Genomic DNA, 69,059 nt, shown 5'->3' with positions numbered 1-69,059 from the left:
TGGGGCCAAGCGAAGGCAAGGAGGACGGGATGGCAGCTGGGCCCAAGCCTAGGGGGCAGCAGAGGCTGGGAGGGGGATGGGGAGGGTGCGGATTGCTGTGCTGCTGAGTCTTGCTTACCCAGAGGTTAGTTGTTAGTAGCCCAGGAGCAAAGCTAGGGAATAGTGAGGAGGGACAAGGATGGTTTGCTGGAAGTGCTGATTCACTGGAAAAGTCAGTAAACAACCTCTTTCCTCCCCCTCCCCTCGACCCTGGAGCTCTTGGAGGGTTGGGGCCCACGTGCTCCCGTTTTCTTGGGATTCCAGTGGCCTTTCCCAAGAGTCCGGAGCAACAGTGGGCAGCCCCGCCCCACAGCTCTGCTACCCAGAACCTATTAGCTGTCCAGGGCACCTCAACACTTACAGCCACAATTAACATTAACCACCACTTATTAAACACCTAATATGACTATTCTAATACATCTTATTCTAAGTAATGCTTACAACAGCTTTATGATGAAGTGTTACTGCTTCCATATTTTAGAAAAAACTGAAGGGCAGATCATGTTTTCGTTCATCCAGCTAATGAGCCTAGCTCACACCAGACATGTTAGATACATGTTACATGTGTACACATAAATGTCATATAGCAGATGTTCAGTGTATAAGTAAAGCGGCTTCGCTGGGAATTAATCCTGAGTTCAGCCTGGAGTCAAAGCCTGTTTTCAGACTGATAACGCAGTGGCTCATTTCTGGGGCTTTTAATCACCAGTTACTGGTCACATCTCCATTATGTGCCAAGAAGTACTGGGGCCGAATAGGCTATGCAGGGCCTGTGTCCCAGCAAGCCCAGAGGTTTAATGGGTCTCAGGACTTTGGAATAGTACCTCACTGTCTGGGATCCACTGTAAAGCCCCTCTAGGTCACTAGAGCCAGGCCTGTCTTCCTATCTTCCTATTGAGGACCTAAGATTTTGACTGAGATTAGGGAAGGGTCTGGCCCCTGGGAGTCACTGGTAAATAGCATTGCAGGTAGCTACAGGCCCAGGAGCCAATCTGGGCTTGAGGCTATGGGCTTATGGGAAGAAACACTGCTCTCATTTTCCTTTGGCTTCTTCAGCATCTTGGGAGTGGGGGTGGGGGAGGAAGAAGGTGAGTTCATCCAGCAGCCAAGGGAGCTGCTGGTACCTCCTACCCCTCGAGGTCTCCCCAGACATGATAGAGCCCTGTCTAGGCTTGGCCACATGGGGGCAGGAGATTTGTGGGAGAGAAAGGGAGAGGATGGAAGAGGAAGGTCCATAATCCATCCCAGAGCCTTGGAGAAGTCTTGTGGTGGGGCCTGAGGAGGAACTTCCCAACTGGGAGAAAAGCATGTGGGATCTCCTGGGATGGAGATTTGGGAGAAGAATTCTTGCTCACTCCAGCCCTCTCCTGTTAGACAGCATTGGGGGACAAGGTGACCCCTGGGGAAACCTGCCTCCTGATGACAGTCTTGAGCAAAAATCCCACCTTAAAACACCTCTGTCACCCCCATTGCCATCCAACCCCAGAGACCTTCTCCCCACTGAAGCTGCTCGGATTCCATGGGACAGAAGTGGTAGGGCTATGGGTAGGCCCAGCTGGACCAAGGGTCCTTCTTTATTTTCAAAACTTACCCATCCTGTGAAAGAGAGGGTCCCTGGGAAATGTGGGGAGCAAAATGAGAATGCTGGTCTCAGATGCCCTGGCTCTTTTCCCAGTCCTAACCCTCCCCCATCACCATCAAATTTCCTGAAAATGTAAAATCTTTTCTCCTGCTTTTTTCCCTGAGATCCTCCTATAATCTCTTCATCACACAGCAAAGCATGCCACTCCCCTGCTTAACCCTTCCAATGGCTTTCTGTCATCTTGGAAAAAAATCCAACTGTTCCATATGTCTCAAATGCCCTTTTCTCAGCTCTTGGCATGGTGGGCATCTTCTCAGTCTGGATTCTGTACAGATGCCATTACATCTTCAAGGAGTCTTTCCCTGACCACCCAACTTCGACAATGGGAGAGACCCACCATCACAGTCATCCTCTATCTCACATTTTTTCACAGTACTTAACAGTATCTGAAATTATCATATTTACTTTCTTCCCTGTGTACTTGGGAGGCAGCAGTGAAATGCAGTACTTAAGGGCATGGGAAGTGGTTTGAGCTAACACTTCCTGGATGTGTAACCTTGGGGAAATTGGTTAACCTCTCTGAGCCTCGGTTCCTCATCTGTATGATGGGGACAGTAGTAATGCCTTATCACAGGGCTGTCATGGAGATCAGGACTATGATGCCTGGCACAACGTGGACACAGTAAATTCTAGCTGCTATTGTGGTAGTGGTGAAGATTTATAGTTTATGGCTACTAGCCCATGGCCTAAAACAGTGCTGAATTGAACCAGAAAGCAAACCTTCACCTAGTGTGTGGGAAGCACACTCCAACCAGCTGCCTTGCGGAGGGAACGCAGTTTAGGAAGTGACAAAGAATGCATGTCCAGTGAGTAGCAGGCAGGACACTTGACAGAGTCCTGGTCGCAGTATTACCACTACTTTACTGCGGCATCCCTGTCTGTCTCCCTGCTAAAGATGAGGAATGGCCTACTCTCTGTTTGCCTTTCCCTCAATGCCTCTGGGGTGAGTGGCTGCAGAGGGACAGATTTGGGAAGGCAGGTTCGGTCTTCTGTGAAGGCGCTGTGTGTGTACTGTCCAGTGAGATGTGGTGTTGGCTGGACTTGCCCAAGCTGGGGTAGATGAGGCTGTAAGAAGGCTGATCTCCAGGGCACAGGGGCTGTGTATATGACTCTTCCCTGGCTTCTTCTTTCCTCCTCTAAGTTTAAGACCCAGTTGTTTTTCCTTTATTGTTTGCTCTGATGATTTTTCTGCTGCATTGTGGGTGTTTTCTAGAGACCTGTAGAGTTTCAGAGCGTGCACTCTGGGCCCTGGCTGGTGTGTCTTAGTGGATTGAGTGCTGGTCAGTGAACCACAGGGTTGCTGGTTCTATTCCCAGTCAGGGCACATGCCTGGGTTGCAGGCCAGGTCTCCAGTGGGGGACGCACAAGAGGCAACCACACATCCATGTTTCTGTCCCTTTCTTTTTCTCTCCCTTCCCTTCTCTCTAAAAATAAATAAATAAAATTGATTTTTAAAAAATATTTTATTTATTTTTAGAGAGAAGGGAAGGGAGGAAGAAAGAGAGGGAGGAAAACATCAATGTTCAAGAGAAGCATCAATCAATTGCCTCTTGCACACCTGCAACCCAGGCATGTGCCCTGACCGGGAATCGAACCAGCAACCTTTTGGTTTTCCGGACAACACTTAACTCACTGAGCCACCCCAGTCAGGGTGGTATGTTCTCTTTAGTGAGATTCAGTTTATGTGCTTCGCCCATTTTCTAATTGGATTATTTATTTTTACTGTTTTTAATTTTTGAACTTTGAGTTTAAAAAATGTATTCTAGATACGTAAGTACTTTTTAGATATGTCATTTGCAAATACATTCGCACAGTCTGTAGCTGTCATTCATCTTCTCAGCAGGAAGGGCCTTTCTCAGAGTAAAAAAATTTTATTTTTGATGAGGCCCAGTTTATCAAATTTTCCTTTTGTGCTTTGTGTTTTGTGTGTTGTGTATTTGGGGTCAGGTCTAAGAACTCTTCCCTTAGCCTGAAGGTCCTGCAGATTCTCTCCTATGTTTTATGTGCTCTACAGTTCTACATGTAAGTCTGTCATCCATGTCGAGTTAATTTTTGTGTGAGGTTTAGGGCAAGGTTTATTTTTTGTTTGTTTATGGATGTCCAGTTGCTCCAGTAACATTTGTTGAAAAGACCATTCTTTCTTTATTGAATTCTTTTTGCACCTTTATTAAAACTCAGTTGGGTGTATCTGTGTGGGTCTGTGGGTCTAACCCTGGGCTCCCTGTCCTGTTCCACTAATCTGCGTGTGTCCTTCAGCAATACCACGCTGTCTGGATTACTGTTGTAATCTAACACTGGGTAGAGTTATTCCTCCCACTTTATTCTTCATTTCAAAAATCATCTTAACTCTTATTTTATGGTTTTTTCAAATATACAATATTATTATTGCCTATAGTTCATGCTGTACCTTCCATTCCAGGACTTATTTATCTTATAACTGGAAGTGTGTGCCTTTTGACCACCTTCGCCCATTTTGCCCACCCCTTACTCCTGCTTCTGGCAACCACCGATATGTTCTCTGTATCTTTTTAGTCCATGTGTAAGTGAGATCATACAGTATTTGTCTTTTTTTTTTTGCTATGCAAATATATTTTTGCATTTTTAAAATGGGATTAGAGAGATCTTTTTAGTGCAACTTGGAGCATGTCATCTCTTCTTTTAAGATCTTTTCGCGGTGTCCTGTAGCATTCAGGATGAAATCCAGACTTCTTACATCAGTTCCAAACTGTGGTCCCTGCCCCTCCCTGGCCTCATTGCTCTAGGTTTCACTTTTGGTTTCTGCCACTGTACTTGTCTAGTTTATTTCCTCTCTCCCCTGGGGGCCTCTGGGAGGTGGAGTCTCTCCTGCCTTCGACCAGGGTCTAATCTGACCTCATCCTTTGTCTGGTGGGTGCAGATGGGCAGAGGTCAGCAGGGTGGAATGTGCAGGGGGCAGGTAGAAACGTGGGAAGGCCCATCAGGGCAGCCTCTGAGCTAGGGGACCTGGATGACCTGTCATCTTGTGGCCCCAAGCTCCAAGTGGCACTGCAGTGCTCGGTGCCTGGTTGCCCTCTCTCTGCACCTCCCTGGGCCTGGATTGGGGGGGGCCCCAGCAGCCCTAGGGGGCGGCGGTGGAAGTATGTCCCCTAACAGGGAGGTGTCCCAGTGTGAGCTTGCCACTGCAGTCTGCCCCCTCCCTGAAGCCCCAAAGACATATTTGCTGATGGAGGAGCCCCAGCCTATTACCCCTAAACACTCAGGGCTGGCCAACAGTGGTGAAATGGGTCGTTGGTGACACTGGTTCCATGGGACAGTTGAATTTTAGTTAAAACACCTTCTCAACAAGCTAGTGAAACCGTGGTAGCTGGCCTCTCTCCCTCTTCCCTTCTCTCTGTATCAGCTACTCTTCTCCTTGCCCCGTCCACAGTCACTGGGGTACTCACTTCATAACCAGCGAGCTTTGCCTCCATCTCTCAATTTAGTCTGAAGCCCTGAGGCCCTAAGACCATCACCCCCATTTCCTAAGTCAGTAAATTGTGGCTTAGAAGGGTTCCCTAACTCCCCCAACCTACCGCAGTGAATGAGAGTGGACACAAGTCTGACAGGCCCAGAGCCCTTGTCACTGACCACTGCTTTTCCCACCCCCCAAAATTGGACCCAGCAGTCCTTCTTCCTTCTCTCCCAGAGCCCCCTCCTCCACTCCTCAGAGCCGTCCCTAACCATCATGCGGGTTGGGCACGGCGCGAGTCCTCCGTTGATGTAGATGTGTAGAGCCCCCCGAGGGGCAATATTCCATCAGGTGGCAGTAAAGGGCTTCGAGGAAGACGTACATTTTTCTAATTTGCACAGAGTAGCCCTTTGGGCTGTCTCACTGTCCTTTTAGCTCTATCCCCAAGTGTCCTCCTCCTCTCCCTGGCAGGTATGTCTGGCATCCTGATTGTCCAGGACCAGCAAGTTCTTCACAGAGCATGGCCCAAGGGATCTAATCTCTGGTGGAGTGATACTGCCTTGTGACACCTTGTGACACTGCTCCTCAGTGGGCCCTGTACTTATCAACAGGCACCTTCACGTGTGTGTGTGTGTGTGTGAAAGGTCACCTCATCCGCCAGACTGTAACTACCCCTTCCCCAGGTGAGAGTGCTTTGTGAGCAAGATGAGACTTGCCCACAGAATTCCTGGGGTGCACGGGCCAGGTGGACGAACCTTATGAGCCAGGCATAGTGGTCCTTCAAGCTGATACTACAGGGCTGAGGGGAGGCAGTCTCAGTGTTGTGGAACCACATTGGACACCCCGCAGATTTTGGAGATGGGGAGGTGGGATCTGGAGAGGATGGACCTTGTCTCAAGAGCACCAGGCTCATTACATGGATGGATTCAGCATCAAGTGGGGCAGAGATGAAGCTGGAAGTAGGGTGGTGGAGGCTGGCCTGGGGTCTGGAGAGGAGATGGAGAGGGAGGGCCAGTCTCCTGGAAGTGGAGGAGGGGAGGGACACTTAGGCTGCAATGGAGAAGGGGGAATACCCTCAGTCTGGCCTCAGGGTGGAAAGAGAAAGGAGAGGTTGATCCCATTGGAGAACCTGGTCTTGGCCCTATGTGCTGGCTTACCTGTGGGCGATGGCGGGACTCTCCTGGAATGCTGGGGCTCCCACAACTTCCCCCTTCCTTTATTTGAGCCTGTACCCTGTCTTACCTCAATTCCTCGCTCACTGGGTGACTCCCAAAGCACAGAACTTACTCCTGGCAGGGGAATCTGACCTGTCCTGCCCCTCCAGCTCTCCTGCACCCACTTTATGCTATACTTTTCTCTGCTGCCAAGGAGCAGATGATCTCCTGCATCTTTGACCCCAGACCTGCCACTCTTAATTACATCAGAAGACCTGCTGCTTCCTGCAATGCCTGTTGGGCGTGACAGTTGCGAGCATGCGGGCATGCTCTCTCTACCCACTCGTCCTGAGCTGTTACTGCCACTAGTTGGGAGTGAGGCTGGTGGAGGTTAGGTGAGGAGGACACTTTGGCTAATTGGGAGGGTTGCTGCTGGAGTGCTGAGAAGTGGGAGTCCTAGTCAGGAGGGAGGAAGGGGCTGATCACAGGAGGTGCCGAGGGGAGGGGACCAGCCCCTGGGTGGTGGCAAAAGACTTAAGTGTGTGTGTGTATGCTGTTAGGGGAGGGGATGTCTGGAACAGAAGCTGCTCAGAGATCTAATATAACTTCCCTGCTCCTCCTCCCCACTCCTTCCCCCCTTCTTTTACAGCTGAGGAGACTGAGGCCCAAAGAGAGAGATGGTGTTGCTGGGGAGAATCTTTCTGGCCCCAGGCCCAGTGCTATGTGGGATGTGAGTCCTTTGTCCTCCTCTTTGTTCCCTGGAAGCAGACTTGGGACCTGGACTACAGATGTGTTCTCTGTGAACCCAGACGTTTCTGTGGTCACAGCACTGGTAGAAAGACCTCTTTCTCCACCAAGTTCACTTCCTGCTGGGCTTCCAGACCCCACCTGCAGCCCCCTCTATTCCTCCACCCCAGAACCAACCTAGCCTGAACCCTTTGCTAGGGCCTTGTTGCCAGAGTAACAAGCCTTTCCCAGGCCTGGGATGCCAATGGGAAATACACTGGGTTGAATTACTGACACTAGTGGGAGAAGTAACTTGTAGGGACAGGCCTGGGCCCTGATTCCTAAGTTTCTGTCTTCTAAAACTCTGTGTCTGAGGCCTAGTAGTTGCCATGGCAACCCAGCACTTGCTGAACTTGACTGATGAATGGCTAGCTGTGTGGCCACCCCTTGGACCTTAAGATGTTGGAGGCCACTGGATGGGCATGGCTGGACATGAACCCTCCCGATCAACTTCTCTACACGGCGACCTCCTCCTAACCACTCCCCACCTTCCACTTTCCGGTGCTGACATGCTCTCCTTCCCTTCCCCCCATAGAGGGACTCTCAGCCAATTATTCCTCTAGAATCCTGACACCAGGCTTCCTTCCCTGGAACCTGCAACACTCCACCTGTCTCCCACCTCCCACTCTTCTTCCTCCTGCCGTCACCCATTTCCCTTGGCAGATCTCCAGAGCCTGGAGAAACCCTCTTAAGACTAGATGGTCCTTATGACCAAATCCTTCCTACCTCAGGGCCTCCAGTCCCAGCCCTCCAGGGATGGGGACATTGCCAAGGTGAAGCTGTGGGCAAGATCCTGGGGCACATGGTTGTCTAAGCCTGAGGTGCAACCCAGACCTTTCCTCAAGCTGTATTAGTTTTTTGGAGCTGCTGTGACAAATTGCCATCACCTTGGTGGTTTAGAACAATAGATATCCATTCTGTTACAGTTCTGGAGGGCAGAAGTCCAAACTCAGTTTCACTGATGCAAAAATCAAGGTGTTGGCAGAGCTGTGCTTTCCCCAGATGCTCTAGAGGAGAAACCATTCCTTGCTGTGTCCAGCCTCATGACTGCTGGCGCTCCTTGACTATGGCCGCATTACTCCAGTCTCTGCCTTTGTCACATCACCCCCGCTCCTGTATCAAGTCTCCTGCTGCCTCCCACTTATACAGACCTGATATCTTTGAGAGGCCATTATTCAGCCTACTATACCAGCCTTCCCGCAAATATACACACACTGGCGATAGTTTAGTCTAGGAGTTGAGCATCAGCCAGGAAAGGAGATGAGAAATGGGAGAGATCTTAGGACCAACACTAGTCCAGACTCTCAGGAGCCTCCAGGCAGGGGAGTGGGTATGGGGGGCAGGCAGGAAAGACCAGAAGGGATGACTGCATTTCTCCCCAAGTTGTGCATCCCAAATAATATTTGTGTAAAGATTTCCTTCCTGCCACCTGCCTGGCTCCCAGGTTAGGAAGTGCTAGGCACTGTGGGTAAGAGCCTGGGCAGTCAGACAGACCTGGGGGTTCACTGAAGCATCACCAATTACCAGCTGTGGTTCTCAAACTATGGGTCAGCATCATCTGCATCATCTGGAAGCTGATTAGAAATGCAATTTCTCAGGCAATACCTACTGAATCAGAGACTCTGAGGTGCAGCCCGGCATTCTGTGTTAAATAAGCCTTTCAGGAGAGCCTGACACGAGCTGGAGTTTCAGAACCACAGTTTTAGACCTCACTGAAAAAATACGCGGCCACTAAGACCTATAACAACACACTGTAACTGGTGGGATTTAACAAAGTTATGTATGTGAAGGACTGACTGCGGTGTTTGGGTCTTCAGAGCAGGTGCTCAGTAGGCACTTGTGGGATGAATGAAGGAATTCTAGAACAAGTAATGGGATAGAGTGGCATGGTTTTCATTCACTCAACAAACACCTACTGAGTTTTATGTCCTGCCTGTTTTTTTTTTTTTTTAATCCTTATCCAAGGGTATTTTTTTCATTGTTTTTAGAGAAAAAGGGAGAAGGAGAGAGAGAGAGAGAGAGAGAGAGAGAGAGAGAGAGAAGAATGAGAAAGAATGAGAGAGAGAATGCACAGCAAACCCACAATCTGGGTATGTGCCCTGACTGGGAATCAAACCTGCAACCCTTCAATCTATGGGAAGATGGTCCAAGCAACCGAGCCACATATGACAGGGCCTGCCTGAGGTGGTTTTAATGGTGATTCATCACAGTCCCTTACCTTGCCAGTTCCCAATTGAGGGGACAGGCAGATGGTCACAGTGCGGGGTGAGAAGGCCCCAGCTGAGGGATATTCATATGGGCCGAGGGAGCCCAAAGATGGAAGGAAGGAAATATTGTTGCTTTAGATGCTTTCACACATGCGTTATCTTTTAGATCTATGAAAACATTAGAGTGTGATCCTATTTCCTATACCTACTTGCTGTGTGACTTGTGCAAATCACTTGGCTTCTTTGTATGTAGATACAGTTCCTCATCTGTAAAATGGGACCAATGCTGTACAGGGTTTTGTTTGAAGCAGCTAGCACAAGGCCAAGCATATAGTAGGTCCTGAAAGTTGTTAAATCCTCCCCACAATTCTGTGACGTAGGAGTTAGCATTCACTTTTTTAAGTCTAGAAAGAGAGAAATATGTTAGAGCCCTAGGCCGAGGTTGGTTACTGCGATCTGGTTCAAATTGTGCACCACGCTGAGCTCCCTGGCAGCCAGGCCACGGATGAAGTGTGATGGTTAGCAGGAGACTCGCTTACTTACATAACAAAAGGAGACAGCTCAGCTCCTTGGGGGACCCTAAGCAGGGCTGCCCCTAGGCTGGCCTTCTCCACCTGCCCTCTTTTCACTCTTGCTTGCTCGTGGGTGAGGTGGTTGGGCTGCAGGAAGCAGAGTTGCTTTGGTGAAGGTGCACCTGAGGCACAAACCTGCTCAGATTTGAGGGGACGTAGGATCCATTCTCAAAAGAAGTGTCAAAGAATTTTTGGCCAACTTTAAAAAATGACCACATTCATCAAATCCCAAACTGTCAGAATCAGGGATAGTGTTTATAACCTGAAGAGTAGTTTTCTCTCATTCGACAAACATTTATTTTCTCTTTCTGGGGCAGACCTCATGCTGGGCTCTGGGGAACGTAGTTTCCCCTCCCCGGAGCAGAAATGGCAAAGGTGGTGTGGGGAGAGGAAGGGTGGAGCACCACACAGAGGCAGGTCCCCTGGGCTCTGGCCCTGGCTCTGTACCTATCAGCTGGTGACCCTGGGTCAGTTTTCTCATAAGTTTTAAAGTCCACTCTGCACTGAATGCCCAGGTTCTAGGACAGGGCTCAGCCTGTGTCCAGGCACCTCTTGGGGGCGGCCTGAGGAACATGAGGAGAATTTGGGTGGAGACACAAGCTGAGATAAAGGGGTTTGGAGGGCTGGCTCATGCCTTGGACAAGGGCGGGTGGGGGTCTGTAGAGGCTGGAGATCCCTGCCCTAGTAGTTTTGGGGGAGAAGAGTCCTGTTGCCCCACACAAACTTCCCAGAGTCTCAGCAGCAGTGGACACCAGCAGGCTCTGGGCCAAGTTCCCGTCTTCACCATCTCTTGCAGCCTCAGGACCAAGGCAGGACCTCAGAGCTTTGGTCCCTCCTCAGGTTTCTGCCCAGCTGCTCAAGATGGTTACTACTGTGACCCATAGCCCCAGCCTCTGGGGGTCCCTTAATAATGTCCCACCCCCAAATACCTTGTCTCTGCCACCACGACCCCTCCTCTCCTTCCCTTTCTCCCACCCTGTATTTTCCTGCTGGCTGTTGGCATTTGGTGGATGGTCCTGGGGTCACTGCAAAGAGCGGAGTCCAAGGCACTCAAATCCTTCTCTTCCACCAGCCACTCCCAAGCTGTGGAAAGACCTCACTGTCTAATTAGAGGTTTCCATGGAATCACCCTTCACCCCAGAGATCCCCCAATAGCAGGAGACCTTCCTGTGTGTCCACCCTCATAGAGTTACAGACTGCCTCCATGCCATTTTTTGAGATCTTCAGCATTGACTCCCTGCCAGGCAGAGATCTGTCCGGACCTAGATCCCAGCATAAGGTCAGCAGCTGGCCGCATGTCCCTCTGTGTAGTTAATTCCCCCCATCAATGGTCCAATTTTCCTGGCTTATGGCCATATCTTTGATGGCTGTAACCTCACCCACTCTGTTCATGGCCTCAATCCCCTTAAAGCTTCAGTGGTTTCGGACCAGCTTCTTCCCAGGGCATCTTTGGCCCTCAAAGATGAGGCCCAAACCAACTGTCATCAACCTTCTGTTCCCTGTGTTGACATCAAGAACATCCCCTTGTCAGCAAGCTCAGGACCTCAGTCCAATACTCCTCCCTTTGCCAAGCCTAGCTCCATTGAACTTTCAATACCCAACCCTGAAAATCTGTTTCTCTCTTTTCCTAGCTTCATCCAGTTTCCCCTTTTTTATTCTCTTCTCCGCCCAGACAGTGGCCAACTTCCAACCCTATTCCCTACTCTTAACTCTCCTTCATCCCAGAACCTGGCCTCATCCCATACCCCTGCAGACTCTCACTAAGACTCTCATCCCAGCCCTCCTGTAATCCTTTCCTTGGTGCCGAAGGGGCAGGGTCAGTGTACTGGCCTGCAGCAGACCTGTGTGCTCCTCTCTGAATCTCAATCTGTTCCTTCTGCATTGAGAAAAGGAGTGGTGGGCTCAGGCCCGAACTTCTGCTAGGGGGGTTACCTTAAGAACCCCTGAGATTATATAGGATGGGGGAAAGTACACTGTGTATGGCTGGAGGGTGGGTCAAAGCCATTGAAGGTGCAAGATCAGCCACTCCTATCCTCCAGGGACACAATGTGGAAGTGCCTCTGGGTTATGGAATTTGAGGCTAGGGTTCCTATAGAGCCTTTATAGCCATTAGCACAGTCAAGGCCTGGGGGGCAGTTTCAAGTTTCAGCTCCAACACTTCCAGTGTGACAAAGCTACCTCATCCTCCTTTAAAAAAAACAACCAGAAAATAAAAAGCTTTTATCATAGAAACATTCATATACACGAGGTGTGTCTGGAAAAGGTCCAACCATTGTTAATATAACCAGAAGGATTTGCATGATGTTGATGTAACCTGGCAGCCAAGGAGAGTGGACTGGATGCACATGTGTGAACAATCACTACTTCACTGTATTAGTCAGGGTGGGTGGTAGATGCCATTGAGTGAGCATGTGTACTGTGTGGCCATTGCATTCAAAATGACTGAGCGAGTACAGCAACAAAACTGCATCAAATTTTGTGTTAAGCTTGAACATTTCTCCTTGGAAACTATTTGGATGATTCAGAAATCTGCAGCTATGGGCAACAGGTGATTGGCAGCTTCATCATAACAATGTGCCCGCTCACACATCACTTCTCGTGCAGAGATTTTTGGCGAAACATCAAATCACCTAGGTGACTCAGCCCCCCATACAGCCCAGATTTGGTGCCCCGTGACATCTGGCTTTTTTCAAAACTAAAATCATCGCCCTGGCTGGTATAGCTCAGTGGACTGAGCATGGGATTCCGAACCAAAGGGTTGTGGTTCGATTCCCAGTCAGGGCACTTGCCTGCATTGTGGGCCAGGTCCCCAGTAGGGGGCAGGTGAGAGGCAACCACACATTGATGTTTCTCTTCCTCTCTTTCTCCTTCCCTTCTCCTCTCTCTAAAAATAAATAAATAAAATCTTTAAAAAGATCATCTTTGAAAGGCAATAGATTTAAGACCGTTGATTAGATTTAGGAAAATATGATGGGGCAGCTGACGGAGATTGGAAGAATTATGTGAGGTCCCAAGGTGACTACTTTGAAGGGGACGGAGACATCACTGTCTTATGTACAATGTTTCTAATATACAGTAATGTCTCTATTTTTCACAGTACATGGCTGGATACTTTCTGGATAGACCTCGTATATACGAAAATAAAGAAAATGTTATAATAAACCCCATGTACCTATTACCCAACTTCAATAATAATCCACATTTGGCTAATCTGGTTACCTCTATACACCCACACCCATACATTGCCCTTCTTCCCAACCTCAACATTAGTTTTAATTAAAATTTTTATTGAGATCATTGCAGAATTCACAGGGACTTATGAAAAATAATACAAAAAGATCTTAACACACTTTCCCCAGTTTTACCATATAGCAATGGTAATTGCTATAGACTGAACATTTGTGTCCTCTCAAAATTCATATGTTGAAACCTAATCCCCAGTGTGTTGGCATTTGGAGGTAGGGCCGCTTTGGAAAGTGATTAGGTGCATAGTGCCATTATAAAAGTGTCTCCCTATGGGGGAGGCAGGAAGGAAGAAATGCCTCTGCCTTCCTCAATGAAGAGAGAAAGAGAGAGAGAAAGTGGGGGGGGGCTCTCTTGTCTCCTTCTACCATGTGAGGACACAGTGAGAGTCCAGCTGTCTCTGAACCAGGAAGTAGGCTCTCCCCAGACACTGAATCTGCTGATGCCTTGATCTTGGATTTCCCAGTTTTGCGCTTATAAGATTTGTACAGTGTTATAACCTGTGTAGGGTCTTGTATCCATGGCAGTAAAGGAAGCAAACAGTTCCAACACCAAAAGATCGCTGGCGTTGCCTTTTTATGACTACACCTACATCCCTCCCGTCACCGCTTCCACTTAGTCCCTAATATTTGGCAACCACTAAGTTTGTCTTCCATTTCTAAACTTCTGTTCCTTCTAAAATGTTATATAAGTGAAACCACACAGCGTGTAATTTTGGGGGACTGGCTTTTTCCCCCTTCAGTATAATAACCTGGCAATTCATCCACGTTGTTGTGTGTGTCAACAGTTGTTCCTTTTGATTGCTAAGTAGTATTCTATCATGTAGAAGTACCGTACTGTAACTCTACCTGCTGAAGGACATTTGAGCTATTTCCAGTTTCTGGCTATTATGCATAAAGTTGCTGTGAACATTTGTGTATAGGTTTTGAAATGCCTATATGGAATTAGCTACCACAATCTGGGAGCCAGGAGTGTTTATTGAGTCCATCATCATTTCTAAGGGCTTTTCAGTGGACGGAATTAGAATATGCATTTTTTAAAGAATCCTCATCCGAGGATATGTTTACTGATTTTTAGAGACAGAAGAAGAGAGAGAGAGAGAGAGAGAGAGACATCTATGTGAGAAACATCAATTGGTTGCCTTCTGTATGCATCCTGACCTAGGATTGAACCTGCAACCTTGGTATGTGCCCTGATCGGGAATCGAACCTGCAACCTTTTGGTGTATGGAATGACCCTCCAACCGCACCATCCGGCCAGGGTAGATATGCTTTTTAATTTAAGCCATGAGTTCATACAGATACTTCCTAATTAAATCAAGACTACAAGGAATTTGTATAAATCAGATTTTAGATCTGCATCTTTTTTCCTGTTCTAATACAAATCGACATAATTATTTTCCCCCAATTTTTTATTGTGGCAAAATATGCATGACATAAAATTTATCATGTTAACCATGTTTAAGTCTACGTTTGTTATTAAATATATTCATAATGTTGTATAACTATCACCACCATTCATCACCATAACTCTTTTCATCTTGTAAAACTGAAACTCTGTATCAGAGATTTTCAACCGGTGTGCCACAAGAATTTTTAAAACACGTAGTACCTGACTATTTAGTCAGGGGACCTGACCTCTTTTCCTTTAGACTGTCAAATAAAACGGCAACAGCCAACCTAATGGTAGCTGTCCAGAGTGAATAAATCAAAATTATGCCTATTTTTGTCAGATCAGCAAAAAATGTATAGTTTGGTGTGCTGCAGAATTTTAGGAATTAGTTTAAGTTTGTCACGAGGTGAAAAAGGTAGAAAATCGCTGCTTTACACCCATTAACTTCCCATTTCTCCCTCCTCCTCCCCGGCACCAATTCTATTATCTGCCTTTATGATTTTAACTACTTTAAATACCTTATATTAATGGAATCATACAGTGTTTGTCTTTTTTGACATTCAGTAGTTTCTATACTATACTAGTTTCTATACTAGTTTCAGGTGTACAGCATAGTGATCAGACAACTATATAATTTATGAAGTAATGTCAACATAATTGTGTTTTAGCCTACACTACACATTTCACCTATTCCTGACAATATGACTACTGAATACAATTTAAGATTTTATGGCAATTTTTTAAATGGCAGTTGATTTTGTCCTTAGGGTATATCTTTGGATGTAGTTAAATCAGTGTGTTTTCAAGTCATTCGGAAGAGGTGGCCCTTCTCTGCATTTCGGCCACCAACTAGACACACATTTAGTTTCATGTTTCCTTTTACTTTCAATCTTTAGGGTCTGATTTAAAAAAATTAATTTTTATCACACAATCATGCCAAACATAGGTTTCCGCAGTCAAATGAACAAAACAAAGTATATTCAAAGTCTTGCCTCTTTTCCCTTCATTCTATTCTCTCCTTTCCAAGTTAAGTAACCATTGAAATTTTTAAATGTTATATACTTCCATTAAAAAAAAAGTTTTTATTTACATTTGTAGCTCCCCACTCCCTTTTACAAATGAAGGAATGAGCTTACTTTCTTACTACTCACTTCAGCGGGTAAGCCTCAAGCGTTCACCACTGAGATCCTCGAAAACTTCTTTTGTAAAACGAGGGCAACGCTCTCCATTCTATCTGATCTTCCACAGCATTTCTCGGGAAGATAAAGGATGTGAAAACTCTCAAACTAAAAAGTGGTATACAAACATGCCTGCTGAATTATTAACTCATTTTTGGTAGATCCTCGGAGTCCTGAACCCAAGAACAGAGGTTCTTAGAATTGAGAGGACCTGCACAAGGAACATAGGGAATGAGCAGACCTTCTGGTTTGGAGTCTAGGGGTTGGATAAACCCACGAAGCCCTTCTTTTTAAAAAACTGTTTGCAACATACAAATATTTTTATAAAGACGAATAGTTTAGGAGACCCACGAAAAGGAAAAAGTCAAAAAGCCTCATGGCTGAGTGAGGCAGTTAACGCTCAGGTAACCACAGGGCAGGAGGCTGGGGTCCGCGAGCCCAGCACGCAAACTGGGAGGCACTGTTCCGAGCTCGGAGGTGACAGAAAACCTGGAGATGCTGTGAAGTCACAGAGTAGGGAGGTCCAATACAGGGAAGCTGGGCAGTTAAGTTAAAGCTGTCCTGTTTGGCATCCCAACAGGGAGGGCTGACACATTCGGGACTCCAGCAGAAGCCAGGTGAAGATTTCGATGGGCAAGGACACCATGTCGCAGATTTCGCAAGGAGAAATGGTGCTGATGAGGATCCGTAGAGCTTCCACAGGTTTCAGCCCTAAAATCCCGGCCTAGGGGTGGAGCGGAGGTTGCAGGGTGGGGCGGAGGTTGCAGGAAGAAGCTCGCTAGACAGGGGGAGGAGCAACGGAAGTGGCGTTTAGGAGTGTCACTTGCGTAGGGACTAACGGTTTCCGGTAGCGGTGTCTGGGAGGAGCCGGGAAAAGGGGGTGTGAGCACCTGGCCTGTGACCCTTGGCCCCTAGCAACCCGTTGCCCCTGCAGCTTGTCCAAGATGCTGGGCTGCGGAGAGTCAGAGATAGAGTCAGAGATAAAATTGGTGAAAGGGGAAGAGGCTGTGGCGGCCCCGGGACCACCTCCAGAACCCCGCGCCCCGGACCCCGGAGCCCCAGTGCCCGAGCCTGGCCTGGACCTGAGCCTGAGCCCGCGGTCCGAGAGCCCCGAGCGGCAGAACTGCAGCCCGAGGCGGGAAAAGTGGGGGGCAAACCAGCGGGGCGGGGCCCGCAAGGGGCGGCAGGTGAGCTGGCGTAAGGCCTGGCCGGCAGCCCGCCTACAACCCTGCACCCATTTCTTCACCAGCTTCCTCTCTGCTACCAGGTCCGCTTCCGCCTGGCGCCGCCCTCCCCGACCCGGTCCGAGCCGCTGCCGGTCACCGCAGCACCGAGCGAGAAGCCCGCAGCATTGCAGGACCTGGGTGCTCCAGCGCAGCACAGCAGCCTGGCTTTGAGCCTCGAGCTGCAGGCTGCGCGGGCCGCAGCCACGGGCCAGTTCGATGCTGCAAAGGCCGTGGAGGAACAGCTGAGGAAGTCGTTCCAGACCCGCTGTGTCGTGGAGGAGAGCGTAGCCGAGGGTGAGGGGGGGCAGATGGCCGGCCAGGTGCGGGAGTAGGGGTGAGAGGCGCGGCTCACCCTCCCTCCCCCTGCGGTCTCAGGGCTGAACGTGCCGCGCTCCAAGCGGCTTTTCCGGGACCTGGTGAGCCTGCAGGTGCCGGAGGAACAGGTTCTGAATGCTGCGCTGAGAGAGAGGTTGGCGGTCTTGCCAATCCATGCTCGAGCCCCGCCCCCAAAGGTGAGGGATTTGGACTGGAATCCCCTTCGGTGTTCCCTGCCCTCTTTTGCCGCGGGTTCTCCTCTCTCCAAGTGTAACCTTGCTTTGGACTCCAATTCCAACAGGAGCCACCTGGGCCAGGACCAGACATGACTATGCTGTGTGACCCAGAAACATTATTTTATGAATCTCCACACCTGACCCTGGACAGTCTGCCCTCTCTGCGACTTCAACTCCGGCCGCGCCCTTCAGAGGATACCTTTCTCATGCATCAGACGCTGAGGCGATGGGAAGTGTAGACCTGGAGGTTCACAGAATTGCTGTAGTTAATAAGTATCAGAATAAAGTGGTTTTGCTAATAAATGGGACTTTTCTTGGCGGCTTACAGTGGGGTCAAACCACAGGTTGGAAGCTGCCTGAAGTTTTTTGGGCTCCCCCTTTTTTTTGAGGAACTAGGTAATGACAAGTATAAAACACTGGTCAAAACCGGGGTTTTAAATACCCTTCCCCTATCTTCCTGACTAGTCACACCTACCACCTTTGTTTTTGGTTAACACTCCACTTGTTTCTTTGCACTACTTGTTTCTGATCACTTTAACAGGTGGGTCTTAGCCCACCTGATCTGGAGAACCTGCAAGGTAGCTACGGGCACCTAGTTATCTAAATTATCCCCTTTTACCTTCAAAAGCCTTGCCCATCTTTACACCTGACCAAAGAGTACTCATTATTTGTAGAATGTCCAAAGCTCCAGGGACACTTGACAAGCTGAAGAACTACATGTTAAGTTAAACTGCTTATTAGACTGGCTCCACAGCACCCAAACAGGAGGGTGCGTGTCGGTAGGTCCTATAGCAGGGAGGTGGTCTGATCCAAAGTGCCTTTTTCCAGCTTCACTGTTAACTTCCAAAGTTAGCCTTCTGCCAAAACTTCCACAAAAAAAATTTTCAATGGGCTTTCATTTCAGAGGTGTGGGGGAAAACTTCAATTTTCACATTAAAATTTGCATTATACCCCTTTTTCCTGACTAGGGTTCTATACAGTTATGTGTAGATCTGGCAATCCATTATCTTCCCAACCAATGAAAAAACCCTGAAACTATAGTTTGGGCAGAGAGGAGGCACAGGTGGTACTGGCAGGCACCACCCCTTCCCAGCAGCTAAAAATGCTAGACATAGGTGTGGGGCAACTGCCCTAAACAAGTTTATTGTGCTGTTCTTACATTCGAAACCCAACCCCCTCTCCCAATGGGGGACAGCAGAGGGATATTCACAGTACCTGCGTGCCTCCCCACCAAGCTTCCCCCTCTTAGGCCTCACTCAGTCCATCTATCCATAGTCCACTGAAACGTAGCTAGGGACAAGGGCTGAGGAGAGTGAGAATCTCCCCTCGGAAGAACAGGAGGAAGAGGCTAGGGAACTTGGTAACTCCCACCTCCTGTGCCCTAGGAGAACAGAGGTCAGCAAAACAGTCCATGCCATCCAGCCCAGTGGGCTGGAGGAGAGGAAGATGGTAACCCCAGCACAGCTGGGCTTGCTGCTTAGGTACCAGAAGTATAGGGAGGAGGCTGGGGAACAACATAGGATAAGTTTTCTGTGCAGATCCAAGAAAGGAAACTTTTTGGAGCCAGAAAGGAAAGACTGGGATACTTTCTCCCAGGTCCTTAGGAGCAGCAGGCAGTTTCTTGACACACTCTCTTCAGGGTGCCGCTCAGTGGCTGGGGGAACGGGCCTTGTGGAACAGGTACACAGGACGCTGGAAGCCTGAGAGAAGAGTATGCAATCAGGGGGGTTTGGCAGGACTTCATGACTCCACAGGGTCTGTACCCTCCCCGCCCAGAGCAGGACCAGTCTTCCTTCCTCCCCGAACAAAATAAGCCAGCTTTACCTTTGCAGGTGTTGTGGGGTGTGGCTACAAGCTCATAGCTGGAGAAGCCCACCTCTGGGGATGTCAGGTAGGAATTGAACTGCTCTGGCTTCAACTGGATTCGATAGTAGTTCTTGTAGGTTGTTTCCTAGGGAGAAGAGCAGGGGACCATTTCAGCTTGCTGCCTTCTCCCTTGATGGAGAATGATGCTTTGCACCTTGTTCAGAAAATCCTCTTTGTGATTCCTTGAGGACTTTCTTGCCTTAACTAAAGGAAGGATACCCCCAATTTCCACTGAAACTCCAACTCACTGTGAGAGTCTTTCTCTTGCCGTAGGATGACCAAGGTTGGGGTTCCAGGACCAGGATACCCCCAGGGCGTAGGTGCCGGTAGATCCGGCGAAACATGCGCTTCAGCCCCTCATCTCCCCAGTTCAGATGCACCCACTTGGTGAGGCTGAGGCAAAGCACCACATCATATTCGGGTTTTTGGGCCTCCACCAGCTCATCTCGATCCAGCACATAGTTACCCTGAGGGCAAGAATTGGGGATCAAGGTCAACAGACACATTAAAAGCACCACTGCCACCCACACAATTCATATTATAGCCTCACTTTCACCTTCGGCCACAATCATCTGTGATACCCTCAGTCTCATTTTCTTGTATGATATTGGTAAACCAAACAAAAGGAGCCTGGGTAGTTTAAAACTGAGCAAAGTATCCATGAGATCTCCAAAGTTGGGGGTGAAACTGCAGAGAAAGAATGCTGGAGTTCCTCCAAGACCCTGTTCATTAAGCTGAGCGACTCAATGTTATACAAAGGGACCTAACTGCTGGTTCCTTCTCACTAGTTAGGGCTGGCAAGGTTTCAGCCTTGTTCTTTCTTCCTGAGAAGTGAAGAGCTCATCCCTTAGAAAACCTTTTCCAGATAAGCTCATTACCATCCTCTGGAAAGTCCGTTTTTCCATTACTACTGCAGATGATCAAAATGGAATGTTCTATGAGGAGCTATGTGGGCAGCGGTTAGACTGAAGACATGTTACCCTCCCCTCCCGCAGAGGACTCTGACTCTTCTCCATTCCAATCTAGGGTCAATGTGGAGATGATCCAAGGCCAATCAACTTAGGTTCCTGACCAATGACACTCTTCAACCAACTCTGTATCTAATGCAAAGTCCCTATCAAAGGACAGAAACTGTAAACATTAGCCTCGACCCTACTTCTACCCCTACCCCAAGACATTCCATGCCTGATATTAATCCCTCACAAACCTTCAGTTGGTTGGAGGGCAAGTTTCCATCTGGACCAAATCCTCTACAGACCATCCGCAGTAGCCCCCAAGGAACGACAGACTGGTCTGGATTACAGTCCAGGCAGGGAGCAGGGCAAAAGGAGTCAGATCCCATTTTGGGGACAGCAGTCATGTGAAAGGAGCCCTGGTAGAGTCCCCACCTTTCCACATTATAGGAGGAAAGAGACACCCAGTGGAATTAGTTGCAGACCCAGACCCTTCTCTTGAGGCTCTGGCTCTCTGAGTGAGGACTGCATGCACAGAAGCCCCTCGGGCTCATAATGTTCTCCTGCCTCATTCTCTTTTAATCTCATCCTCATACCTGGCCCCTATCCCAAGACCCTCTTACCGTGACGAAGACAACATTGTTGGGGAAGACTGATGTGTCTGCTCCATCCAAGGGCACTTGGGGTGCAGCAATGGGACCCCGGCTGGCCGTCAGTGAGGCTGGGAAGCAGCTCCTCTTTCGGATGGCTGTGGTCCCTTCCTCACTCTCTGGCCCTGGGTCCCCCTCAGAAGTCTGGGGTGGCAGACGCAGCTCCTCGGACAAGTAGTGTCGGATATTTTGGCGGGCCGAGTGGATGAGCCGGGGGTCAATATCCAGGCCTACCATGCGGGATGGGCCCCACTTACAGGCAATGCTCAGGGTCAGATGGCCCACATTGCACCCCAGATCCAGGACGTCCCGATCCCGAAACCACTCTGGCTTCAACACCCGAAGGCGACCATCCTCACAGGAAGGATTCCGGTACCCATAGTACTTGGTATAATTTCCATATTGGAACTTGCGCTGTTGCTTTTTGAAACCTGCTGCAGGTAGTTGGTGGAGATGGTGGCGACCTCCCCCACTCCCTCGGCCCTTTTCCTTGGGACCCTGGCCTCCACCCCTAGCCCCTGCCTCTGACTTGCTGGAAGTCCTGCGACGTTTTCGATGTCGTGAGGAGGAAGACGGGAGTACAGAGGTAACTGAGGCAGCTGGAGGAGCTGAATGGGAGCCTGAGGAACCCTGTAGGGCAGATGGAAGGGGAGACACGACCTCATCCCTGCAGTTGATGGCTGTGTTGAGTTCATAGGGCTGGGGGGCATCCCGGTTCTGGCCCCTATGCCGCTGCTGCTGTGTGGTCCCCTCCCCATGGAGTGAGGGAGTGAGGGGGGCTGTGGGCAGCACAGAGTGGCTATCATTCCCTCCAGTTGCCTGCTGCTGCTGGTGGTGCTGTCCCCGGTGTCTATGCCGCTTCCGACCAGTCTTGAGCGGTGAAGCAAGCACTACTTGGGCCTCATCAGTGCAAGTATTGAGACTGAGCGGGTCAGTAATATCTTTGGGGATAAGAATCTCCACTGGATCTCGTCCCTTGGCCGGAAGTGGGGATGACTTAGGGGTCTCTGCATTGAGTGCGCGGCTCACTTCCTCATCCAGAAGACTATTCAGGTTCAGTGGATCAAAGATATTGCCCCCCAGGAGGAAGTTGGAGGGTAATACAGAGTCACAGTCCGAATTAACCCGCCTGCGCCTCTTGAAGGCCGGATGTTTGAAGCCTCCACCACCTCCCCCTACATTGCAGCTATTTCTCCTCTTGCCCCCACCTCCCCCAGGGGGCCGGTGGGGCTGATAGCCATTACGGGGTCGAGGCGGGGCAGGGGGGCCCAGTTCTGTTCCACCACCTCCCCGTCGCTCCTCCCCCACGTCCGGGGGAGCGGCCCGCCCGTGGAGATCCGACAAACGGGCCTCCCCCTGCGCCTGGGGGCTGCCCCCTCGTTGCTGCTGCGACTGGCCACCCCGAGGAGTGGATGTAGCCCCAGGGCTCTCCTTGCAGGACCCAGAAGCCGGGACCCCAGCTGAGTGTGCGCGCGGGCCCGGCCCGCGCTGCGACCCGCCGCGGAGCTCCCCGGAGGCGGCCTCTCGGTGCAGTTGCACTGAGGGGCTGCCCCCTCCGCCTGACTCCTCTTTTAGCGGCGGCGGCGGGGCAGGGACCAGAAACAGCTCCTTCTCCGCCGCCATCTCTATCATTTCCTCCCCTTACTCTGACCTAGTCGAGGGCTACGAGGGGGAACCAGGGAGCTTAGTCCCCCTCCTTAGACCCCGCTCCCTTCCCCCCCCTTCCCGAGTGCGCGCGCAGCTCTGCTCTCCTCGCCTAGTCTCGCGCCCAAGCGCCGCCCCCGAAGCGCGCCCCACTCGCCCGCGAGACCAAAACAAGATGCCCGCGACACCCGAAGAACTCGAGGAAGCAAACGCGCGTGCGCCGACCCTTTTCTCCTTTACCACTACCGCTTTGCCGCGAGCGCGCAGTACTGGAGCGCGTTCCTCCCGTCCCAGAAATACGCATGCGCAGTCTGCCACCACCCTGGTCGCGCGCGCATCCGAGTACAAACCAACTTAACGGCTCCGGGAGTTTAAATATAGCCCCCCTCAATCCTCCCCAAAAGCCCACAACCCCAAACTGACACCCGACTTCCCTTCGCAGCTATGTTCGTGCCTACTGAAATCCTTTGTCTCTGCCGCGCGAACCCACCCACCGTAGGCGGGGGACGGGGAGCTGGTGTGAAAAGGTCTCCTTGACACCCGACCCTTGTTCCTGAGGAATGAGTCTCAGCGGTCTCCGCCCGGCTCTAAACCCAACAACCTCTCTACCCCGCCTCCTTCCTCCCCCTAGTGGGAAGCGCCTGCGCACACCCTTTTGGGCTTGCGCGGGTAGGAGCAGCACGTGCTGGAGATGACGCCCCCGCCCTCCCGTCCTAGGGGCGGGGACTGTTACGTCGCTTCCCAGGTTTGGTACACGTAACTTGCGTCAGCACGACTCCGAGGGGCCTGGCTAAGGAACAAGGTGGTCCTCATGAATTATTCATTATCTGGTCGTTCCCCTTAGCCCACCTACTTAGGTTTTCGTAGGGGCGAAGTGGTGGACATTAAAAGTAGAGTAAAGGCAAGGACGTTGTGTACTGACCGTCTTCCAACGAACTATTCTAGTAACATACGATAGGTCATTATAACTCACCCCCCCCCGAAAATATTCTCTACTGAACTGGAAAAACAAAACATCAGCACCAAAACAGCCAATGTGGTTCAACCTCCTCTTCCTCAGACATGGCCGAGTTGTTCTCTCCAGCCTTTTCCAAAGCGCAATCACCTGGGGGCACCACGCCCTTACCTCTGCCTCCACACCCAAAGCCTCCACACCAACGCCTCAGCCCACCACCCAGCGCCTGCGCTCGAGCCCCTAGCCCGCGGACTGCGACCCTACAACCATCACCATCCCGCACGCAGGCCTTCCCGAGGCCTTCCCAAGTGCACGCTGCGGCTTTGCGCCGCCTTATAGAAAAAAAAAAAAGTGTGGTTAGGGAAGAGGGTTAGGCCTGCTTGGGCCGCTGCCTTGGCCAAAGCGAAGCTATTCGACGTTCTTTCTACTGGGTGCTAGGTGGCCCCTTCTCCCCGCGAACGGTGCTTGGGGTGCGGGTCCTGTGGCTTAGAGGGCAGTAGAGGCGAGAATGGCGTTATGGAGAGTCTCAAACAAAATACTAAAATAAAAGCGCGAAGGAGACTAAAAGGAAGAACAGGAATGAAGGAACGAAAAGAGGGAAAACACAGTTTGGGACAGAAAAAGTTAGAGAACGATATGGTTCACTAACGAACAGGCGCTGCTACCGCCGCCTAAAAAAAAAAAGAGCGAGCCCAGTCAGGATTATGGGATTTGTAGTCTTACAGGGCATTCGATTGGAGGATGGCGGCAATCCTTCAGCTGCGCAAGCGCAAACGCATCTTCCAGCTGCGCATGTGCCTCATCACAGAGTTCGCCGCTGGAGGGAACTGTGGAGCCTCTGTGTGGCCTCGTGCCTTTTCTTGGTGGCGGGAAAAGTCGGTCGAGGTTGGAGGGGCTTGCAGAATTGCTTCAGTAGCTCTTGCTGGTCCTCGCCTTTAGGTGCTTCTCGCTCCAGAAGGTAGCTAGCTCTTTTTCGGTTTCAGATGACAGTGTTATGCGCGGCCATTCCCGGAACCTTTCCTCTGAGAAATTTTCCCCTCAGGGCGACAATCAACTCTTACTCCTGCCTCTTAGAACCTCTAAGCTCAGGTTCATCCCCAACCAACAAGCAAAGGAACCCCATACATTCAAACTGGTGGGCAACGACGGGCTGAGCCAGAATGAGGATCCTGGTGCGTCAGCGGGAGGGACAGCGGAGGGGAAATCCTGTCACGGTGGGGTTCTCGATGGGGAAGAGGTGCTAGAAGGACACTTTTACTCTTTGAGGAACGTCAAGGACTTTTGACTCTGTAATATCTTCGGTCTTAATTGTCCTTAAGAGATATTTGGGGAGGGAAGATCGAGGAAAAATGGCGATCGCCAAAAATTCTTCTCTCAAGTTTTAAAGGTGGAATTAAGTCCTTTTACTGTTCCAAACCTTGGAACCCTGTGGGGGAAGATGGCGCGAGGTGTGGAAATTGATGGAGATGTGCTCCTTTAAGCGAAAACAACACAAAAAGGCTAGTGGAAGGTCGTAATGGGCCCACGTGGAAGCGTCTTTGGCCGTAGATAGCAAGGACAAGATCCGAGCCCCGAATGAGTCTGAATGTTTGTGAGAAGTGGCTACATCTGTGGCTACTACTTGCACTCTCTAAACCAGGAAGCTTTAGTACATTAATTTAAAGATTCTGTAAAAGGTTCAGTTCCAGTACGGTAGTTACGATAATAATGTCTTGTCAGGTAGTCTAGTACAGGCAGTAGGGTAGCTGGAATCTTTTTCCTTTTGTCTTGTTAAATGTTTTAAATCGTGCTCACTGCACCCAGGGGGGAAAAGAGAAAAAAAAAACTATTAACTAATTGAGGCATGTAAATAAGCAGAGGTCCACATGCCATTAGACGTTAAAGCCAAAAGGAAATCCAACTCCAGCTTAAAGGAGATTTTAACTATAGTCTTTAAATACAGGTTTTTGAGGCTCACTGAGTCTGGTTAAAAGAGTTTGCTTTTATTCTCTTAGACCAAGGATTCCAGGAACAATATAAAAAGGGAAGAATCAGATAGGAGGGAGAAATTTGTGACCACATTCTAAATGGAGGGAGGAGAGAGGAGAATTAATACTTTTTGTAAAATATTGACAAGACTGAATTAAGTTATTTAGCTAGACTAATTCTCAAACATATTATACTCTTAATTCTAAAGGTTTCCAGAGATTGGTTTATATCTATTTATATATTTTTGGTATGAATATATTAGAAAGTATACTGAGCATTTAATTTCTGACTGAAAGGCGAAAATGGAGAAAAATTTAAACATTTATTAACATTAAAGTAACAATAAGCCCATTACATGTCAACATAACATTTTAAAGAAAAATGTATTTTCCTATATGAAAGGAAAGTTAGTGTGAAGAATGGTGTTTTACATTTTTGCAATATCTGGCTTAATAGAGGACAGCTGGATTTTCATCTGTTTCTGAATTCAGTCTATGATACAAACATACCTCGTTTTATTGCACGTCCCTTTACTGCACCTCACAGGTGTTGCATGTTTTTTAAAACCAATTAAAGGCAAGACCTTCCACCAACAAAGAGATTACGGCTTACTTTATTGTGGTGATTTGGATGGAGCCAAACCGGCAGTATCTCCAAGGTATGTTTGTATCTTGTTTTGGTTGAAGTATCAGAGAAACTCTAGCCTAACACAGATAAGCAGTTGGAAAGGGAAAGGGGCCGCCAGGAGTCTGGGTCTCACTTTTGAGAACTGCTGAGCTAGGTGATTTTATCTTAAAACCAATGTGATGATTTTCAGTGTTTAAATGAAAATAATTTTTTTTTATTTCTTGGAACACCTCATTCACTTTCCCTTGGTTCCCTGTATTTATTGTTTCTAAGTTCTTTTTCCTTCCTTATTTATCTTTCTCTTTTATGTGGGGTAAATAACATCTGAGTTATGGAACTTTCTTTTACTTTCAAAAATGAAGATTAAATGGATTTTTTCCCCTCTCTTTTGCATTTAAGGTAAGAAAAGAGAGTTTAAAACCTCAATTGTTATTCCTGAGTCTGGAGTCCCCAGTCATTTAGTAGTTGGTCAGATGAAAGGTGATAGTATTTTGTGTATTTATTAACTACTTAAAAATATTTTTCTCTCTGAACTACATTTCAATATTTGTTATCGTGGAAGAAAATAATTAGTCTGGAACAGAGGAGCAGACACTTGAGTTGTGAGTGACTTCCTGTCTTTCCTTTCTCATTGATTAGGTTAGAGATTTTCTTGAAAAGTTAAGTTCTTTATCACATTCGCACTCTAGATTAAAAGGGAACTATTATACATCACTGCTTATAGATTTATTACAGTTTATTAACTCAGTAATGATCCATAATTTTATCCACTTGGTTGTGGCTCCAGTGACACACTTTTGCCTAGAGAGGTCAGTATGAGCTTAGATAATGATTTGAACCTTACTCGGAAATTTTTGCTTTTTAAAAAACATTTTAAAATTAAAAATATATATATTTATTTATTTTTAGAGAGAGGGGAAGGGAAGGAGAAAGAGGGAGAGAAACATCAATGTGTGGTTGCCTCTCACACGTCCTGCACTGGGGACCTGGCCCACACCCAGGCATGTGCCCTAACTGGGAATCAAACTGGTAACTGTTTGGTTTGCAGGCCAGCATTCAATCCACTGAGCCACACCAGCCAGCACAAAATTCTTGCATTTTTAAGTTGATCAAAGTACTCTTTATTTTATTTAAAGAATTTATAATTAAAAAAAACCACCTTTAAAGTGATAATATGTGTGTGTTACGAAATGCTAGAGATGCACAAGTGGGTACAGTAAAAAGCTCCCTTCCACACAGTTCCATTCAGTAGTGGCACTTTTGTCCTTTCTTGTGTATTCTCTCAGAGATGGTTTATGGATATACAAGCATTAGATGTACATTTTTATTAATCAAATGTTGTCATCTCAAATGCACTAATTTTCACTTCCAATTTAGTATAGCTCTTTTTGTAATTTAGATTACTTTCTTAGGGACTTTTCATTATTATTTTTTGGAATTCTGGAATCTGGGAGAAGATACGTGTTTTTCATTTGCAGTCAAATTAATGTTCCTTTTGCAGCCAATTTTATTCAGGATTTTAACTTCTATTTAGGATTATTTAAAAAGAAGGAAACCAATTTGCTGTAGTGTTTCTCCTCCCAATTTTCCATTTGCCTTTTTTTTTCAAGCAAGTAAATTTTGGGGTTGGTGGTGATGAGTTATGATGGAAAAAGTGAGAAAATGTGCTCCTTAATATGAAGGAAAAGTAGTTATTGCAGAACAGTACATCAGAATTATCCATATTTATAGAATCAAGAAAAAGAACAGAAAAGTACTAAAAGATAATTTAAAAATACTTTACACTCAGCCATGTTGTGGCCACACTAAGTCAAGCCCCAACACCTTCTGAATTTATCTTAGGAACCAGGGAGAGGAACTCTACATTCTGAACAACTCAGTGTTTACTATAGCTTGAACATTTGAAGGTCTTAAAAATTTCAGATCCTTTACTAGGAACTGTATGTGAACCAAAAGACCCATTTTATGCTGCTTTTGGGTCCCTAAAGAGGGTACGTGTGGGGAGGAGATAGCAGAGTTGGAAGATTGAGTTTCAAGTCTAAGGCCTTCAAAGTACTCACAACCAACAGCCAGATATAAGATCATAGAGAAGAATAGATGTGGTATTAGTAAGATTTGAAAGCCAAAGGTCTGGGTTCAACTTGGCTCAACCATGTATTAACAGTGAAGTTTTGGGCAAGCCACTTAACCTCTCTTTGCATGTTTTTCATCTGTAAAAACGGGAGATGGCATTTTATGACCTGTAAAGACCCTACCAGATTTACAATGTTTAATTATAACTGTTACAAAAATAAAACTGGGTAGAGGATTATAATTTTAGGCTGATAAAACAAAAAGCTCAGTAGAAATAATATCAATAGTGGAAAGTATAAGTTGAAAAATGTATAAATTACTGGAACATCACCCACAAGTTGTCTCAGCACTCTGCTGGTCTGCAGATGTCTTACAGCTATCTCTTCAGTACCTAAAACGCTAAGGACTATTGCTAATCTTTAAAACAGTAACAGCAACTCTGATTACCCCCTAAAGAAATCCTGAACCCAAGAAGATAGAAGAGCAGAAATTTTAAAATCAAGTTCAGTCAGAGTCATAGTAGTTAATTTCTTTTTTTTTTTTTAACAGAGGCACAAAGAAAGTGTAGCTTCTGAGCTGAATGATGACAACACTGCAGAGTAAAGATGGTGAGTTAAAAGTGAGGGATGTTCCCTTTATACATTTCTCTCATTTTTCCCTTCTGTCTCAGCTCTTGGTCATCTGGACCAAGGGGTTCAGATTCTCACCAAAGGGCAGTTCAATTCACATATATTTTGTGTTCGCTCTGTTAAAGTTACTATGTTTGTAGATACTTTGAGTGAAATATATATCTTAGAAACAGTCTTGCTCAAGGAATGTATCAACTAGTAGGGAGAGAAAAGACATTATATCTATAACATAAATTTGAATGGGGTGAATGCCACCAGGCAGGTACAGAGTGTTGTAGAAGAAAGAGATATTACTTATACCTGGAAGGATCACTGCAATTTTCATTGTATCATTTGTAGATTTTAGGTTTTTTCATTTTCTCTTAATTTTCCATAAAATTTTGTCCAAATTAAAATAAATAAATTACAAAATTTTCATGTTTGGATAATTCAGTTTCCCATATGCTTATATTTATCATATTTATCACCTTTAAATTACTCAGTGGCTCCTCAGCCTGGAAGTACATCAGAATCATCTAGATAGTTTTGTAAAATTACAGATTCTCAAGCCTAACTTCAAAATATTTCATCAAAATCTCTAGGCAGGGGAGGCGAGGGTGGGTGAGGAGAGGCCTAGAAATCTGAATCTGTTGAACTGTCCAGATAATTCTGATATGGTCAGTCAATGGGCAATGTTTGGCAGTCTCTGTGTTAGGCTTTATATTTCATAAATTCCATTTGATGATCGAATTTCTTTCAGAATGTGGGAAAGGACCAAAAAAACCCTTTGCCCCACCTGCACAAAAATTGCATAGCCTGGTGCCCTATAGCCCTAACTCACCCAAAGGGGAGACTCTGGGGAGCAGTTTCGGAGAGACAGAGGCCAGGCCAAACCTTCTAAAGGCCCAGTTAGAGAAGAAGGAGGAGAAAGCAACCACAGAGAATGATGCAAGCAGTGGCCAGGAGGAAAAAGTAAAGGCTCAAGACAACAAGCAAGCAGAGAAGAAAGAAAAGGTATCAGTTATATTGTTGGGCTCTAGAGGGACAGTTTCTTCTAGTCATCTGCCCTGGACAAACAGAATCTTTTCATGTTGGGGAAATTCATCTTGTAGTTTCAGTTTTTCATTTCTTTTTTGGAACTTCCATTTTTTTTTCTTAAAGAGGTCAAAAATGTTTTGATGAAAGCATTTAGCAGGAAATAATGGGTAGGTAGGTAGGGCCTGAGGTAGGATGGAGATGAAAATAGAGGTGGACAGAAATTTAATTAACTTTTTTCTTTTTTTTTGATTCCTTTATTTCCAATAGATCTGGGATAGAGTTTATGGAGTCCTTATGTATGATCATTGTTTTCATGCTCTCAGCCTTGTGAATTTACTGCCTCATGTAAAGGAGGCTTTTCTGACTGGCCAGAGAGGAGAACTGGGAAAAGACAAGCAGTTTTCCTTCCCTACCCCTATCTCTGCAGGAAAAATCAAGTCTTACTAATGAAGAATTTGAGGAGATTGTCCAGATTGTGCTCCAGAAGTCCCTCCAACAATGCATGGGTATGGCTTATGGTAGGAGAAGAATAGTTTCAGATAGGCAGAGAAACTGTTACCTGAGGTGTAGAGTATGTTGACAGCTTCACTCCTTCCCTCCATCTTTCTAAGTAAGAAAGTATTAGATAGGACTTTGGAATATTTTAAAAGACCTTATAGATAGGACTTTGAAGTATTTTAATATACTTCATCTTCTATCAACAGGACTGTAGCTAAATCACCTTAGATAGGGGATACAGACTTTTAGAAAAGTAGATTACATTGACTTCAGAATGTAAATATGGTCTCATCTAGATTTTTTAATGTACTTTAAATTCATTTTTATATGTTCAGAATCTATTTAGAAAAGATAAATTATTTTGCCCAGGTTTGAAGAACTTAGTTTCCATCTACCCTTGTAATTTTTCTATTTCTTATACTGTTTCAACATATGCTTAGGGATTTGATATTAGAACAAAGCACTGTATAGTGTAGGCCCTGAGACTCGCTGCATCAGGTCACGAGGCTAAGAAGAATAGTCTGACATTTTCAGCTATTTTTAGGTGTACCTCTATTTCTAGAGGAAAGTTTGAGGAGCAAATGATACAAAACACACTATGTGAAATAAAAGTTAAAATAAGCAAATTAGAAATTTTCCTGGTTATCCTGGAATGAGGCAGATCAGTCTGGAAATTCAGAAGGACGTAGATTTGTATTTTTTCCTGAAAATTTAAAGATTTACAATTTTATGATATGACAAAACCCCAAAAGTAGACTCTTCCAGGCAACAGGTAGAAGACATTTTAATGTAAGGTTACAGTTTGGAAATAATGTAATGGTTATTTTCTTTAATTACTTCTCTGCTTATAATACTTTGTTTTTGGTGGGGATGGGTGGTGGTGATAGAATCTAGCCTTGATTTTGCAGAGACTTCCTGTGTCCAGCCCATAAGATGTACCCAGTTAGACAAGGAACCAGGCAATGCTTCTTCTACTACTGATAATGATAATGCTGATAGGTAAGTTTATCTTTGTGAGGCAAGCTAATCAATCACAAGGTGGACTTAATATTTACAAATGGCCTCTCTATCTATCTGGTCATTTTTTATATCTCTGTAGATTTCTCTCAGCTGGGGAAAGATATATGTTTGAATTGGGAAAACTAGGCAAGTAGATAAAATGACCTCAGGAGGCCTTAGAGAGCCTAGGATTCTTCTATGCTCTTAACTTTTATCCTTGGATTCTTTTACTTTTTCATTTAAAAAATCTTATTTTCAGAGAGAGGGTAATGGTACCTCATATTCTAGAGATTTCAGCTTCTCAGGAAGATGGAATAATCCCTAAGACAAAGACATCTAAGCCAGGCCAGCCAGATCCTTCAACCTCTGAGAAGAAATTCAGTAAACTCTCCTTGAGCAAAAGAAAGAAGAAAGCTCGTAAGTATAGTCAGATATACTTTGACATCTGGCTCAAGTATCATACTTAATCCACGAAATTAGGGAATTGGACAGTGGGCAGGCTGAAAATTTCCAACGTAAGTCTTGAAACTATCATGTTATGATTCTTCATCCTTCATCCTTCTTCCTGCTTTACTATCTACAAAGAATCTCTTCCTCATCTCCCTACCCTACAATGTTTTATCTTCCCAGAAGATGAGAAAATGAAAAAAGCCCAAAGTGGATATGAGCACAGACAGAAAGACCAACCGAAGAAAACGGTTCAGGATCATTCTCAGATCAGGGTCCAACAAGAAAGAGAGGAAAGTGGCTTTGGTGAGTTCAGCCATGGTTTGGAAAAACTACGTGGGCTTGAAAACTGGAGATAGAGGAGAGAGACAGGGGTTAGAATGTTAGAGGGAATTCTGCAAATATTATAATCAATTTCTCACAGATACTTGTAGGATATGCTGCTGAGGAAGAGAGAAAAAGATTGAATTTATTCAATTATTCATTCATGTAATCCATAGTTTTCGGGTGCCTACTACATGCCAGGCATTTTAGGAGGTGCTGGGTAAGTGCAGAGGAAATGAATATAAGCCTGCCACAAGGGAGATAGGCTTCTAAGGAAGGCAGATAAGAAAGCTACAAGTTGGAAGTAGACATGGAAAAGTTTCTAAGAAAAGACATTGCTTGAGCAAGAACTTGAAGTATAATTTAGTCAGATGAACCGAGGTGGAAGTGGGGATGTATCATAGTGATAATTATTGTCAGAGTTATGGAGGAAAGCTAATGTTTGCAGCTTTTGAGTGTGCCGTGGAGTAGGAGGTGGCAGAGTGGGGAAGATAAGGCTAGAGGCATGCAAGAGCCAAATCATAAAGGGCGTTATGTGTGAAGCTAAGGAATTTGGATTTTATTTTACAGGTAAAGAGGAACCATTGAAATTAAGTAGGGAAAACTTGGTAAGGTTTGCATTTTAGAAAGCTCATTTTGGCAGTAGCATGGAAGATGGATTCTTAGAAAGACTAGACTCACAGAAATAGTAATACAGGCAAGGAAGGTAGACAATAGCAGTGAAGAGGAAGAGACAAATTTGAGATCTTTAGGAGGCGGGATCAACATGCTGTGGCAGTGAGTTATGAGAGCTGAGGAAGAGGGGGGTCTCAGCCTCTAGAATGATCCTGTTTTCCGGCATGAGTGACTAAGTGGCTAAAAAAAGTGTGATCTTTAAAAATAAAAATAATAAAACTTAAAAAAAAATGTGATCAAAAATGGAGAATATAGCCCTGACTGGTGTGGCTCAGTGGGTTAGGCATCATTCAGAGGACCGAAAGGTCACTTGTTCGATTCCTGGTCAGGGTACATGCCTGGGTTGTGGACCAGGTTCCCACTTGGGGATGTGAAAGAGGCAACTGATAGATGTTTCTATTGCACATTTATGTTTCTCTCCCTTTCTTTCTCCCTCCCTTCCCCTCTCTAAACAAGCAAACAAACAAATAAATACATCTTTAAAAATGGAGAATATAGAAGAAAGAGTAAGTTTAAGATGATAAATTCAGGTTTGGACAAGTTAGGGAGTCTTTGATGAGATTTAGAGCTTAAGAAAGAGGTCTGTGTTGGAGATAGAAATTTGGGAATCATCTTCATCAGTAGGAATGGGTGAAATTTTTCCAAGAAGAAGTTGGGGAAGGAAAAAAGAACACAATAACAAAGGCTGGGGGAACATAACGTTTAAGATTGAGCAGAGGAAGAACTGCCTGGGGAAATAATTAAGAACTAAGAGAAAATCAGAAAAGTAGAAGGAAAACTAGGAGAGTGTTATCACAGATGCCAGGGGAGGATAGAATTTCAAGAAAGGGACTTTTAAAGAAGGAGTATTTAGGCTTATCAGATGCTACTACAGAGACATCAAAGGATAAAGATTTGAAAATGCTTAAGGGATATCACAATTAGGTAATCATTAGGGTCTTGATTAGAACAATCATATGGGTTGGTCAGGGTAAATGGCAGGTTATAGTTCGTTGAAGAGTAAATACTTTTTAAACTAGTTTAGATGTGAAAACTAGGAGGGATAAAATGGTAAATAAAAGGAGAAGTAAGTGCAGAGTTGAGGTAAAGTTTTTCTTTCCTTTACCTGTGTATTGTCAGAATATTTATGTGCTCAGGGAAAATAGTTTATAGAAAGGAAGAAATTGAAGGGAATGAGAAGAGAACCAGAGAATTTATTCTTAATTAGAAAGGACAGCTTAGATTTTGAGATTGGATGGAGGGAAGATAAGGATGGATATGTATTTATTTATTCTTTTAACAATAGTTATTAATGCCTTATATTATATGCCAGGCAATGTGCTAGGTGCTGGAAATATAGTGGTGAACAAAATAGATAATCCCTGAATTTATAGAATTTACTGTTTTAGTGTGCTGGACAGATAATACATATTTTGTATGAAATAATCTTGGTAATATTGAGACATTTAAGGATAAGAAGTAAAATAGATCATACAATATATTAGTACATATATGTAAAACTTTGAAAATAAGTAGCATGAACAATTTGGAGGAAACCAGGCTTGCACACACACATACAGAACCCAAAGTGTAAGGAACAATGGAATAAACAATCAGCTTATGTCTAACATGTATGTGTGTATGTATATAATTTTAATTATAGAAGCATAATGTGATTTGTACATACTTGAAAGAAAACTCCACAAAGACTATGCAGGCACCAAACAAGGTAGCCCTGGGGAATAGGCCACTTCTCATGTTATTATGAGATGGTAATGTAAAGAACTGGAAATATTAGTCTCATTTGGGCAGTCAGGTGATCTGGGTGATATTGGTCCATCTCCTGAACCTCTCATATTAGGGAAAGGAGTGATTGGACTTCAGACTGGAAGATGGAATTCACTCCTTATGCAGTGCTCATGAGTCAGATTGTGATTGTAGTGAATGTGTAGGCCTTTTGCTATAAAAGAACTACTCTTCCTATTTCTAACAGTTGCCAAGAAGAGATGGGTCCTCCTAGAGTAGGAAGTTGAAAGGGGAGTATCTGATAAATATAATCAGTTTCTGTTAAGGTACTATGAAGGGAAAAAAATGGAGTGTCATGAGAGGAAATAATGGAGACCTAATTAAAACTGGGTCACTCAGGGAATGTATTTGTAAGGAAATGACATTTAAGCTGAAACCTGGAGGAAAGGTAAGAGCTGGAGAAAGAGTTTTAGGTAGGGTGAAGTTTGGCATATTCCAGGTACCAAAAGAAAGCTGGTGTAATTGAAATTCAGAGCAAGGGAAAGCAAGGAAGGAAAGTGGCTCTGGATAAATGTAAAGAGGTAAGTAGTGACGAAATCAAAGACCATGTTACAAAGTGAGAATTTTTTCAGAAGTTCAGTGGGAAGTCACTGGTGGGTTTTAACCAGGGGAGTGACATCATCAAATCAATATTTTAAAAGGACCCAATTGGAGAATGAGGAGAAGTGGGGGGACATGGATAGACAAGAAGTTAGTGCTGGGATTACATTTGGTGGCTTGGATTAGGTTGATGAAAGTGGAGACAGAGAAGTGGATGGTTGTAAGATACGTTTTAGAGGTAACGTTGTCAGAACTTGGTAATGACTTGGATATGGGGTGGAGGTGTGAGAGACGGGAGAGTATGTCAAAGACGTTTGGTTTCTGCCTTGAGCAGTACATGAAAGGAGGTGAAGGGAGGTGGAGGAAGAGCAGATTTGTGAGATAAGATTAAGTGTTTGGGTTTGGGCCCATTAGGTTTGAGATCATTGTGAGACATCCAAACAGAGTTGTCAAAGAGCTCAGAACAGAGGCTGTTAGTATACATCTGTGTTGTTGGTAATGAAAATGTATTTCAAAACTATGGGAATAGGAGAGGTTGCCTCAGGAGAAAGTATATATAACATGGGGAGCAAACATCCACAACATTTAGGGATTGGATGGAGAACAAGGAGAATCCAGTAAAGGAGACTGAGGAGGGAGGTGCCAGAAAGATGAGGAGGAGGAACAGAAGAATGAGTGATCGCAGAATCCAAGGAAACTAGTGTTTCAAGAACGAGTGGTCAATCGACATGTTCTTATGTGTCTATGACATCAGTCTTCATTATCATAGAGCCGTGCTGTGAGCCTCAAATATGATTTTCAAACACATCATCTTCCTTTCACTTTCTGCATTGTTTGAAAGGGTACTTTAAAGAACTGTTTGTTACTGTCATTGGAGATTTCACCCCAAGCCAAGTTCTATGTTATTAGGATGATTTTTCACCTCACTCATTTCCTCATGAATATTCATTATTTTGAAAACCAACCATTTATTTTATTGATCTGTGTTTACTTTTATGGTACCCAGCCCCTTCTCCCATTCTTTTTTTCTACTCCTGCTAGGTCATCTCTACAAACATCCAAAAATATCATTGGCAACTGTCTTTTCAGAATAATACATCATTCTCACCTAGTACTTTGTTTTTCAAAATTAAGTAATTGAGAAAGTGACCCATAATATGCTCTTCTAAGGCATGGTTTTGATGGGATGGAGGGTATTCCTTATGTTCCGGCATTTAAGGTAAAGTTTGACAGTGGGAGATTGAACTTACTAGGGAAACATTGTGAATATATAGGACACCTATGTGCGTGGTTATGTGATTTTTCTCAGGCAACGTTCAGTTTAATGAATATAGGCACAGAAAAGGTAAAGTAGATATCTAAGGAATCAAATGAGTAAGTACAGAATAAAGAAAAGAGGTTGCTACAGGATTGAGGGGAAGGTAGGGGCCAGTGGATCAGAGATCTAGATAAAGTGAAAGTTGCTGTAAACAAGTAAAGTGTAAGGATGGGTGTTTGGATAAGTGGTTCAAGGGAGTATGTAGTCCCTGCAGATGCCTGGGTGGGGCATGCAAGGATAGGAGTGGGTTACTGAAGTGAAGTGTGTTACTGAGGTGGCATGGAGGAAAAGGTCAAGGAACTCAGGGAATGGTGGGCTTTTTGAGTTACCCTTGCGGAAACAGTGTCATCTGGAATGAGGGCAGCAGATGGAGAGGAGAAGGCTGAACCAGATGTCAGCATCTTTGCAAGGGAGATGAGAAGGCAGGGTAGTTCCATGGTATGGACCTCAAGGGAGGAAGGGTTTTTATAGGAAGAAGGGTAGTAATGGTTTGGAAGGGGCAATAGGGAATAAGGATGACGCTGAACCCATTTTCTGGCGTGAGAGACTTGAGATGTATGAGAAGGAACCACCTCTATTTAGAGGGCTGTGGGTGGGGTGGGGTCAAGTAGAGGCAATGTCAGTTAATCACCAGGTTTCAAAAAGGAGATAGAGGTTCAGGTAGGAGGTTGGGGATATGTGGACTTTTGTTGCTCTTACCTGGAATTCCCCCCCCCCAACATACACGCAGTGGAAGGATTTGGGAGGGAAAGAGGAGAGGCTGTGTGAGACACTGGATCAATTTAGAAAATGTGGGGATAGAGAAAGGTGGGGATGAGAATTTGGCAGGTAATGGATAAAAGGAATGCTTTGCTTTTCAGCAGGGCCTGAAGTAAATAGTTAATTGAGAAATGATGGACTTAGACGTGAGTCGTTTGGAGCGGGGTGAAGGCAAGGCTATTGGTCCCAAAGGCTGCAACTTGGTGATTTGGTGACAGGTATATCTTGAGATTCAGATAGGAACTCTGGATGTTGTACACAAAAGATGCTGGGTAGTTTTCCAGAACTTTTCAGTGCTGATATGCCAATAGAGAACAAGGCACTAGCCAGAAGGATGGAATCTAACCTTTTTATTAAGAACTGTCAATACAGGAAACACTCCTTTCTGCCCAGGGTGGAGGAGAGATGATAGCATGGCATAGTAAAAGACTGAAATGTGAGGCCTTGGTTTTAAGTTCAGCTCTGTCACAAAGTTAGACTGATCTTCGGCAAGTCAATTATCTTCTCTCAGCCTTGGTTCCATTTGTAAGTTAAGGATTGGACTGGGTGATCTCTAAGGCTACGTGATTCTGGTGGGGAGTATATTGATTTCAGTTGGATTGAAGAAGGAAGACCATATTTTTGAGTCTCTTATTTCAGTATTTTTTCTGTCACAGGTCAGTGTGTAGTCTGGGTCCAGTGTTCCTCCCCAAACTGTGAGAAATGGAGGCAGCTTCGTGGGAACATTGACCCCTCAGTTCTTCCAGATACTTGGTCCTGTGACCAGAATACAGGTAGAATGGAGTAGAAATTTTGCGGGGGAGTTTTATTGTTCCACCCTTTCTTTCCCTGCACATATCCTTTAAATTAATTATGTTGTAGGTGTAGTTTCAATTCCAGGGGTCCTTGCAGCATATGGGAGAAAAGGATCTTCCTGTCATATGAAGTTGAATTTGGTATAATGGGCTAGAAGAAGACAACTTGAAGAGTTATGTTATGGGGAGGGTCATGGAATCTAAACATATGTTTTGAGCAAATTCCATCTCTTGCAACATTGGTCTGACGTTGTCAATCCTGATTAGATTATTGGTAATGGGTTGGTGGATAGGAAAAATTTTGAATGTATGGGGAAAAGCAGGTGAGAGATTCAGTGGCTTAGAATTCTAGAATGTGTGAAACTATTTCAAAGAGATTATGATGTCCTAATTCAGTCCAGTTATTTTTCAGTCTCATGGAACTTACCATCATGATGTTACATAGATGGAAGCAGGGTCGGACAAGGTGGGATACAGAAGTCTGGAATCTCTTTCTTTAGAGTATAAGGAGGCAGCACTCTTACTTCTGGCATGTCCTCCGTGGGTCTTCATTTTTCTTTCTCCATGCTTATCTCCCAGGTGCCCTTTTGATCCCACCTGCTGCCTATATCAATTTATTCTTGTCCTACCTCCTGCCATCATCCAGGCTGTTTCCTTCCCTTCATTACTTCTTTCTCTCTCTCTCTTTTTTTTTTTTTTGGCAGACTTGGAGCATAATCGCTGTGATATCCCTGAGGAGAGCTGGGTAGGGCGTGAGAGTGAAGTGGCCTATGCCTCCTACATCCCAGGATCCATCATCTGGGCCAAGCAATATGGTTACCCCTGGTGAGGCACCATGGCATACTCAGAGCATCCTTCATGAACTTGGGAGTGTTAGGTTCAAGTAGAAAGGGAAGAAAATGGAAAGCATTTACAGTGGAAATGGTACCTGTTTTAGAAAGAGCATGGGGTAGGAGAAAAGATAAAGTACTTGGAGGCTTTGAAAGAGCATGTTTTCTAGAGTTTCACAGTAGAGGTGATATCTCCCTGGAAAAAAGGGTCTGATAATTCTACTCTAAGTGGGTAGAAAGAGGAGGGTAGCTCTACGGCATTTTTTTTAAACACTGAGATATTAGGTACAAAGTAAAGAGAACAAGAGAGGGTAAGATGGGTAATTTCTTCTGTGGAGATGTCCCTAGTCAGAAGACTTTGTCTTCAGAGTTGCTGGAAGGCCTAAGGATGAGAATCTTTTACAAGAAAGATGCTAAGCTTTTTTGTACATTGATGGAAGTCATTCAGTCATTTGGTAGTGAACAGTGGGGGAGGGATTGACAGGGGGTTCTATCTTTGGGATCCTTTGTTTACAAAACATTGCCCCTTTCTGTACATGTATATTGATGAGTTTGTGTTCTGTTCATCTGACCCCTTCTCGTCTGTCTTCTACACCCATCTTTCTTCTGCAGGTGGCCGGGTATGGTAGAATGTGATCCTGACCTGGGGGAATATTTTCTTTTTGCTTCTCATCTTGATTCCCTACCGGTGAGTTTTCCTGATTCAAGTAGGTGGTCAAGCTAACATAATGACCAAATTCATTCTAACAAATGTACAGAGTTAGAAACATAGGCATAGCCAGTCTACATGAGCAGAAAGAGACAATTAGCTAGAGTGACAAACAGAAATAAGTACTCACATATAGAAACAAGCTTGTATCTAATTAAATATTTATTAGGACATTTATTGTTTTCATTAATATGCTTTGGTTAGGATTCCTGAGGTCAGAATGGAAGAAACAAATTAGGTAGGTCAGGTGGGTCAGGTTTAAGGGAGCAGATGAGACCCAGCACCTCCTTGTGACTCCTCAGTTCTTCCCCCTGCCTTTTCTGGCTAGAGGGCCAAAGCAAGGAGAAAGATAAAAGGCCATAGCATAACCATTTTTTAAGAAGATTTTATTTATTTAATTTTAGAGAGGGGAAGGGAGGGAGAAAGAGAGGGAGAGAAATATCAATGTATGGTAGCCTCTTATGTTCCCCCTACTGGGGACCTGGCCCATAACCCAGGCATGTGCCCTGACTGGGAATCGAACCAGCGACTCTTTGGTTCTCAGGATGACTCTCAATCCACTGAGCCACACCAGTCAGGGCTGTAACCATTTTTTATTTCAGTCTAAGTACCATGTGACATTTTTTGGAGAAACAGTCTCTCGTGCTTGGATCCCAGTCAACATGCTAAAGAATTTCCAGGAGCTGTCTCTGGAGCTAACTGGAGTGGTGAGCAACCCTTGGGGGTCAGTTGTGATACAGGGTACTTGAAAACTAAATCTTCCCCTTATTAAACCTGATTTTCTCCCAGGGAGAGCTGTGGCAGAAGAAAGTCCCATGTCTGACCAAGTGTGCGAGGGTGAGGTTATTCATGAGGGACTCTTTTTTTTCTACCAGGACCGCAACAGGATAATGATTTTTCTTAGTGTCCTTCCCTGCCTTCGGATGGGAGGGTTTCCGGAAGACTCTGGTTTCCTACAGTTTGGCCAAAGCAGGTGTGGCAGAAATGAGGGCACAGATTAATTCAGGTTTCTCAGTCTAGACACTTGACATTTTGAGCTAGATGATTACTTGTGGAGGACAGTCCTGTGCAGTGTAGGATGTTCAGCAGCATTCCTGGGCTCTACTGACATCTTAACCAGTAGCAACTCCCAGTTTGTGACAACCAAAACGTTGTCTCTAGATGTTGCCAATGTCTCCTATGGGGCAAAGCTTCCCCTGGCTGAGAATCACTGAATTAACTAAATAATAGTTCTTCCCTATAACCACTTTGGGTTTGACCAGCTTTACAAATGAACAGAGGTCCAGCAGCTCGGGGGCCTTAGAAAATCAGGCAGTGAGTGTTAAGTAGCTAGATCTAAAGAAGCTTAAAAATGTAGTCATCTGAACTCCTCTAATCTTGCCTTTTCAAATTTCCATGAAATTTACTTTGGAGAGGACACCAAATTGTTGATTGAAAATATTGCTAAGAATTTGGAGAAGGGTTTTTGTTGGGGGCTAAGAGGGAATTGCATCCCTGAACTCCAAAGGTTAATAAAAGTATCATATCAATATCAGGAACCAAAAGTAAATGCAGTTAAAGAGTCTGGTGAACAGCAGTATGGTGGGGTCACTTCTCTAATGTGTATCATGACTCTAATCTTCCATTTCAGAAGAAGTGCAGGAACAAGGACTATAGCCAGAAACTGCGGGCAGCCATGATGATGGCTCAAGAGGCAGAACAGATCAGTATTCAGGTGGGAGAATGTTTAGACCACATATTAGTTCCTCTTTGGGACTTGAGATCCAAAGCAAACCATACATTCTTTACTGTAGAAATCCAGTTTGTCCTTCCCCATTACACAATCTTAGTTTTAGAACTATGTACAGTGTTTTTCGGACTATAAGGTGCACCTTCCCCCCCTCCCCTGCCAAATTTGGGAGGAAAATGGGGGTGCATCTTATGGTCAGAATGTAGCTTACCCGGCTCACTGAGGGGGTGGGGTTGGTGGTGGGGTTACAGGAGGCAGGAGCAGGACCACATTTTTTGCTTGAACATTTTTTTTCCTATTTTAGTCCTCTAAAACCTAGGTGTGTCTTATGGTCCGAAAAATATAGTAGGTTTTTTTTTTTTTTTTTTTTTTTACCAAGCCAAATTCCCTTGATTCCTTAACTCATCCCTTTTCCCTGCCATCAAACAAATGGGATCTTCTCTCAGCTCAGACACAGTTTGTGGTAGGGGGCATCCTCCATTTCTATTTTAACTTCAAGCCTCAGGTGTATGTACCCTTACTTCTGTTTTATGCAGTCAGTTTTTACCCTCACATTCTGCCTTTAGGAGTGGGGTGGAGTCTGACAAGCAGTGCATTTCTCCTTCCCAATTATTTACTGAATTATAAACTGGGAAAGTGAAGATATATAATTATATATTATTTTACTATAATACTATGATAGTTAATCTCCACAAAAATCTAGATAAATCTACTGTGAGATTTCAAGTGAAAAAGCAATATGCAATATGAATATACATTCCATAACTAAATCTTGAAATCAGAGGGCAACAATAGTTACTGGGAAAGTAGTAGATGATGCTTTTGTTTTTTGGTTCCCTCAGGAGCGGGTTACACTGTTTGGTTTCTGGAGCAGATACAATGGATCTGACCATAGTAGGGAAGCAAAAGGTAGGATATGTAGGAGGATAAGTACTAAAGAGGGAGAGGAGGGATTCCTTCATTAGGCCAGCAACTGAAACTTTATTTTATATCAAATGTCATCAGCCTAGTTCTTGATTTTATAATAGTAGGCTTTCCATGAATACTATTGACCCAGTGTCGGGGATGTTTAGATGGACAGATGAGTGGAGAGAGGAGTGGAGGAAAAGGGGCAGGGAGGAAGGGTGCACATTGAATAGTGATAGGACTTAGAAAAGGGTTGAACCATGATAATCTAGGGCCATGTTTTTCCTTTTTTTTGAAGATTTTATTTATTTTTTAGAGAGGGGAAAGGAAGGAGAGAGGGAGAGAAACATCAATATGTGGTTGCCCCTTGCACAGCCCCAGTTGGGGACCTGGCCTGCAACCGAGGCATGTGCCTTGACTGGGAATCAAACCAGCGACCTTTTGGTTCGCAGGCCTGTGCTCAACCCCCTGAGCTATACCAGCCAGGGCTATGTTTTATAGAGAAAATACTACTTGGACATGAAGGGTGGAGTTAGAAGACTAATTCTCTGGGATCAGCTCTATTAACTAACTTATTACCTATTTTATTGAAGAAATGACTTAGCTTTTCCTTCCTATTCCTGTTCTAGACCTAATGCTCTCTGGGGCTAAAGGCCCAGATTCCTCCTTGGAGAAAGAGGAAGACTCAGACATGGAGGAGGAGGAAGAAGGAAAAAAAGTAAGATTGATCTTTAGGATAAGTAAGGACTCCTACAAGGCATCTGGTTGGCATGGGCTTATTATTTACTAAAGAACTGTCCTGACTGGTCTTATCTCATAGAGGTCTTAAGCAAAGGAGACTCTCCTCTCTCCTGGGTTATTCGCTCTAATATATCACATCTCTAGGAACTTACTTCTTTTAAAATTTTTGTATTGATTGATTGATTTGAGAGAGAGAGAAACATTGATTTGTTGTTCCACTTATTTATGCATTCATTGGTTAATTCTTATATGTATCCTGACCAGGGATCAAACCTGCAGTCCTGGTGTATTGGGTTAGCTCTCTAACCAACTGAGCTACCTGGCCAGGGCTAGAAACTTATTTCTTGATTACCATCTCAATTCCTACTCTAGTTCTTTGGTTATTACAGGAGCAATTTCAGAGAATACCAGGTTGCTTCTCTTTACTCTCGCTTCCCACTGTGTGGGCACGTAGGATATTCATTCACTTGTTTCCTTAGTTTCTTCCCAGGCACATGAAATACAGATTTGCTTTTCATATTTAAAGAGATTTTTAGAGTGGTGCTAGGGTCCCAGCAAAACTGCGAGGAACATACAGAGAATTCCCATATACCTCCTTCCCCAAACATACATAGCCTCCCCTTTTATCAACATCCCCCACCAGAGTGGTGCATTTGCTATAATCAGTGAACCTACACTGACATGTCGTAATCACCCAAAGTCCATAGTTTACATTATGATTCACTCTTGGTGTTGTACACTCTATAGGTTTGGACAAATGTATCAATGACATGTACCCATCATTATAGTATCATACAGAGTATTTTCACTGCCCTAACAAATCCTGTGTTCTCCACCTATTCATCTCTCTCCCTGATACCCCTCAACCTCTGACAACCACTGATCTTTTTATTGTCTCCATAGTTTTGCCTTCTCCAGAATGTCATATAGTTGGAATCATATAGTATGCAGCCTTTTCAGACTGCCTTCTTTCACTTAGAATAATGCATTTAAGGTTCTTCCATGTCTTTGCATGGCTTGATAGTTCACTTTTCTTTTCTGAATAATGTTCCATTTTTGGATGTACCACAGTTTATCCATTCACCTACTGAAGGATATTTTTGTTGCTTCCAAGTTTGGGCAATAATGAATAAAGTTGGCATAAACATCCATGTACATGTTAAGTTTTCACCTCCTTTGGGTGAATACCAAGGAGCTTGATTGCTGGATCATAAGGTAAGAGTATATTAGTTTTGTAAGAAAACACGAAAGTGTCTCCCAAAAAAGCTGATATATTTTTGCATTCCCACCAGCAGTGAATGAGAGTTCCTGTTTCTTCACACCCTTGCTAGCATTTGATGTTGTGTTTTGGGTTTTAGACATTGTAATAGATGTGTAGTACTATCTGATTGTTTTAATTTGCATTTACGGAATGACATATGTTTAGTATCTTTTCATATACTTATTTGCTATCTGTGTATCTTCTTTGGTAAGGTTTCCATTAGGGTGTTTGGTCCATTTTTAATTGGGCTGTTTGTTTTCTTATTGTTGTGTTTTATAGGTCCTTTATATTTTAGATAACAGTCCTTTATCAGATGTACCTTTTGCAAATTTTTTTCTCAGTCTGTGGCTCGTCTTCTCATCATTTCTAAAGCATCCCACTCTTTTAAAAACACAACTAGGTGAATTTATTTCTATTTTCTTATTTTTCTGTCTCATCCTTAGGACCCAACTTTGCCTAGTCCCAAGCCAGCCAAAACTCAGACCAGAAAACCCAAGGCAAGAGGTAAGCAAGCCAGCTGGAAATGGGACACATACTACAGTGAAGGCAGGGAAGAAACACGGAGTGTAAGGGGCCTGCAGGTAGCTGGGAACTTACTGTCTCAGTTCCAGAACCTGAGAAAACAGGCAGGACTCATGAATGTCATTGGAGAAGCTGTAGCCTCCTATATATTGAATTATAAAATCTTAGGAATGAATGTTTTAAAATCTTAGCCAAGAAGGATGACTTCTTGGAGAAGGCAGGCTACGAGGAGAACCATAAAAAGAAGATGATGGGGGTAGAGGAGAGAAGGGGGAAATATTTGGGGAAAAAAAAGAAACTGAGAAAATTTACTAGATTAAGATTAGCAGAAGATGCAGGGCAGAGACTTAAATGTAGGAACTACACGGACCCAAGCTGTTATTTAAAGAGAAGTAAACAGACTTCCGGCCAAGATGGAAGCATAGGTAGACACACTGTACCTCCTTGCACAACCAAAATAAGGACAACAACAAATTTAAAAACAAAAAATAACCAGGACTGACAGAAAATCGAACTGTATGGAAGTCCAACAACCAAAGAGTTAAAGAAACATTCATCCAGAACAGTAGGAGGGGTGGAGACGGGCAGCCTGGCAGAGAGGAGAGGACTTGCAGCAGGGTAGCAGCTGGAGGACTGGGGCAGGCAAGGCAGCAGCTGGTGGACCCAGTGAGGTGGCGGCTGGCAGACAGGGGCGGTGCCACATTTGTGTGCAGATAAGCTGGGAAGAACAACTGCAGAGTAAGACAGACCTCGCAACCCAGGGCTTCAGCCTAGGGAAATAAAGCCTCAAACCTCTGATTGAAAACACCTGTGGGGGTTGAGGCATCAGCAGGAGAAACTCCCGGACTCTCGCAGGAGAGTTCATTGGAGAGACACACAAGGTCCTAGAACGTACACAAACCTACCCACCCGGGAATCAGCACCAGAAGGGTCCAATTTGATTGTGGGTAGCAGGGGAAGTGACTGAAAACCAGCAAAGAGCGGAGTAAGCAGCATTGTTCCCTCTTGGACCCCTCCCCAACATGCAGCATCACAACACAACAACGTGGGTTGTCCCGCCTTGGTGAACACCTAAGGCCTCACCCCTTACTACGTAAACAGGTGTGCTGAGACAAAAAACAAACAAACAAACAAAAAAAGGCCCAAATGAAAGAACAGATCAAAGCTCCAGAAAAAAATATAACTAAGCAATGAAGAGATAGCCAACCTATCAGATGCACAGTTCAAAACACTGGTAATCAGGATGCTCACAGAGTTGATTATGGTCGCAAACTAGAGGAAAAAATGAAGGCTATGCTAAGTGAAATAAAATGTACAGGGAACTAACAGTGACGGGAAGGAAACCAGGACTCAAATCAATGATGTGGACCAGAAGGAAGGAAGAAACATTCAACCAGAACAGAATGAAGAAACAAGAATTCAGAAAAATGAGGAGAGGCTTAGAAACCTCCAGGACATCTTTAAACGTTCCAACATCTGAATCATAGGGGTGCCAGAAAGAGAAGAGTAAGAGCAAGAAATTGAAAATTTATTTGAACAAATAATGAAGGAGAACTTCCCCAATCTGGCAAAGGAAATAGACTTTCAGGAAGTCCAGGAAGCTCAGAGAGTCCCAAAGAAGTTGGACCCAAGGAGGAACACACCAAGGCACATCATAATTACATGAGCTGAGATTAAAGATAAGGAGAGAATCTTAAAAGCAGCAAGAGAAAAGGACACAGTTACCTACAAAGGAGTTCCCATAAGACTGTCAGCTGATTTTTCAAAAGAAATCTTACGGGCAAGAAGGGGCTGGAAAGAAGTATTCCAAGTCATGAAAGGCAAGGACCTACATCCAAGATTGCTCTATCCAGCAAAGCTTTCATTTAGAATGGAGGGGCAGATAAAGTGCTTCTCAGATAAGGTCAAGTTAAAGGAGTTTATCATCATCAAGCCCTTATTATATGGAGTGTTAAAGGGACTTTTCTAAGAAAAAGATAAAAAATATGAACATTAAATGACAACAAACTCACAGTTATTAACAACTGAACCTAAAACAAAAACCAACAAAGCAAACATTAGAACAGGAACAGAATCACAGAAATGGAGATCACATGGAGGGTTATCAGCAGGGGAGTGGGAGGGGGAGAGAGGGGAAAAAGGTACAGAGAATAAGTAGCATAAATGGTAGATGGAAAATAGACAGGGGGAGGGTAAGAATAGTATAGGAAATGTAGAAGCCAAAGGACTTACATGTATGACCCATGGACATGAACTAAAGGTGGGGAATGAGGCTGGGAGGGGGTGTGCAGGGTGGAGAGGAATAAAGGGGAGAAAATGGGACAACTGTAATAGCATGATCAATAAAATATAAAAAAAATAAAATAGCAACAAATTCATAACTATCAACTGAATCTAAAAAAAAGGCAAAAAAACGAGAAGTAAACAAATGTTCTTCATGGTTGGGGGTTGGGGTGATGCAGGCACAGCAGATGGACGAAATGGGGCTCAGCAAAGGAAATTGATGAATAGATCTTTGGGAAATGAACCTGCAGCTGCTCCTGTACCCATAAGGGGAAGGAAAGAAGTACACGGGAATTCAGATCCTGACCAGCCAGGTAAGGCTCTTCTTAGAAAAAAGTTTGGGGAAATAGTCTTCATGTCTGCATCTCTCCTCCTCCATAATTTTAAAACAATTCTACAGATTTTCATTACTTTAAAAAGAACAAAAATTAGGTCAAAAGGGCCTCTCTCAGACTGGAGAATGCAGTACACACTATAGAAACATATGGTTGTGGATTTGACCGAGAATGGTAAGGAGGCAGGAACTAACATTTATTGAGTATTGCCGTGCACTGGCTAGATAGATATGTCCATCCCAGTTCCCTTTAATTTTTTCAATATCTCTGTGAGTGGATATTTGCCATTTGTACAATAAGGAGACTGAAGCAGAAAGAATTTAAAATTTAATCAGGACTCATGTGTTTAGCATATGGTCAATCCATGGGTTTGAATCCAGGTCTTTCTGACTACAAAGCCCATTTCTTTCTATTGACAAAAGTAATGTTTTCCAGAGATTTTTGGGGAATAGAAATTTAGAAGTTTGATTTGTAAAAGGTAAGGACAGATGACTCAATAAGACTCAGTTTTGTCACTTTTTCATTTAGGTCCTAAGAAAAAATTTAAAGCTCCCCAAAGCAAGGTGTCAGCAACCAGCTTGTCTGAAGGAAAAGAGGTTAGAATGGTGCCAAAGGGCCCGATCCTACCATCTCATCCCGGGGCCTGTCCTGCTGTGGGGAAGGAAGAGCCTGGACCTCAGGAACTGCAGGAGGCTGGAAGCTTCCCCTCTGATGACGAAACCTCCAGTGGCCTGGACCTTGAGCAACTCATGGAAGATGTTGGAAAAAACCCAGAGCAGAGGGTGGAGCTGCAGCATAGAGATGACACAGAGGAGTTCACCTTCTTTGAAGAGTAGTTCTGTGTGTGTGTGTTCTCTCCCCTCACCCCTGGGAGCAGGAAGGAGAGCCTTTCAGAGGGCCCCAGAGAATTGTTGAGATTGGTCATTGACTACAAGATTAATCATTGGGTAAAGTCAGAGTTGTATGGTTTATGTGTTAATAAAATAGGTCACTGTCTTAATTGCTTTGGTTTGTCTCTAACAACATGCTTCAACTTGGCTTCTCTCCCTCCTCCTTCATGTCACCTGTGGCTGGCAGAAGAACTGCACAGTATAGGAATCTGGGAAGGCAAAGACATGTGAGTCCCCGGCAAAGGACAGAGAAGGACAGGTCTGGGTTCACATCTGGCTCATCAGTTACTAGCTGTGTGTGGCTTTAGGAAAAGTACGGCAACCATTCTGGTTCTTTGTTTTATGTCTCAAATGAGCACATCCAATAACATATAGGGTTGTTGATGTTTTTAAATTAGGTGGTGCATAAGAAAATACATGCCAGTTATTAATGTAAGGAAAGTAGAATAGTTAGATTGGGAGCAGACTTTCGGTTCTGAGCTGCGTGCCAGTTTTGGGAGACTTACTATATTGTTTCCAGGCCTGAGGCAATCACTGAACTAGAGGAGGGATCTTGGGTGTGTGCTATCTATTATAGTTCATTTTTGGCGAGAAGGACAGAGGTTGAAGGTGACATCAGTTTTCTCCTTAGATGTGTTCATTTTATTTTAAACATTTGTGGCCTGGTACTTTTATTGTTGGGGGCAAGGGAGAAAGTTGAAGAGGGAACTGGAGCAGATGGCTGTTGCTCTCAGGTCCTTGGTGGCCTTTGACCCCTGTTGACATCTGAGTCATCTGTGACTTGCTGGGGTTATTATGGGAAGTGGTGATCCCTGTGAGCGGCTTACTCTAAGGAGGTCATCATTCAGTCCCACTCCTTAGGCCTTTAGCATAGAGTATAGGGTCTCTTCCTGGGGGCTTTTGTGGAGAAGGTGGTGGGGAGGTGCAGACGATGAGGTTGAGCTGGCGAGGACGAGGGAGGCATAGAGGATGCCATCCACCTGGGTGAGAACAGAAAGAGAAGGGGCTGGAAGTGGAGGGGAGCTGACCCTGTCTTAGAGCAGCGATCCCACACCTAAGAGCCCTGCTGACCACAGTCCCTCTATATTTCCACCCCACCTTCTCCAAGCTTCCCTTCGATTCTTTCAGACTCTAGTCTGAGCTGCTTACCTTTGGGTCTGGCTTGGGGTCTTCATGTTGTCCTAGGAAAAAAAATCAAGATGTGACAGGGTAAGATGGCATGGCAGCCAGGGTAGAGAAATGGGGGAGGGCTCAGCAGTGAGGTCATCTGCCAGTTGAGGACCAGGGTCATTTGGGAGGGTCAGGTGAGGCAGAGGAAAAGGCTGAGGGGCATGTGTGGGGAGAGAGAGTGTGGGGAAGAAGGAAGGGCCAAGGTGGAGAGTGGGCAGTGACAGTGGTAGAACTGACCTGTATTCCCAATGTTCTCATCCTTTTCCTCAGTGTTATGGAAGGATCCCCTGCATGGGAAGGAGAGAGTGGGAAACCTGTCAGAGGCTGAGCAGAAAAGAGCTAAAGCCTGCATGTGGCTGGTTTCCTTGCAGGAGGCTCTGGGACCTGCTTGGGCGTACTTGGAAGGTGTAGGCAATGGTTTGAGGCTCTCAGAAGGAGGCTGCCTGGAAGAGCACTGGAAGGCGGTTAGTGGTGCAGCCCAGGAGAGGTCCCTGAGTTCCAATAGGAAGAGGATTGTTGTAGGGAAGCCGCTTTTGTAGGAAGGGGGTTACAGGAGGAGAAATCTGGAAGAGTGAGTTCTTGTCCCCTCTGCTGGCTCTGCCTCGGCTAAGACTGGAGAAGGAAAAACAGGAGGCTCATGTCATGACCTCTGGGTGGGTGCTCAGGCCTTGGTCCCCAGGAGGAGACACCATCCTGGGAGGGGACCTGAGGAAGGCAGCTGGCAAAAAATCAGTGAGGCAGAGAAAGGAGAGAGAGGGACTTAGGGAAGAGGGAAAGGAGAATGTGGAAATGGGAAGAAGGATGGAGAAAAGGAAACTGGTGGGAGGGTGAGGAGGATGGGAAGGGCACAGAGAGGAGGCCAGGCTGGGAGCTCGGTGGGGCAGGCGCTCTGAGAAAAGGCAGATGGCAGAGGTGATGGAGGCCACGATTCCTGTGGTCCCTTCGGCCACCTCAGCAGGGAAAGGGCAGCTTGGACAATGGGCAAGAGAGAGGGAAAAGCGTGGAACAGGAAAATGCGTTTAGGAAGGATGATGTTCAAAGTGCAAAGAAAATAGGATGAACAGAAGGAAAAGGCAAAAATTCCCACGAAAGGAGGAGAAAAGGGGATACTAGAGAAAGGGAAAAGGGAGACATTCTTGGGAAGAATCAGAGAAACTGCTGGAACACCTATGTTCACTGTTCTTGATATTTATTTCTTGTTTGTTCTTAGGAGCTGGAGCCTCCAGAAATAAAGAGCCCAGGCTGTTAGGGATGTATGAGGATGTTAATAGGAAAGCCAAGAATGAGAGCAGCTGTGAAAGGGTCTCACTGTTCTCATAACTACACTTCTTGTTTCCCAAACCAGTGCCCCCCATCCCCCCCCTTAGAGGACAAGCACTTACGTGTCTGTGGCTCTTGCTTTAGTCTGTAGAGCTGCAGAGGAACCAATAGCATGTCAGTGCGCCATCCATGAACAGCATCTCTCCTCTAGTCTTTTCTGCTCTGTCCTACTCTGACACCATCCTTGCATAAACCAGGGCAGCAGAGCAGCTCTGCTGAAACCCATGTGAAAAGGGACCTGCAACTCAGAGCCAGCACCCAGCTGGCACCCTAAAGCCACCCACACCTGTCCTGCTCTTGTCCTCAACACCAAATCAGGAGAGCTCTCTGTACCCAGTGTCCCCTTCACCCTGCCCCGTCTCCCTCCCTTTCTGTCTGTTTCCTTCCCATCCTTGACCTCCCTGCAATCCCCCAACCTGCTTCCTCCACTGCTGAGCCCTGGCCACCCACCCTCCCCCTCTTGTCACAGGCACCATCACTCTTGGAGGAGGCCCCGACAGACCAGCTTCTTGTCTTTCCTTCTGAGACAGAAGGAACAGTGGTGGCTCTTTCTCTCTCCCACCTCATGAACCTCATGGCTGGAATCTGTGTTTGCACTGCAGCCTGTTCCTCTTTTCCACTGAGGACTCTATTACCCGCCTCCCCCGCCCACCCCCCCCGCCACGATCCCCCCTCCAGATCCTCCTCAAGTCTCTCTACAGCATTTCCCACACATTGGTTCACACACATGCTCTCCACCACTGACCACCCTCCTGGGAGGTCTCATCATGCACAGGGACAATGCTCTCATGCACCGGACTCCCTCTTCCCCTGCAACTCCAGCGACCTCCACCTCACTCAGCCACCTCCACCTCACTCAGCCATACCCTGGACTTTATTTTTTAATCACTGGGAATGAGAACTCTAAAATTACATGCTAGTATCATTTTTATGCTACAACTTTCTTTCCTCCCAGCTCTCTTTTTTCACCTTCCCCCTACAGCCGTGCTTTGACCTCCCTGAGCTCTTGTCCCCTGATAATCCACTTTCTTTCAGGTTACCTGGAATGTCTGAGAGTCCTCCACTCTCCATTTGGACCCTTTCACCAGCTGCTTGACCTCCTGAGTTCCCTTGTCCTGCCACACCGAGCTGGCAAATCTCCGTTCCTGCATGGATCTATGGCAGGGCATGCTATTTGCTTATCCAATATCCATTCACCTCATCTTTCTCAGGACCTTGATTTTATTTGGAGTGGCCATGTGCTCCCCTACAGAGAGATGTGGGACATATGACTAAACTCTGGCCAATAAGATATAAGGGGAAGTGTGGGTAGGACTTCCAGGAAGGCTCCTGGACTTCTGTACATTTTCTCTTCTCCGACCCTCACCCTTACTCTCTGGAGGACAGACAATTGGGTCATAGCCTTTTTGTCCTTTCCTTCTTCCTCCTGTTTCCTGCTTGGATTCCGAAGTCATGGCTGGGATCTTAGAAGCCACCTTGGACCATGAGGCAACAACCTTCAGGACAGTGAGGAGAAAGGTGGGAGCCTAAGTACCTATGGACAGTGGCTTCTGCAATCTGCCTCCAGATCCTTTTATATGATGGGGGAAAAAAATCCTCTGTCTTATTTAAACCGTTGTTACTCGTGGTCCCTGGTGCTGACAGGTGAATACAAGTCCTAGCCAGTAAGTTTTAAAGGTTTCTAAACTGCATGGTTAAGTACTGCTGAGGAAAACACAACCATGTGCAATGATGCTTTTATGGATTCATGGCTTCTTATCTGAGTCGAATCCGTCAGTAAAATCTTTTGTTTCCCTGCTGACTGCATCACATTTTCTCTTCATATCTGATCCTTATCCTTACTTTTAGAAGAAACTACTGTGGTGTTTTCTTTGCAGAATATTAAAAAATCTCATTTTTTAAAAACATTTTATTTATTCATTTTTTAGAGAAAGGGAAAGAGAAGGAGAGAGGCAGAGAAACATCAATGTGTGGTTGCCTCTCAGGCACCCCATTCTGGGGACCTGGCCCGCAACCCAGGCATGTGCCCTGACTGGGAATCGAACTGGTACCCCTTTGGTTCACAGCCCGTGCTCAATCCACTGAGCCACACCAGCCAGGGCGACAATCTCAATTTTTATCAAGTTGAATTTGTCAGTATTTTTATTCATTGCTTTTTGGTTTTATGTCATACTTCAGGAGGTCATCTCCATACAATGGTTCCAGCACTATGTATTGAATTATTCATCTTTCTCTATTAATTAGAAATTTTACCTTTCAATTTACTGAATTCCTTCATATATTTGGGTCTATTTTTATCCTGCCTATATTAGAGTTTTTTCTTTTCTTCCATCACTTTATCTGTTATCTGTTTATCTATTATATGCTAGTGTTGTATCACTTTAATTATTGTAGCTTAAAAATGATATGTTAACGTTCATCTAGTGCTTACTTTGTGCCAGGGTCTATTCTAAAGGCATTATGTTTAATTGTCATGACAACCCCCAGGATACTCACTATTATTAGCCCTATTTTACTGACGAGTAGGTTGAGGCACAGAGTAATAGTACCACCAGAGCTGACCCAGCCATGATTGATGGCAGGCAGTCAGATTCTATGCTCTTCACCTTTGTGCTTTAGTATCTAATAGGGAAAATCTTGTAACAAATTTTTAAAAGTAATTTCAAATCAATTTTGATGCTGTTGGGGCATAAGTAATTAATGCCTCTAACCCTGTGCTCTCTTTGAGCTGTTAATGCATACATCCAAATTTCTGATGGACATCTCTACTCAGATGCCACACAGGTATCTCAAATATAACATATCCCAATCTGGAGGAATCATCTCTCTTCCCCCCCCCCCCGCCAAACATGGCCTTTGACCTCCTATGTTCCCTAATTCACTCGGTGGTTTCATTATAGCCTTGTTCACCCAAGTTATAAACGTGAGATTTCTTCCTGCTCCTTCGCCCCTACATCAATCCAATCACCAAGTCTTACTGAAGATTCCCTCTTAGCCGTTTCTAGAATTTGTCTCTCTCTGTATACGTATCTGCAAGACAAAGTGAGGTCGCCTCTTGGCTGCTTCATGTCCTCTTCTCTCATCTTCTAACTCCTTCATAGCACTGAGCTACTTACAGTTACCAGAATGGTTTCCTTTGCTTGGAGGAACAGAGATCTCTACAATACCCTCACCACTTCTGTGGCTAATTCTTTTTTTATTCTATGAGAATTTTTGACAGTGTTACTTCCTCTGGGAAGTCCTCCCTGATTCCTTCCTCCCAACCTACCATAGCTCTTTCCAAGTGAGGCAATCAGCCCACGAGGCACCTCCTGCCCCCTCGGAATTATGTGAAAGCAGGGCCTCTGTTTTATTTACTTGTATCTCCAATTACAAGCCAGGCCTAGAAAAGGGGTACCCCACTAATGCTTGCTGAGCTGAGACAAATTCCTGTCCCTTCTGTTCTGTCCTCTCCATGAACCAAATGGCAAGGACTGATGAGAAATGATTAAGTCAAGAAACAAGAATTGAAAAATGATCAGACCTGTGGCGAGAAGTTGGTCTGGAGTACTGGTTTCAAACTTGGTCACTCACAGACACCACTTGAGGAGACTGTTAACAGTGCAGATTCCCAAGTCCAGAGCTCCCCCCAGCAGGGATCTGCCTTTTTAATAGGCACCTGTGGTCATTCTGATGCAGGTGTGTTCAGAGAAATACCTGGTTGGGAAGCTTGGGGAGAGAGTGGGATCTTGGACAACTTACCTTTGCTTCTCTTCCACCTGAGGTAGACCATCAGTCCCAAAATTGCAATTATGAGCACGGCACTGGCCAGTGCCACCCCAACTATAGCTCCTGCAGTCAGGGGCCAAGACCCTGAGCTCCTCTCTTCCCCCAAGACATTGATGACATCTGTGGTGCTGGTGGGCCCCTCCGTGGGTTTCTCGGTGGCTGAGAAGACATGGGAAATGAGCAAATTGCCGGTTGGAGGACTGGAGGTATCTGAGTAAAACGGCCACATCCCACTCCCTAGTCTGGGGAATACTGGGCGTGGGGAGCAGCCCTCTGAAGCTCGCACACCGGGAGGGGGTTAACAAGGTGAAATGCTGAAGGCTCAGAATATACATCACTCACTTTACAACCTGACTCTACCACCGATCAGTGCTGTGACCTCAGAACCACATTTCATCACCTACAAATAGAGATAACTAGATCACAGGATTAAAAATATATTGTGGCAAAAGCCACATAAACATAAAATTTGCCACTTCAACCACATTTAAGTGTGCAGTTCAGTGGCATTAAGTACATTCCCATTGTTGTGCAACCATCACTGTCACCTCCAGAACGTTTTCATCTTCCCAAACTGAAACGCTGTCCCCATCACACGGCTCCCTATTACCCTCACGCCAGCCCTGGGAACCCGCCGGCTGCTTTCTCTCTCTACAGATTTGTCTCTAGATACCCCACATACCTGGGATCAGATAATATTTGTTCTTTTACAGGATTGTCTTAATAAGTGAGAAAACATCTGTAAAGCACTTAGTATATATTTGAAATACGTTTTTTAAAGTTCCTTTAATATGTTAATGAACTTTAGTTCCTACAAACAGATTGTACTTTTTAGATGTTTAATACACTATTAAAAAAATAACATAATACTAAGCCATAGAAAAAATTCTAATTCTAATAAAATCTTTAGGTTACCATGGACCAAATTCTCTGTCCACTCTTGTTAGAAATTAGTAATAAAAGGGTCAAGACCATCTCTCAGCTAAGGTAAGCTATTCTAAAGTCTTAGCAAAGAAATATACATGGTCCAGCACAAATAACACCCCTTTTTATTACAAAATCTTTTATTACAAAATCCTAAGCATGTAATTCTGTAACTTAACATCCCACTCAAGCGCACCGTCTGATATTTTAGGTGAAACATTCAAAACGCTGTCCATCTCGAGAGAGACACTTGCGTACCCGACCGACCACACTCAAGCAAGCCTTGCTTCTGCCGGACCCTGTGTATAACACGCTATGTAGAAAATAAAAACCAGAGCACCTGAAACCTGTATAATTTTGTTAACCCGTGTCCCCCAATAAATTCAATAAAAAGGTAAAAATAGATTCTAAAAAAGCCAGAGCAATACACATTAAAAAAAAAACTCTTGGAATATGACTAAAGCTGCACTCTCATACTAAATTCATAGTGCTAAATGCTTTCACTATTTAAAATGGGCAGAAATTTTTAAATGAATGAAATTTTTAAAGAAAAAAATAACCAAAAACAGAGGGGAGTGAGCCCTGAGGAGACTCATAGTTTGAAAGTAATGGAAACGTCTGAGGGAATAAATTTATTAGGAAACAGAATAGCAAAAGCTATAATAAATCTAGGAAGTGGTTATTTAGGGAAAAAATGAGAAAACAGACAAGACTATCTTGCAAACCCAACAAGAGTTTGTTTAAGTTGTGACTGAGTGTATGCTCACGTATAGGTTGATAAATTAAAAAAAAAACACTCTGAAATGGATGATTTTCAGAAAAAAAAAACATTTTTAAAAAATGGGTTTATAAGTAGTAAAGTTTAACTGATGGGTGGACAAAGAAGTGAGAGCACTACTTAGGAACTATGTTTCATTAAGATTCTAAGCTTGGTGGTTTTATGGGTAAACTCTAGTAAAAATTTAAGGAACAGATAATTCCTAGACATTAGTTTCCAGAACACAGAGTAATATGGAAAACTGCAATTCTAATTTATTACATAAAATGATAACTCTTATGCTAATATCCATTCATAACTTTTAAAAAATGAGTATTAAAACAAAAGGCTGTTTTGGTTTTTTTTAACTGGTCTGAGTAGGGGAAAATACCCAGTACTGACACAATGGGAGTAAAAGTGGACGCAGCCTTTGGGAATGATTTCGGGAATATCTATCGAAGTGTGAAATACCCACGCGTGCTCTTAGACCCAGTGATTTCCGTGCTAGGAACTTGTCCCACGGAAATGCTGGTGCAAATGTTGAAAGGCCTGTGTTTAAGGGTGTTCTTTGCAACATTGTTGTGATGTGGTGACAACCTAACTGTCTTTAAATAGGAAACTGATCAAGTAAATTATGATACATTGCTACAATGGGATAGATGCCATGCAGCTATTCACACTCAATATTATTTGATATTAGTGCCAGGGGTACCGTATTGTGGTTAGACAATCATATGCTTTACAAAGTGGCACCGTACATAGTTATTAGATTATTGACTGTATTTCCTATGCTGTAATTTACACCCCTGTGATTATTTCGGGACTACCAAATTGTACTTCTTAATCCCATCACCTTTTTCACCCAGTCCCCCAGCCTCCCTCCCATCTGGCAATCATAAATCTGATCTTTGTATCTGTGAGTGTGTTTCTATTTTGTTTATTATTTTGTTCTTTAGATTCCACACATAAGTGAATGCATATTGTATATGTCTTTCTCTGTCTGACTTATTTTACTTAGCATAATATCCTCTAGCTCCAGCCATGCTGTCACTGATGGTCAGATTTTATTCTTTTTCATGGCTGAGGAATATTCCATTATATATATACTGGTGTTTATGCCACCACTTTTTTAATCCATTCATCTATGATGGACACTTAGGTTGCTTCCATATCTTGGTTATTGTAAAGAAGTTTGCAGTGAATATAGGGGTGCATTTATTCTTTTGAATTAGCATATTGGGTTTCTTTGGTTAAATACCCAGAAGTGGATATATATATCCAGTTCCGTTTTTAATTTTTTAGGAACCTCTAAACTGTTTCTCATAGTGGCTGCACCGATCTTTATTCCCACCAACAGTGCATGAGAGTTCCCCTTTCTGCACATCCTCACCAGCACTTGTTTGTTGATTTATTGATGATGGCCATTCTGACAGGTGTGAGGTGATATCTTATTGTGGTTTTAATTTGCATTTCTCTGATAATGATAACTTTGAGTATCTTTTCCTAGATCTATTGGCTATCTGTATATCCTTTTGGAGAAGAGTCTATTCAGGTCCTCTTCCCATTTTTAATTAGATTGTTTTTCCAATGTTGAGTTGTTATGGGTTTTTTATAAATTTTGGACATAAAGGTCTTATCAGATATATCATTGGCAATTATTTTCTCCTAGTCAGTGGGCTGTCTTTTTGTTTTGTTGATGGTTTCCTTTGCTGTGCAATAACTTTTTTAGTTTGATGTAATCCCACTTGTTTATTTTTTGTTTCCCTTGCCTGAGGAGATTTATCAGAAAAAATATTGCTAAGAGAAATGTCAGACATTTTACTGTCTATGTTTTCTTCTAGAAGTTTTATGGTTTTGAGTTTTACATGTAAATCTTTTAATCCATTTTGAGCTTATTCTTACATCTATCTGTCCAGTTTCTCAACACCATTCATTGAATAGACTGTCTTGATCGAATTGTATTTTCTTGCCTCCTTCATCGTACATTAATTGACCATATAGCTGTAGGTTGATTCTGTTTCATTGACCTGTAAGTCTGTTTTTATGCCAGTACCATGCTATTTTGTTTACCATGATATCAGGTAGCATGGTACCACCAACTTTGTTCTTTCTCAAGATTGCTGTGGCTATTTGGGGGTCTTTGGGGTTTTATATAAATTTTTGGATTATTAGTTCTAGTTCTGTGAAATATGCCATTGGTATTTTGATAGGCAATCATTTCATAATGTATGTAAATCAAACCATCATGCTGTATACCTTAAACTTATACAGTGATACATATTAATTAGTTCTCAGTAAAAATGGAAAAAAAATAATAAGTTAGCATTCTAAGAGGGACTTGTAAATAACATTAAAAATATTTGACTGACTGCCGATCAGGTTGGTGGCATAGGTAAATGTGGTACTTGCCTCCTCCCACAACCACGTCAAAATTACAACTAAACTACAGAAAAACCATTATTCAGAACTGCCTGAAATCTGACTGAATGGAAGTCCTACAAGGAGGGAATTAAAGAAGAAGCCACATTAAGGCTGGTAGGAAGGGCAAAATCTTGGAATGGGCTGGTCCCACTTATGCACGGCAGACAAAAATTGGGAGGAATATCTTGGCTGTGCAGGTCCCTCCCGAGGAGTGAGGGGTCCCAGTCCCACACCAGGTCCCCCAGCCCAAGGTTCCAGTCACAGGAAGAGAAGTCCTCATAACTTCTGGATGTAAAAACCAGTGAGGATTGAGGCTGAGGGAGAAGGGCTTCTTGAGTCCCAGGCAATTTCTCTGACAGGGATTGCACATGAAATTACCTGGACTCACCCTTTCAGAGCTCCAACACTGGGGCAGTAGCTTGAAAGGCAACAGAGACATATGAGGAGGAACTGAATCAGGAAAAGAGCTGGGGGACAACTTCCCCCCAGGCAGAAGTGCTGACAGAGACCTTTGTTCCATTTGTGAGCCCTTCCCACACAGACCCAGCAGGTGGGCACCATATCTGAGATTCCATCAACCTGGCTCACCCTGTTGGCCCTGCCCTGGTGATTCCCTGATGCACTACCCCACCCAACTTTTGGGCTCACCGAAGCTGTTTCCAGTGTTTTTTCCATACAAATGTCCTGTCTTGGCTCATGCTTCATATCCTCCTGAAATTTCTCAAACAAGCAGTATCTGGCCTCAGTTTGCCCTGTACCTCTTATACTAGCAGCAGCTGGACTTTGCCCAGCACTAGCATCAGCTGGCCTTGGTTCACAGCTTGGCCTTGCCTGGGAACCTCCAAGCCTAGCACAAGTAGCAGCCATCTGCAGATTGCTTTGTAGCTCTTCTGGGTGGCCACAGGTAAAACACAAGCAATGGCTGGCCCAAGTGTGCCAAAAGCTAGAAGTATAAATGGATAGGACTGAGCATGCCAACAGGTAGTAAGATTATTGGGTAGAAAAAAAAAAAAAGCACTCCCCTCTCTAACCCCTAGCAGAACTGTGGACTTGAGCAGGAACAGGAGATGGTCTTTAAGACAGGAGTCCACCATTCTCTCAGGTTGTGTGGCACCTGAATAAAACTTCTCTTCTTTTGCACCAGCACCTGCCAAATGAGTTTGGCTTTTGTTGTGACAGACAGCTGAATCTCTGTTTTGTTTGGTTACAGAGGAGAGTTCAAATATTAGTTATAAGAATGCTCAGTGAACTTAGAGAGAACTCCAACAGCATAAAAAAGAACCAGTCAGAAATGAAGAAAACACTAACTGAAATGAAGAATAATTGACAGGGAATCAACAGTAGAGTAATGAAGCCAAGAATCAAATCAGCAATTTGGAATATAAGGAAACAAAAAAGACCCAATCAGAATGTCAAAAAGAAAAAAGAATTAAAAAAAATTAAGATAGTGTAAGGAGTCTTTGGAACAACTTCGGGTGCACCAACATTCACATCATGGTGGAAGGAGAAGAGAGAGAGCAAGAAATTAAAAACCTATTTGAAAAAATAATGACAGAAAGCTTCCTTAACTTGGTGAAAGAAATAGACATACAAGTCCAGGAAGCACAGAGAGTCTCAAACAAGATAAGCTCAAAGAGGCCCACACCAAGATACATCATAATTAAAATGCCAAAGGTTAAAGACAAAGAGAGAATCTTACAAGCAGCAAAAGAAAAGCAGTTAGTTACTTACAAGGGAGCTCCCATACACTTCTAGCTGATTTCTCAACAGAAACTTTGCAGGCCAGAAGGGATTGGCAAGAAATATTCAAAGTGATGAAAAGTGTTTTTTTCATCTGTCTGTGGGCCCTCTGTATGTCCTCCTTAGAGAAGTGTCTGTTCAGGTCCTTTGCCCATTTTTTGATTGAATTGTTTGTCTTCCTGGTGTGGAGTTGTGTGAGTTCTTTATATATTTTGGAGATCAAACCCTTGTCTGAGATATCATTGTTTTCCCATACAGTTGGTTCTGTTTCCATTCTGTTGACATTTTCTTTAGCCGTGCAGAAGCTTTTTAGTTTACCCTAGTCTCATTTGTTTATTCTTTCCTTTATATCCCTTGTCTGAGGGGATGTATCAGTGAAAATATTGCTGCTTGGGATATCTGAAATTTTCCTGCCTATTTTTCCTCTAGGTATAATGACTTATATTTAAATCTTTTGTCTATTTTAAGTTTATTTTGGTGTATGGTGTAAACTGGTGGTCATCACTAGCCTCTAGAGAAATGCAAATTGGAACCACAATGAGATACCACTTCACACTGGTCAGAATGGCCTTCATTAATAAATCAATAAACAACAAGTGCTGGCGAGGTTGTGGAGAAAAGGGAACCCTGGTATGCTGTTGGTGGGAATGCAGACTGGTGCAGCCTCTGTGGAAAACTGTACGGAATTTCCTCAAAAAACTAAAGATGGAACTGCCTTTCAATCCAGTGATCCGACTGCTGGAATTATACCCTAAGAATCCTGAATCACCAATTCAAAACAACCTATGCACCTCAATGTTCATAGCAGCTTTATTTACAATAGTCAAGTGCTGGAAACAGCTATGTGCTCATCAGTAAATGAGTGTATCAAAAAGCTGTGGTACATTTACATGATGGAATACTACACAGCAGAAAGAAAGAGGGAACTCCTACCCTTTGCGACAGCATGGGTGGGATTGGAGAGTATTATGCTAAGTAAAATAAGCCAAGCAGTGAAAGACAAATACCATATGATCTCACCTATAAGTGGAACCTAATCAACAAAACAAACAAATGAGCAAAGTAGAGCCTGAGACTTGGAAATAAAGAACAAACTGACAGTATCCAGGGGGATGGAGGAGGGGGATAATGGAGCAAAGAAGAGGAAGAGGCAAGCCAAGGAACATGAATAGAGAATGCATGGGCAGAGACAAAGGGAGGGCGTTGACTGTAAGAGTTGGGGGAACAGGGCAGGGGAGACCAATGGGGAAAAAAGCAGGAAAACTGTAACAGAGCAACAACAAAAAGTTTTAAAAGTCTATAGTACTTAGATGATATTTCTTTAAATTAGTAAAAACATAAAATGTGATTGCATTAAATTGATACTTGTTTCATCATAAAACAACAACAACAAAGTGATGAAAAGAAAGGACCTGCAACCAAGATTACTCTACTGGGCAAAGCTCTCATTTGGAATCAAAGGGCAGATAAAGAACCTCACTAAAGGAGTTCATCACCACCAAATCAGTATTATGTAAAATGTTAAAGGATTTTCTTGAAGAAGAAGAAGAAGAAAAATATGAACAAGAAAATGGAAACAAATACATATCTATCAAAATTGAATGTATGAAACAAAATAAATGAACAAGCAGAACAGAAACAGACTCATAGATACAGAGATCATTTTGACAGTTGCCAAATGGGAGAAGGGTTGGTAGGATGGGTGAAAAAGGTGAAGGGATTAAGAAGTACAAATTGGTTATTACAGAATAGTCATGGGGATGTAAAATTCAGCATAGGGAATAGAGTCCATTACATTCTAATAACTATGTATGGTGTCATATGGGTGTGAGATTTATCAGGATAACCACTTATAAGTCATGTAATATCTAATCACTGACATAGACACCTGAAACTAATATAATAATGTATGTCAACTGTAATTAAAAATTTAAAAATGATTAAAAAATAAATTTAAAAAATGACCCTGTCAAAAAACAAACAGTGAAGCAGAATGGAGAGACCAGAAATGCATGCTATCCCACAAAAGAACTTAGAAGCCAGCTCTATGAATCAATGAAGAAGAGGAAAAAAAATTCAATAAATCAAAAAATAAGATTGGGACAATTGATTAATTTCTTGGTTTAAAGGTCAATTTAATTATTTGCCTCCCATAATATACCAAATAAATTCTCACTATATTAAAGAGTTTTATTGTGAAAAGAAACCATACAAAAGTTAGAAGAGATTGAAATATTTTCAAACTATAGTGGGATATGGGATTTTGGGCTTAGAAATGAAATTTTTTAAATTACAAAAGATAATACTATTAGATTTGGCTATAAAAGAAAACATCAGTATGTAATAAAATTAATAAGCCAACCAGTTATCAATTATATTTACTGTAAATATTCTTTTAGTGTGATATCTGTTTTGAAAAAAAGATTTCATTTATTTTTAGAGAGAGAGGAAGGGAGGGAGAAAGAGAGGGAGAGAAAGATCAATGTGAGGGAGAAACACCAATTGGTTGCCTCTTCTATGTGCCCAGGGTTTGGAATCCACAAACCAGGCAAGTGCCCTCGTCAGAAATCAAACCAGTGACCTTTCGCGTTGTGGAAAGATGCCCAACCCGGCCATGCCAGTCAGGGCAGGGTGATGTCTTTACAATGTGGTACTTGGATTAAAAACATTTCTTTTCATTACTTTCTTGTGTTTTTTTTTTTAAATAATGAGGATGAATATCTTATTAATTGCATGAATTGAAAAATTAATTTACTGACAAAAACTTAAACTAAATGTGACTCAACCAGAAAAATGAGAAAAGGAAGAACTAAGAAAGGAAGAGGAGGGATCTAAAGAGACCGAATCACTTAAAAATGGCCACTTAAGGAGACATGGGGAAGTGCCGGAAGTATAAATCCAAGGCTGTTTGCTTAATTCAGGTTGTGAGCCACTTTATAATTGATCTAAAACCAGCTCTGTGGTCAGTACATGGCAGGGGTTTGCCCAGGCTGGGAGGAGTGATTCAACACTGATGTAGTTTAGAGTTGCCAGCATAAGTGATTATAAAAAGTAAATTGACTGACACTGCACCCCTTTATGCCTGGGCCTGGAGAGAGCCCCTCCCCCACTGCCCTGGAGACAGATAAGCTCAGGTTCAAGTTCCCGAGCCCCAGTGAGCAGTTAAGGAAGACCTATTAATGCAACACACTCCATAATAGGTTAAAAATAGGTCAAGACAATAAGATGATAAAGTCAATAGGTGAGACTGAGTAGCTAATGGTTAAGAGAGAAGGCTGTGGGGTTAATTGCATTTAAATTCCACTGTGCTGTGATGGTGACTTTGTGCAGGTGAGAGCCTTGGTTTCCTCTCTGGAACAGGAAGATGCTAGCGGTACCTACTGTTATTGAGGGGAGTGGTGCAGGTTAATTAGGAAGATGTGTATCAAAGTATTCACTCGGGCGGGATGTGGTGCACAGTCAGTGGGAGCTGCCCTTATTGCTGCTGCAGAGGGGCCTCTAATGACCAGGACAGAGGGGCCTCTAAAAGGCAGAAGGGTACAACACAGGGGTTTCTTTGGGGGAGGTGAGGACTTGGGGGGTCGCTGTGAGAGACAAAAAACGTACAAAGGATGGTGATGGGGAAAGAGAGGAAAGAGATGGCACTGAGGCGGGAGCGTTGAGGGGCATATACTGGGGAGCAGAATAGGAAAAGGAAGCTGGGAGGTTGGAAAAGCAGGTGGTGGGGTGTTAACAGGGGCGGAGGCAGGGGCGTCCTCAGGCCCTCATTGGGTATGTCCTGTGCGTGCCAGGCTGAGCTCCTGGCTGCGGGGAGACACAGACATGGGGCTCGCTGGGGCCCCACACACAGGCACATGACAAAGGGAAGGCAGGCCACATCCCAGAAAAGTCCAGTGCACCTGGAGGACTTGGGGCCAGGGCAGGGGCAGGCCTGGAGCACCAGCTTGGAACAAGAAGGGAGGACAACCAGGGAGCCAGGAAGGGGCTGAAGCCAGGGGACGGGGTTGGGGGTGGATCTGGAGGGGACAGTGAGGGGAGTGGACAAGGAAGGCAGCCCAAGTCTGGGGATATTAAGTTGGCAGAGGCCTGGGAAGGAGGCAAGGACAGGGAGAGGATTTGAGAGAAGGGTCAGGAAGAGAGGCGCCTGGACCAGTCCTGGGGCAGGAGGGCACCAGAGGCTGGGGCAGCAGGACTCACCTGTGGTGATGTTGAGTTCGGTCCCCTCGATGGACTGCCACATTTGCTCCTGTCCTGTCAGTGTGATCAACTGAACTCGGCAGAAGTACTTAGACTCATCCTCCTTCCGCAAGTTAGAGATCTGGAGGGAGCCATTCCTCTGGCCCTTTGTCCGTTGCAGGGAGAGGCGGCCCTCGTAGTCCTTATGGGTGAAAGGCGGGGTTGTGTTGTAGATGAACTCCCCATGGAACTCTCTCCTTCTCCAGGATATTCTCACCCTGGGATCCCTGGCTAACTCCCAGGGGTAACAGAAGGAGAAAGGAATGTGGATGGAACCACCCACAGGGGCTGAGAGGTGCTTTGGTTGGTTGACTTCAGCATAAAAGCCTGATTTGCATTTTGCTGAGCCACCTGGAGGAAGGAGAAAGATGGAGAGACTTTGAAGCCATTTGGAGAGACAAAAAGATAACCCTAGACTGCCTGGCACCTTCACCCATGGGCAGAAGTGTGACCGGTGGTATGGCTGGCCCTCTGGCTGTGTGTTCCCCTTTGCAGGTGTGGGGTAGGGAGGAGAGTGAGGGGTGCGGGGGACCCAGCACTGTGGGACCAGCCCAGCCCATTGCTGGTTGTGGGTGGGAGGCCTGGTTGGCTACCCCAGCAGACCCCTTCTCCAGACACCTGGACACAGACTCTCGGGGGGTGGGGTGGGGGTGAGGCTTCCCTGTCCCCCATAACCCTGGGCAGAGCCAGGAGGTCCTGGCCACTCACCAGGCTGCAGAGATGCTGGCAGCAGCAGCAGTGGCAGCAGCAGGGGCAGACCCATTGCCTTGCTCTCCTCCTGGGGATGAGAAGACCAGCAGAACCTCTAGGCCAGAGGGGAGGCCCAAGGGAGAGGCTGCCCTGGGGTAGTCTGACAACTGGGAGAGGCGGGATCAGGCTCCTCCAGAGGGCTGAGGGAGGGTGGGAGCCTTCCTCAAACACCCCTGCCCCAGAGTGACAAGCACTTCCTTTTTCAATCTGGCTTCTTCTTTTCCTATATTGCAAAAGGGCCTCTCTTGTTGTCAGTGAAAGAGACATGATATAGGTCTCCCAGCCCCCATCTTCATGCTGAGGGTGTGGTCCTGACCTTGGCTGCCTGAGGCCCTCCCCCCCCCAACTTCCTGTCTCTGCCAGGGACTTGCTCATCTCCTAGGAGTCAGTCTCCAGCTCTGTCTCACTCTCTCTCCTTTTCTCTGCTTCTCTGGGTGCCTCTCAGCCTCTGTTCCTCTCTCTTGTCCCAGGGGAGGTGGTGGCAGTAGGACCTGCTCAGGCTCTTTCAGGAGAGGAAAAGCAGCCCTGAGTCTCTGCCCAGCTACAGCCCCTTGGAGAAAGTAGGAGGGAGAGAAGCTGATGGAGATGCCCCCAGTCCCCGCCCCAGGCTCATCCAGCTTGCTCTTGGCCTCTGGCCCTCCCCTGGAGTCCCCAGGTGGAAACAAGATCCACAGCCCCCATTCTGTTCCCTGTGTGCATCGCACACCCACCCTGTAGTTAAGAGGTGAGGGTGGTCTTACCCTTCCATGTCCCCAGAGTGTGCTGCTGGAGGCCACGCCCTAACCCACAGAATTCAAATCTGGATCTGCAAGGTCTTCTGTCTTCATCACTTCACGTGTGAGGGGACCAAGACTCGGAGAGGGTGTGCCCCAAGTCCGTGACTCTCAAGTGATGGGTCCAGGACATGAATTCCAGTCTTTTTTTCTTTTCACCCAAGAATATCTTTTCATTGCTTTTAGAGAGGGAGGAAGGGAGAGAGAGAAACATCCATCTGAGAAGCATCGATTGGTGGCCACACACATGGATTGGGGCTTAAACCCAAAAGCCGAGCATGTGCCCTTGACTGAGAATCAAACCCACAATCTTTTGGTTATGGGATGATGCTCCAAACAAAAAAGCCACACCAGCCAAGGCTCAAACTCCAGTTTTGCTAAATACATGAACACTCTGTCCCTTCTGGATGCTCCCACATGGTTGTACCACATAATATTTGGGCCTGGGTATCGGGTGCAGAGCTCTGGAGGGTGAGCTCCAGGAGGCTGCATTTTTATAATGCTCCTTATGTGACTCCATCCACAGCTGTGAGAGCCCTGGCCAATCCAGAGCGGTCCCTGGACAGACGGGATTAAGACACAGAGCACTAATGGGTCACCCCAGGGACAGTCCTGGGACCATCAATGCCAGCCTGTGACTGGTGGTGAACAGGTGAGAGATTGGGGACTGGGACCTTTGGTGACTCACAGGAGGCTCCGCCCATCCCTTCCCCAGAATGAGGTTGGCATCAACTTACTGAGTAGACCATGTGGGTGAGTGGTCATGATTTCTTTGGAGGAAGTGGCTTTGGTCTACTGGAGATGGAAGCAGCAGACCTACTTCCTTTTATTTTATCAGTTTCTTCCCCAATCCTAACACTTTTCTCCCACACTTCTCCCAAGCCCAGTCAGACAGCCCCTGCCTACCTCCGTGTAGCTTTTCTTAACCTCCTCCCAGGCCTGAAAAGAGAAGTTTCAAATTTTATGGAGCCTTCTTATCTGAGTGAGGCAATAAACATTCACTGACTCATTTTCGGCTTTACAACATTCTGTGGTGGGTGTACTGTTATCTCCATTTTACACGTGAGGAAGTAGAGGCCACAGAACCTTAAGGTCACATAGTCCTCTGGGCTATGAAAGATGCTTGTGAATTGATAACAGTTAGAAATGTGGGCAGAAGAGAGGACAGGGGATCCACTGGCTTCTCAGCAGGACCACCAGAGGGTGGCCTGCCTTGTCTGTGGGGTGACACTTGGATTCCATTCTTGCCTTGCACCAATAGCTATGGAACCTGGCTGGACAGTCTCCTCATTGCCAGGCTGCTTGAGGAAGGGGACCTCGTCAGGGGCATCACTGCTTGTTTCATTGAGCAGCACAGAACTTTTACAAAATAGACTCTCTGTAACTTTTACAGAACACCTGCTCTGCACGTGCCCTCAGGCTATGCTGGTTCCACCTACTGTCTCCCTAGATGTGAGTTGCACATTTCATGTCACGTGCAGTCCCCTGACCCAGTTGGATCCCCCCAAGGCTAGGAATTGTGAGACATGATTTCTGTTTAGAGGTGGCATGTGGCCTCCAGATTTGTTCCTCACTTCTTCACTCAATGAGAATGAAAGGGCCTGGGAGTCAGCCTGAAGTTGTGGCTCCACTCACAGGGGGAGCTTCTGGGAGGAGGAGGGCCTGGTGTTTTGTGATGCAAAGAGGGGCAGAGCCTAAAAGCAGCAAGTGGCCATGGGGGAGGGGCAGAGGCAGTGTCACAAGGAGCAGGACAGAATGAGCCATGAACAACATTTTGAGGACCACTGCCTTAAATCTTCCCCAAGTTTTCCTGAGCCCCATTCTCCCATCCTCACTGGTGTGGCCCACCACTGCCCCACCATTTGCCCCTCCGTGGCACCTCACCCTACTTCTGTTTTTCCCCCAAGATCAGGAATAAGACAAATAAATCCGCTTTCACTACCCCATTCACTGTGCTGGAGGTTCCACCCCTTGCAATTGAAAAGAAAAGGAAATAAAAATGTTCTAACTGTATTTTCTTAGATCCTGCATTTATGTTTTGCATCCAGTCATCATAGGGCCAAGTACACTAACTACATTTTCTTTTGTTTATTTTTTAAAAATCTTCACCTAGGGACATGCTCATTGATTTTTAGAGAGAGGGGAAGGGAAGGAGAGAGAGAGAGGGAGGAAGAGAAATATCCATGTGAGAGAAACTGATTGGTTGCCTCTCAAACACATCCTGATCAGGGACCTAACCCACAGCCTAGGCACATGCCCCAACTGGGAACTGAATCCGTGACTTTGTGGCTTACAGGATGATGCTCCTACCAACTGAACCACAGCAGCCAGGGCTATATTTCCTTTTTAAAACATTTTTATTGATTGATTTTTTTTTTGAGAGAGAGAAACATTGACTTGTTGTTCCACTTATTTATTCATTTATTGGTTGATTTTTGTATGTGCCCTGACTGGGGTTCAAATCTGTAAACTTGGTGTATCAAGACCAAGATCGAACTCAGGGGTCCCCAAGCCCTGGGCCATGGAGCAGTACCAGTCCATGGCCTGTTAGGAACCAGGTTGCCCCGCAGGAGGTGAACAGCAGGCCAGTGAGTGAAACTTCAGCTGTATTTACAGCCACTCCCCGTGGCTTGCATTACCCTCTGAGCCCCGCCTCCTGTCAGATAAGCAGCAGCATTAGATTCTCATAGGAGCGCAAACCCTACTGTGAACTGCTCATGCTAAGGGGTCTAGGTTGCGTGCTCCTTATGAGAATCTGATGCCTGACGATCTGAGGTGGAGCTGACGCAGTGATGCTGGCGCTGGGGAGCAGCTGCAAATACAGATTATCATTAGCAGAGAGGTTTGACTGCACAGAGACCATAATAAATCAGTTGCCTGCAGACTCATATCAAACCCTATCAGTGAGTGGCAAGTGACAATGAAGCTGCATCTGGTGGCAGGCTTTAAGTCAGAATCCGACACTTACTTTAGTCCGCACATGGCCCGCCCATTATTTATTGACCACTTCCATCTGCTCCTCTTTCCCACGCTATGCACTTGTCTCAGTCACAGTT

The 69,059-nt window shown here is 44.9% G+C and overlaps 4 protein-coding genes across 9 annotated transcripts; 2 read left to right on the top strand and 2 right to left on the bottom strand.

The window, feature by feature from the left end:
- Positions 1-16,490: 16,490 nt before the first annotated feature.
- PPP1R35 (protein phosphatase 1 regulatory subunit 35) lies at positions 16,491-17,782 on the top strand. Its single transcript, XM_024571603.3, has 4 exons — positions 16,491-16,827; positions 16,908-17,160; positions 17,242-17,378; positions 17,483-17,782. The coding sequence occupies exons 1-4, from the start codon at positions 16,585-16,587 to the stop codon at positions 17,654-17,656; spliced, it is 807 nt and encodes a 268-aa protein (XP_024427371.2). The 5' UTR covers positions 16,491-16,584; the 3' UTR covers positions 17,657-17,782.
- A 754-nt stretch (positions 17,783-18,536) lies between these two features.
- On the bottom strand, positions 18,537-23,203 carry MEPCE (methylphosphate capping enzyme). 2 transcript variants are annotated; one of them, XM_053930726.2, is made up of 5 exons: positions 23,025-23,186; positions 20,860-21,516; positions 19,532-19,750; positions 19,242-19,368; positions 18,537-19,117 (listed from the first exon to the last, which is right to left on the bottom strand). In XM_053930726.2, the coding sequence occupies exons 2-5, from the start codon at positions 21,121-21,123 to the stop codon at positions 19,065-19,067; spliced, it is 663 nt and encodes a 220-aa protein (XP_053786701.1). In that variant the 5' UTR covers positions 21,124-21,516; positions 23,025-23,186; the 3' UTR covers positions 18,537-19,064. The 2 variants fall into 2 exon arrangements, with proteins under 2 accessions (XP_053786701.1, XP_024427064.2); XM_024571296.3 differs by having other exon boundaries at positions 20,860-23,203.
- A 1,088-nt stretch (positions 23,204-24,291) lies between these two features.
- On the top strand, positions 24,292-48,291 carry ZCWPW1 (zinc finger CW-type and PWWP domain containing 1). 4 transcript variants are annotated; one of them, XM_045204608.2, is made up of 18 exons: positions 24,292-24,443; positions 28,703-28,761; positions 29,522-29,775; positions 30,227-30,305; positions 31,206-31,296; positions 31,556-31,713; positions 31,927-32,049; positions 37,801-37,917; positions 38,643-38,763; positions 39,381-39,456; positions 40,080-40,184; positions 40,267-40,314; positions 41,108-41,191; positions 42,049-42,115; positions 42,742-42,830; positions 44,558-44,618; positions 47,099-47,233; positions 47,783-48,291. In XM_045204608.2, the coding sequence occupies exons 2-18, from the start codon at positions 28,734-28,736 to the stop codon at positions 48,088-48,090; spliced, it is 1,944 nt and encodes a 647-aa protein (XP_045060543.1). In that variant the 5' UTR covers positions 24,292-24,443; positions 28,703-28,733; the 3' UTR covers positions 48,091-48,291. The 4 variants fall into 4 exon arrangements, with proteins under 4 accessions (XP_045060543.1, XP_045060545.1, XP_045060544.1 ...); XM_045204610.2 differs by lacking the exon at positions 40,267-40,314 and having other exon boundaries at positions 31,185-31,296; positions 31,930-32,049; XM_045204609.2 differs by lacking the exon at positions 40,267-40,314 and having other exon boundaries at positions 31,185-31,296.
- Positions 48,292-48,720: 429 nt separating this feature from the next.
- Positions 48,721-65,397, bottom strand: PILRA (paired immunoglobin like type 2 receptor alpha). 2 transcript variants are annotated; one of them, XM_045204612.3, is made up of 7 exons: positions 65,189-65,397; positions 64,442-64,831; positions 54,376-54,561; positions 50,697-50,727; positions 49,552-49,601; positions 49,294-49,325; positions 48,723-49,124 (listed from the first exon to the last, which is right to left on the bottom strand). In XM_045204612.3, the coding sequence occupies exons 1-7, from the start codon at positions 65,241-65,243 to the stop codon at positions 49,002-49,004; spliced, it is 867 nt and encodes a 288-aa protein (XP_045060547.2). In that variant the 5' UTR covers positions 65,244-65,397; the 3' UTR covers positions 48,723-49,001. The 2 variants fall into 2 exon arrangements, with proteins under 2 accessions (XP_045060548.2, XP_045060547.2); XM_045204613.2 differs by lacking the exon at positions 54,376-54,561 and having other exon boundaries at positions 48,721-49,124.
- Positions 65,398-69,059: the final 3,662 nt, after the last annotated feature.

The sequence above is a fragment of the Desmodus rotundus genome, chromosome 1 (assembly GCF_022682495.2).
Source record: "Desmodus rotundus isolate HL8 chromosome 1, HLdesRot8A.1, whole genome shotgun sequence".
Taxonomy (NCBI): domain Eukaryota; kingdom Metazoa; phylum Chordata; class Mammalia; order Chiroptera; family Phyllostomidae; genus Desmodus; species Desmodus rotundus.
The sequence above is the reverse complement of the archived record's forward strand: the minus strand, read 5'-3'. Positions and strand labels throughout refer to the sequence as shown.

What these genes read in the sequence shown, in the direction of transcription:
- PPP1R35 (XM_024571603.3), top strand. Translation starts at nt 16,585, where the DNA reads ATGCTGGGCTGCGGAGAGTCAGAGATAGAGTCAGAGATAAAATTGGTG. An exon ending in GGGCCCGCAAGGGGCGGCAG is followed by an intron (nt 16,828 to 16,907) that starts GTGAGCTGGCGT and finishes CTCTGCTACCAG; the next exon opens with GTCCGCTTCCGCCTGGCGCC. An exon ending in GGAGGAGAGCGTAGCCGAGG is followed by an intron (nt 17,161 to 17,241) that starts GTGAGGGGGGGC and finishes CTGCGGTCTCAG; the next exon opens with GGCTGAACGTGCCGCGCTCC.
- PILRA (XM_045204612.3), bottom strand. Translation starts at nt 65,243, where the DNA reads ATGGGTCTGCCCCTGCTGCTGCCACTGCTGCTGCTGCCAGCATCTCTG. An exon ending in CGAACTCAACATCACCACAG is followed by an intron (nt 54,562 to 64,441) that starts GTGAGTCCTGCT and finishes ATGTCTTCTCAG; the next exon opens with CCACCGAGAAACCCACGGAG. An exon ending in TGAGAACATTGGGAATACAG is followed by an intron (nt 49,326 to 49,551) that starts GTCAGTTCTACC and finishes TTTTTTTCCTAG; the next exon opens with GACAACATGAAGACCCCAAG.
- MEPCE (XM_024571296.3), bottom strand. Translation starts at nt 22,518, where the DNA reads ATGATAGAGATGGCGGCGGAGAAGGAGCTGTTTCTGGTCCCTGCCCCG. An exon ending in ACAATGTTGTCTTCGTCACG is followed by an intron (nt 19,751 to 20,859) that starts GTAAGAGGGTCT and finishes TCTTGCCCTCAG; the next exon opens with GGTAACTATGTGCTGGATCG. An exon ending in GCAAGAGAAAGACTCTCACA is followed by an intron (nt 19,369 to 19,531) that starts GTGAGTTGGAGT and finishes TCTTCTCCCTAG; the next exon opens with GAAACAACCTACAAGAACTA.
- ZCWPW1 (XM_045204608.2), top strand. Translation starts at nt 28,734, where the DNA reads ATGATGACAACACTGCAGAGTAAAGATG. An exon ending in CCATAGTAGGGAAGCAAAAG is followed by an intron (nt 42,116 to 42,741) that starts GTAGGATATGTA and finishes TTCCTGTTCTAG; the next exon opens with ACCTAATGCTCTCTGGGGCT. An exon ending in TTCAGATCCTGACCAGCCAG is followed by an intron (nt 47,234 to 47,782) that starts GTAAGGCTCTTC and finishes TTTTTCATTTAG; the next exon opens with GTCCTAAGAAAAAATTTAAA.